Source organism: Phoenix dactylifera, unplaced genomic scaffold, assembly GCF_009389715.1.
Source record: "Phoenix dactylifera cultivar Barhee BC4 unplaced genomic scaffold, palm_55x_up_171113_PBpolish2nd_filt_p 000392F, whole genome shotgun sequence".
NCBI classification, from domain to species: domain Eukaryota; kingdom Viridiplantae; phylum Streptophyta; class Magnoliopsida; order Arecales; family Arecaceae; genus Phoenix; species Phoenix dactylifera.
Genome location: NW_024067838.1, coordinates 74,160 through 146,248, shown reverse-complemented (window position 1 = coordinate 146,248; position 72,089 = coordinate 74,160). Strand labels below are relative to the sequence as shown.

The 72,089-nt window shown below is 37.1% G+C and overlaps 3 protein-coding genes across 3 annotated transcripts in view; 2 read left to right on the top strand and 1 right to left on the bottom strand.

The window, feature by feature from the left end:
• LOC103702805 (V-type proton ATPase subunit a3-like) overlaps window positions 1–16,654 on the bottom strand; it is a 25,641-nt gene extending 8,987 nt beyond the window's left edge. The window contains exons 1-10 of the mRNA XM_008785372.4: window positions 16,241–16,654; window positions 12,165–12,209; window positions 9,763–9,885; window positions 9,554–9,661; window positions 7,209–7,319; window positions 6,957–7,130; window positions 6,332–6,469; window positions 2,159–2,266; window positions 1,847–1,954; window positions 1,582–1,730 (exon numbers count right to left, since the gene is read on the bottom strand). Coding sequence (XP_008783594.1) covers window positions 1,582–1,730; window positions 1,847–1,954; window positions 2,159–2,266; window positions 6,332–6,469; window positions 6,957–7,130; window positions 7,209–7,319; window positions 9,554–9,661; window positions 9,763–9,885; window positions 12,165–12,209; window positions 16,241–16,408 — 1,232 coding nt within the window. The 5' untranslated portion in view covers window positions 16,409–16,654. The remainder of the gene's footprint in view (window positions 1–1,581; window positions 1,731–1,846; window positions 1,955–2,158; window positions 2,267–6,331; window positions 6,470–6,956; window positions 7,131–7,208; window positions 7,320–9,553; window positions 9,662–9,762; window positions 9,886–12,164; window positions 12,210–16,240) is intronic.
• A 4,856-nt stretch (window positions 16,655–21,510) lies between these two features.
• Window positions 21,511–35,480, top strand: LOC103702806 (ATP phosphoribosyltransferase, chloroplastic-like). The gene is made up of 12 exons (XM_008785373.4): window positions 21,511–21,996; window positions 22,116–22,175; window positions 25,205–25,318; window positions 28,516–28,581; window positions 28,692–28,799; window positions 28,889–28,972; window positions 31,285–31,386; window positions 31,514–31,627; window positions 31,727–31,807; window positions 34,144–34,263; window positions 34,588–34,771; window positions 35,097–35,480. The coding sequence occupies exons 1-11, from the start codon at window positions 21,757–21,759 to the stop codon at window positions 34,681–34,683; spliced, it is 1,185 nt and encodes a 394-aa protein (XP_008783595.1). The 5' UTR covers window positions 21,511–21,756; the 3' UTR covers window positions 34,684–34,771; window positions 35,097–35,480.
• Window positions 35,481–36,410: 930 nt separating this feature from the next.
• LOC103702808 lies at window positions 36,411–64,401 on the top strand. The gene is made up of 13 exons (XM_008785375.4): window positions 36,411–36,707; window positions 36,901–37,059; window positions 40,421–40,672; window positions 40,802–40,921; window positions 43,610–43,690; window positions 44,209–44,301; window positions 44,744–44,839; window positions 45,401–45,454; window positions 45,536–45,739; window positions 50,610–50,735; window positions 60,083–60,148; window positions 63,125–63,424; window positions 63,623–64,401. The coding sequence occupies exons 1-13, from the start codon at window positions 36,645–36,647 to the stop codon at window positions 64,088–64,090; spliced, it is 2,082 nt and encodes a 693-aa protein (XP_008783597.1). The 5' UTR covers window positions 36,411–36,644; the 3' UTR covers window positions 64,091–64,401.
• Window positions 64,402–72,089: the final 7,688 nt, after the last annotated feature.

The window sequence follows — 72,089 nt, the reverse complement described above, 5'->3', positions numbered from 1 at the left end:
ATGCAATTTGGAGCTTCACAAAATATGATTAAGCTTTTAAAACAAAAGGAGTAAATTACAGATTATGGGTGAAGAATAACAAGAAGGCAAGACGTGGTGGCATTGTTACGAACAAAGCTTGGGGATGTTCCCTACAAAGAGCTTTTTTGACCACTATATACAGAATATTAATCATGACAATTATGCAAATGTTATCTTTACAGACCTTTTAGCAACATAAAGTGACATGAGAGGCACAGATACAGAAAAAGAGAAGTTCTAAAATGACGCCAATAGGGAAATACAATGTTCATTGTTCCCCAAAATGCATTGGCAATGCAAGGAATCTAGTAAGAGAGGTTTTGAGATGACTAAACAAGGATAAAAAAATTGAGCTTGATTTCTTACAAAGTAAGAACATTTTTAGAAGCAGCTTAGATTAGCCTCAGTGGCGACAAACTATATGAGCCCTAGCCTAAACCAATAGGTATTGCAATATTAGTGGTGGTTTGCTATTCACAAGGGGAAGAGCCTCTATCGTCGCTTACCATGGCTTCAAAAACCACCGAAATGGGACGATACAACCAGTACCACTATTCCAATGCGAGACCAACACCAGTATGTATACCAATATGTACCAGACGTGCCAGTCTATAGCAATCCATATCGGTGCATACCGGTCCATATCGATACATACTAACAATACTGTGCCGGTCCGTACCAATGGTTTTTCAATTTTTTAGAATTTATAAGTTTCGGTATGTACTGTCTATACTTGTATCACACTCATACCATTCCGTTCCAACAGAAAAACTAAATGGGGTTCAGTAAAGGTATTTAAAACCTTGTTGCTTACAAATGTAAAACAATTAGCAATACACTACAACCAATTCTTGAGCTCAATTTGCTATATTCGACACACTTTTGCAGCGTATACATGACCCTCTTCATTATTATATGAATATAACCATGCTTTGTAGCGTATACACTTTTGCAGCATATCCATGATTTTGCTTTGTATAGTCTCTTTCTTAACCATCATAACCATGCCTATGCTAAACAATTTACTCATATAATGGTATCCTAAAACCATTACTTGGTTCAGCAAGAGAACAAAGTATAAAAATTTATTATTCAGGAAATTATTTTCTGGCAGTATCTCCAGATGTCACATTTATAACTCACGAAGCTATTATGTTAAAAGTTGAATCATCATTTTTTTCCATTCTTTAGATCAGAAAGTTTGATTTTGACTAATATCAAGTTGACATCAATGTAGCAGAAATGTTTACTGCAATGTTCTCTTCAGCATTTATTGCAATATATTATCTATATACTAGTATTTACTCTCTTCTGAATTATCTCCTCTTTTGTATAGGGGCCAAAATATTAAAAAACAGATTAATATTAAGTACACAAACAGCAAAACTAGAGCCAATTTAAATTTTGCAGCTTAATTTAAGTTTCTAAATGGATTACCTTTTTTATACTGTCAAGCACTCTAATACCTTCACATAGCACATGTGTATTATAAGAATAGCTCAGTTTTCATGCATGACCATGTAAAAGATAAAAATTTCCTGTTAAGCCCATTCAACTTACCCATAAGCATCAACAATTTCCTGGAAAGCTAAAGTAAATTTGTTTGTCTGGAAATATGTCGGTGGAGATTCTTTCGTATGGAGAATCTGAAAAATAGAGCCAACTTGGGAGTTGCTATCATAGGTAGCCCGCTTCAATGCATCTTGAACCTGGAAAGGTGAGCTCAATAGAGTGCTTATGGGCCATTGATACAGAACACTACGATAACAGAAAATTTGTACCAAGCAAGACCTCACAACATTAAAAAATAGTTAAAAAGAGATACCTGATTAGTTGCAAAAACAGGGCTCCAGCCCTCGGCAACCACACATTTCTTTGTCACATCAAGGCTGAGCATGTTTAGAGTGTGGTATATAGATTTCTCTCTCCTTACCTGGAAAATTTAAGCTTTGGTGAAATTCAAGAAATCATAGAACATGTCTATGCTGACATACTACTGACCAAATGTTTTTGAGTAGCAACAGAAAAATGTAAAAATAAATGAATAAAAGCCCATGATAACTTCAAAGGAAACAGGATATATGATTTCTAAGTGATTTTAACACAAAAACACAAATAAAAAAAGAATCAAACTTACCATTTGATTCCACTGCTCAAACTGATAGCCTATATTTTTAAGCATATTATCACGTTGAATTAATCCGATATCTATTGTGGTCTTCAGCTCTGAGATTTTCCCTGACACCTAAAAATCCAGTAGCTCCAAACTTCAGATAAAACTATACATGGTTCTAACAGCTAGAAATTGAGAACAAAAAAACGAGTCCCATCACACGTCAATCATTAAACAAAAGTATAAAACTCACTTGTCATATAATTAGATAATACTATCCAGATAATTTTAACTAATACTAAAAAGATATCTACTATCCACATGAGGATAGAAAGTAGAAGTAACAAGACAAGTTTGCTAATTAAAGAGAGAAAAATAAAATAGAAGCAAGCTGAAGTATCTAACAGACCTAAAGATGAAAATAGGGCAACAAGCAATATCTTTAACTCAGCAATTATTGTTCACCATTGAAATGCCTAAGAAGATGCAAGAGTGCATAAACATCATCATGGAACATAATGCTTTTTGATACTGTCAAACAAAAATAATCATGTATGAAGTTCAAAACCATGCAAAAAGTTGTACAGATCCATAGAGCACTGATATTACCCTGCCATACTGCATAGTTTACATGCCTAGCAGCCTTAGCATTCAACTAAGAATCCTATAAAAATGGACAGATAGCATTCTTTTTCGACTTATTGCAGACCGAGGGGCAAAATTTTCAGCAGTATCAATGGAAAAATTGCTATCATATTTACCAGTGTGGAGGACTTGCTTTTGAGCTTGAGTGGGCGAACATAGACTCTAGTAAAATTGCAAATCATAGAATTATTGTATATCTAACAGTACCATTTTGTGCTTCCATTCATCAATTTCCAAGGCAAACAAAGAAACAATGCTTCTCAATCGACGCTTAGTTACTTCAACAAACAGATCTTGGATTAACTTCTAAAAATTTGAAGAATATTTTTGTACCTCTATACAATCTGAGTCCATATTAATATCTAAGATCAACAGATTATTCATCAGCTCCAGAAACGTAATATTAAATTTGAAACTTGAGGAGCCAAGTTGGAAAGAAGCGTTCAAAACCCTCAGGCCATAAACCCAGACAAGGCAACATGTTTTGGCCATGCATCAACTTCTATGGCAAATAACAAAACAAGATCTCTAACGGATGCTTAGTTACTTTGACAGACAGAAACTGATTAACTTCTGAAATTTAAAGAATACTTTTTGAACTTTATAAAATCTGAATCCATATTAAGATCAAAATACATGGGTTCTTACTCAACTCCAAAAATATAGTATTAACTTTGAAAATTTAAGAGCGATCTGGAAAGCAAATTTTCTAAAACATTAGCTTGCTTCATGGTCGGTACAGCATGATGGCGACCGAACTGGGCAGTTTGGTCCAGCAAAACACATGACATGCAATTATCAAACCTGAGGAGGAGCTTTGGTCAAAAAACTTTGAATTTTACAACACATTTCAAACACTAAGCACTTGTTTGGTTTGCGGGAAAAGGATGAAAAGTGTGGTCAACGGAAAAACAAAGAAATACCTCTTGTTTGGTTGGAGTTTTCAAAGGAGAGAGATGAAAAAGCAACATTCCCATGGGAATAAGATTTCTATGTTTCATGGGAAAGAAAAACCCATGAAAGATATAGAAAAACTACTTTCCCGCTTTTTAGAAATTTGGGGTCTCTTTTTTTTCCAAAAGTACCCTTAAGCCATCAAAATCCATGGGTAACGTCTTTCTCTTTATTAAGAGTATAATAGGTATTTCATACAACTTTCTCAGAAAAGTAGATGCTCAGCCAAATATAAGCCACTCTGAGATGTGCCACTTTCTCACGATCAACTAAACATGCTAAAATCATTTTCCCAGGCATCATATTCTCATAAATCAACTAAGAATTTTTTTTTTCGCGAACCAAACGAGTCCTAAGATATTCAAAAAGAACAAAAGCCAAAACTATAAATCTTTTAAGTATCTAAAAAATTATGACTAAGACACCACCATACAAGCAAGAATGCAAATGGGTCAAGTTGGCCCACTACGGCAACAGGCCAACTACAAAGTGAGTCAATTTTCTGCTAGAAGAATGACAACCTGGTTATATTTCTTAAAGCCAGAAGAACTAATTCAGGTATAGTCTGGGTCCATCTCATTCCCAACCAACCCAAAACTGATCCGGAGTCATGGTTGGAGAATATTTGAGCTGGTAAATACACCCCCTTCAATAGGTAGTCATCATAATAGGTGCATCAGCAACACTGCCTTAAAAGAATTGGAGCAGATATAAACATGGAAACATAACACTAGCAACAAATCTAAAAGGCTGATGATTCTCATATATGGAAAACATGAAATGACCATGATTTCATGCTACACATTGTCCTTTTGAAAAAGAATCTAACTCAGTAACTTTCACATCCACTGGACAATTGAATATCATACTTGAACCCTTCGAAAAACCAATCAATGCTCACAAAATTTAACGATCCTCCAACAATATGATGATAAATGAACGAAAGGCAGCAGTGGACTGTATCCTACAGAGATTATTTCCCTTAGATGGTCGGGCCTTCCACAGTGCCTCCAGAAACCTTCACAATGGTCTCAAGATTGCAATCTCAAGCCCTAAGACCAGAACACCTGGAACAGAGGTTGTAGTAGCAAAGCACAACTTCAATACAAACAAGTAGGTGCAGATGTAATGGTCCACACACCCCATGATCAAGGCAACATCCAATAGGTGCACCCCAAAAAGCAAATCTAAGATAAATGGTTGAACATTCATTGTGGTGCACAGGGAAAAGAATCCCTTTGGTGGAGTTGCACGGAATATACCTCATCATAATATTTGGGCAGGGGAAATCCCTTTTGTATTCTTACATCTATGAGTAACTATTCTTAAGCCATCTCTTTTATTTTTGGTCACCGGAGGATGCAGAGTGCTAGGTTAGCCATAAGGTTTGAGTCATAGTTCGTAGCTAGTCCAAGTTAAGCTTAGGGACAAGCTTCTGTGCACTGGTAGCAAACTGAGAAGGAACATTGTTTAATGGATGTAATAATATCTTAAATAAGAATGCATCTAGAGTGACAAACTTTCAAGGTTTCAAGGACATTTAAAAATTCTGCAAGTTATTTAAAATAGAATAAGTTTTGCTTTTTCTATTATTCTTCTCTCTTTTCTTTTATTTTTTCTTTCCTTTTTCTCTCTAAATGCCCCATAACAATGCACACCATCTAACATGGTTGCAACAATATCATGTATAATAAACCAAGCATATCATAATTTTCCAAAATCAGATGCAGTCGTTGCTCCGAACTTAAGTTCATCATCGCCAGTCACGCCACAAACATAAGAAAATGATAATACAGCAAGCGAACAACTAAAATGCAACACAAAGGGGAAACGTGAATAATATCTCAACCAAATTCCAGGCTCAAAAAATTGGTTGTGGGTCAAGCAAGATTCCAATGTGGAGCCTGGTTTGCCAAATTGAACCAATAAGAAATCCGATACTTAACTATGTTGTGAAAGAACTCTGAAAAGGTGAGTGCCTTGCAGTATGAATCATATCATGGCCTTAAAGTTGGCAAAATCATTTGTCGTACCGACCATACTGTACCATACCGGTAGACGGTACGAGGGGCATACCGAGTGTTAGTATGTCAAATTGGCCCAATACCGGGGTAACAGAATGGTACCAGTATAGGGTCCGGTACTGAGACAGTAAACCTTACTTGGCAACAAGCAGTCAGATAGAAGAAAGTACGGACACCAAAAACAAACTTGCCAAATAAGTTGATCATCAAAATATCATTAAAAAGTTGCACACATACAGGTAAACCAGACTTTAGGAAAGGAAAACAATGAAGTGCAGATAAAACTCAAATCCAGTATTATTTCAGGATAATTGAAGGGCAAAATTGGTTATGGTACATAAACCATTCACATCAGTAAATGTTTTTACGGAAAAAATATATTTTTTATGGTACTTAGAAAACACGTCTACGATACTGAACTTTCTATCAGAGAAGAAAAATTCTATAAAATTAGAATGTTGTCGGGTCCAAGATTAACATCACAGAAACACAGACGTAAATGTTGACGTGTTTTAACTGATAATTACAACTGCCACAAGGATTAAACTAGAATAGTGAAAAAGGGTGCACAAACCTCATCAATCATCTGCATTTGTTTGCCCACATCCTCTGTCAATGGATAACGATTGGCACCAAAAGCTTCACAAATCTTTAGAATCTTGGTCTTTGCTCTTTCCCCAGAGTAGAAGACTACAAAGACATTTTTGGCAACCTGTAGATAAACATAAACAACAGGATAAGCGGATAGGCATGTATGGAAGAAACCATGCATTAGTTCACAGCTTCACATTTACCAATCAACAATGAGCATGCACAGACACAAATTCATGGCTACTATTTGAATCAAAAAATTAGTCATCAATGAGTATTTATGTTTAAAACATAATCAGAACTCTACCTAAGACCAAATAAAGAACAAGCATGTATAAACCAGAACAGGTAAAAACACTCTTGGCACTATTAGTTTCTTCTTGGTGCCAAGTACACTCTATTGACAACATGATAGCAAGATGCCTACAACTTCTTACACAGACACATGCACCTCAGAACGAGGCATGCATGTGAGTGGATTCAAATACTGGAAACATAAAATCATAAGCATAATGGGACGTAAATAATGTTTAATTAGAAGACAATGTGCAGGCTAGGTGCTTAGTTTCATGACTTCTAGCACAGTTTTGCATGTAAAAAGAGTAAACCTTTTCTCCTGAAACTGGGTCAGTGACTGGATCATCAACTGCAACTTGTTTGAGGTACATGTTTCCTCTGGTAGCACGGAATAAAATTCTTTCAAAAGCCATCGACTTTTCTTTGGGTACAAGGCCACTGACAAACCCAAGCTTTACTTGCTTTGATGGATCTGCCAAAATTTCCTGAAGAAGAATATGTTAGAATTATTATTCGGAAAAAAATGAAAAAAGAAAGTGCGTGGAGTATGTCTGTAATTATACTTGCTCCAACAACAAAGGACTGTCAAGAGAACCATCAAAAACTTGATGTGCTTCAATCTCTCTCTGTTGGGCTATAGCACTACTTTGAACTGAGTAGAAAAATTCACCAGCCTGAAATAAGACAGAAAATGCATCCATAGTTTAAAGACGAGAAACTTTAAGTTACAATATCTAAAATTTCCCTGAAGCATCTTCACAATGTAGAATTTTTTAAGAATAAGATCTTAAGGCCATGAAAACAGGATTCCGTGCCACATAACAGAAACCCTCTTATCTTCAGAAACTTCACAATGTACAGATCAAATTCCAGAAAGATAAAACCCTGGATTGAGCATCATTACTTTATCACTTAATCATACATAAATAATATGAGATTCTTCACTAACAAGTTACAAAGACTACTGCAGATCTGTAATGATCAACTGATCTATGTCCAGAAAATCAAAATAATTTTACATCTTCCAAATATTTAAATAAAGCACATAGATCTCATGCAATTTCTCAATTCTACAAATCAAAGAGCTAAAACATCAGGCTTATAAACCAAACGATCATGTTTCAATAAGAAAGAGAAAAACTCTTGGAACCATGAGATTAAATTCACTTTAGCATTTATTCAAAAGGTACATGAATGCCAATATCAAATAGCTTCTTCCACTTCAGAGACATCAATTTCTCAAAATTAAGTGCGAAGGAATTGAATAATTGCTCAAGGTTGATCTGTTTCTCCCATGTTGGATTTCAAATTCTGCATCCCACAATAACAAGGAATTAGAATCTCTAAAGGCACACAACAAAACCCAAAGTCACTGAATAGTTTGCGGCCTTGTCAACCATAACTACATCCCATACTGTGTTCAGATGCATTTTGAAATTCTTTGACCTTTTATATTTGTCGCAGAAAGGAAACAACTCTAGCTGACAAATCATCAACTTCTTCAAGGAGTGAGACTTCAAACCCCAGTAATATTAGAATTGAACATAAGTGGGGTCCATAACTGCAAATGTCAACTTACAAGTGCAAGGATGTAGGCTTTGCCAAATGATCCAGAAAAGAGAATAGTAATAGACCAAATCTTTAGCATATGTTCAGTATATGCTTAATAATAAATCAAGGACAAATAATAACAATAATTAAACCTGGCGCAAGATGTATCGGCATCATAAAGGACATTATACACAAACTTAACCTTTCTCCTGAATTTGATCATTTATCATTTAAAAATAGAATAATATTGCAATGAGATTAAAGAAAAGGGGTTGAAAAGGATCTGCAATATTTACTTAGTAGTACACTGAGTTAAAATTATAACTAAACAGATCAGGAGGATGTAATCTGCAGACTCGGTGATGCAATCCTGTCAAGGATTAAAAAACACATGATCTATCTCCACATGCATGCAAGTACATAAACACACATCTAAACATCTATAAATACAGATAGACATAGATTGGCATGTTCGTGTAGATATACATATGCATCAAATATTTATAATTTATATTCATGGATTCAAAAACTGCTACAACAGGAGAGTATTGTCAATACCATGCCATTTCAAACCAAAACCAGCATCCATGCAGGTGCCAGGATATCGAAACAATCCGTACCGATATGTCCTGGACATACCACTGCATACCGACAGAACACCATTCTAGTGGGTATCGATAATTTTTTAGTTTCCGTAGCATACCGGTACCACATCGTTCAGATGTAGAGACAGTAAAAGGTTCAGTATCGGCATTTTAAACCTTGTTTATATTTATAGATGGTAACAAGCACAAGTTGTGACCAATTTACCATGATAAATTAGTCTCATTTAAAGAATGTGTTCAGGTAAGGCTGAACTAGTTTCAATTGATACAAGCTGAAACATATGGTGGCCCATTTAGGTTTAGAATTACAAATAACTGAAGTATTCTGGACTTATGTTCTGTTTTGAGCAAAATAGTGGAAAACACATTGTTTAACAACCATATGAGAACTAAAATTATTATGTATTCTCAGGCTTAAATGTAAAATAGAATGATGAATCAATTAAAAGATAAAATCATGGAAATAATATTGATTTAGATATAATAGAAAAGACATTTTTTTCCTTCTCTTTTACTTTTTGTGCAAATGATGAGCCACATAAAGACTAGCAATGAAATAGAATTACAAGAAAAATATGCAAGTCAAGATAAGCTACTGTTAGCGCCATAAGATGTCCCAAGGTAGCAAATCTAGTATCTTGACTTGAATAAGCATTAAACTCAACACATATTACCATATTGCCACATTATAATGAATGTTCGAGCTTTGTTTGTGTGCATTATAATATTCTACGAGTGAAAGAAATGTATACCTTCTGAAGGACAAGTTTATATTCCAATAGCTCATTATAAGTGCGTTGCAACTTTTCACTATTTGTATTAACTTCGATCAGCTCGGCTTCAAGCTCTCCAAGTTTTATCTATGTCAACACATCAAAGCTTAAAGTAAGCCTTAAGTCTTGGACATTACATATATAGGCATGGTGGTATGTCAATTAGCTAGCAAAAAAGAAAAAAATACCTCCAAGTCATCAAGATCGATATGAGTCTGTGTCAAAGACATTGCTGAAGGTGATATACCTGCCTTTGTCATTTGCTCCCTAAAAAATCTTAACTTACGTGCCATTTCTCCACATCTTTTTATCTGCAATCAGTTTAAATTTAGTATTACAAAGTACACAATATTAACTAAGCCATACTATTACAGATATAACTATCAATTTCAACATGCAGAAGAAAAACCTTTACGCAATGAAATGAATTACGTGTCTAAATTGTAGAATGACCAAACACAAAATGCTTATGGGAAATTATAACACTAACAGGAAATTATGATAGCCAATCGTCAACCAGGAAAGAATGGAGCAGGGAAAACCATAAGCTACTGACTGGTAATGTAACTATAGAGAAAAAATCAACTTCTTTTTTGTAGATTGATAAGTAGCCTACAAGATAGATTCATGTCCAGGGATGATACCATTGCTATAATTATTACCAGAAAATTCTAAGTTGTGAAACTAGGGATGTGTCAAATTTGAAGAATGTCCAGACTTAAAAGACTTTCACAGGCAGGCAGCACATTTAACATAAAAAGTTGTTTTGTCTATAGGAAATACAAAAAGCACTACCTGAGCACAATTTATCTTCTAAAGAAAACGAAAAATTCCTCTACTATTATAACAAAATCCAGCTGATGGGCCCCATGCATCACCACCTCCTACCTTTCATCACCATCCTTATGTATTTCATCCTCCCAGGTTTTCTCCCTGAGTCTGCACACCTCATTCACCTTTAATTTATAATAGAGAAATACATGCCACCAAGTTCACTCTTGGCACTCTTGGATGAATAAACAAGAGAAAGAAACAAATGAAGATAAAAAGGGAGTATATTTACAAAACATCCAATAAATACTCTCTTCCCTTCTTCTTTTTTTTTTTTTTGGGGGGGGGGGGGGCGGTTACAACGGCGGTTCACACCCTAAATACTCTTTTCCCTTTGGTAAACCGCATGCGTCACACATGCAAAATACAGGGCAACCAAAGAACATCTTTTCTCATACTCTTGGAGAAAACTATCCATCTCTTCTTTTAATTCCCACTCCATCCATTTGTCTTTAATTCTCCATGGTCCACTAACTTCACTATCGATTTTGTAAGGAAGTCAAACATGCCCAATTGACAAGCCTATGTAAGCTCAAAAAAGGAAGAGAGATCCCAAAAATAATATGCAACTATGTTGTATGAAAGAAATTTCTGAAAAAAAATATACTAAAGAATAAAGTATCCCTTGAGAGGAATGAATCACCAACACAATCCAAAAGGCACAAAATTAATCACTATGAAACTTGTACATTATGGTTATGGTTAAGAACAAGTGGATTGTTTGCTCTCATGACCCCTGAGCTCTAGATGATCAAGTCCTTTCTAGAACGGAAGGCCAGCAGATAGGCCCATCATTTACTCAAATCTCAGATCTAAGTATATAAAGATAGATACAAAACCAACATACAATTAGAGTGACTTGTTTAAGCAGAGGTGCATCTGGAGTATCATATGATCTTTGCATCATTTACGACAAAAAAAAGAAACCTAATTCCAGCCATGATTAACAGATCAATTCTCAATAGATCACATCCCATGCATTAACAACAATGATCTAATCAAATAATTGCAAAATAGAATGAACCCAAAAGAGGACAAAATCCTCAAATAACAACAATGGAAGTTGTGATAAATTAAGTAACAATAGACTCTGCTAACAATGGATGTTAAATTAATGAAAATAACTGCTGAATTATTTTAAAAACCTAACAAGGCCTGTTTGCTATGATTTTCTTTTACTTCTTTACTTTCATTTCTTTTGAATTAGAAGATCTATAAACAAAATACAGAACACAAGGTATATTTGTTATTTTTATGATCTAAAAGCCAAAAAAATTACAGTAATACCAAGGTCTCAAGCCATAGCCGGAGGCTCAGGAATATAAAGCAAATAACATGCAACAGTGATACACAACTAATTGGGTGTACAACTACTTTGACACGGGTCATGAAGCTGACATTTTTTCTCTGGGAGAAAAAAAAGAAAAGAAAACTGCAATCTAGGTTATTTCATTTTATTTTGCAAACGTTAGGGCAAATTGAAAAGGACTTCACAGTATCAAAACACATATTATAGAGCTAAGATCAAAATGATATATAGCAAATTAGAAATGAGATAACCGAAGTCTGCAAGGACTTCAGCATCATGCATAAGTAGTAATTGGAAAGCACATCTAAGCCAACCATGGTTGACAATTGTATAAACTGGCATAAATTTCCAGATGACCAGCATCTTCAAGAAGATTCACATGGAAGTATATTCTGAAAGACACAATACTGATGTAGATTAAGTAAATGCAAAGAAAGAAAACAAAAGTACCTGGTTAGCATATGTCCGCTGGAAAGGACTCTTATCTGCATTAAGCTGTAATAATTGCCATATTAGATCAAAAGTAAAACATTCTGCATATGATTAGCAAATCAAACTCAAAAACTATTCAAGCATTCCATGCTATGTCATGTCAGTTATAGAGTTTAAATCACAAAATTTAAATCCTGTGCTGACTTCAGGGTTTTGTTGGTAAAACCAAAACAAGAACCATGTTGACTATGCTTCAAAACTTAAGATTAGCATAATATGTCACTTACTTTAAAACGATAAAGAAAAATTAATAATAATCTAAAAAGAACCACTAGAATCATATAGATAATCACATGAAGCGCATAACTCACATTTCATATTAAGCTAAAAATTTATCATATTGCTCGAAGGCTTAAACTTTTCAGATTTTCTATGTGTCCAACTCAGATCAGCATTTTTTAATCCATTTCAAGCATTATATCTCAATCTAACATGGAGTAGGATTTTTGCCATACTAAACCTGAGAAACAAGCTTCTTTAATCATCAATAATACCCTTGCCATGGGAATAAGTGAAACAAATCTCTGATACAACAGAAATTACAGAAAATCTGTTTACCACTACACTAATTGCTCAAATAGTTGAACAAATGGTTCAAGGAATGGAAAGCATGCAAATGAGAACTATAGAAAGAAGAAAAAACTTTATGAAGATAAGTTGGCATTTTGGAGGAATCCATTTCTCAAATTCTTAACCACATTACAGCAAAAAGAAATACAAAAATTAATATTATATAAAAAGAAATATGTTCATAAAAAACACTGTTGAAGGCCTTACAGCTATTATTGATTCTTTATAAGCTCAACCAAGACAGAAGTAGCAATGATGACAAAAGATGGCATCAACCAGAACTAATGTTCTTAATTCGATCTTCTGGACGTCATAAGTTTAGTACAATATTGTACAAAAGCACAACTGTATCATGGTTTTCTCATTAAATGCTTGATAGCAATCAAAAACAATCCCATTATGGAATGGACAAATGAGTTATGATAATCATCAAGATGACAATCTCTTCGGGGAAATATGGTGAGATAAATGGAGAAAGAACCTTAAATTGGCTTTATGCTGCTCAAGTAGCAACCTAGAACAAGGTAACAATGTTCATTTAGAGAAAAGGATAAAGCCCAAGTCCAGGGTCGGATCACCTTCCTATCACCAATAAGAAGGGAAGCCACCAAGTATAACTATACTACAGCAAGGACAACACTCTGTTGTTTTTTCTACTCTATAGTGTGATGTCAGAAACAGTTGATGTAAGGTTACAAGATTGTCATGCGAGTTCTCAAAGACTCAATTGGTTATACTATTATCCACAGACAACGCCTTTATAAATGGAGAATTAGACTTGTTGGCCTGGTGAAATTGATCTCAACAAGATACAGCAAGAGTAGATGTGTTGCTCTATCAATGTTGAAAACTCAAAATTACAAATGAAGCACTGCAGGATACGGGTTGTAGGGAAAAATCAGTGAGATGAAGTTTTAGAATGTTTAAAAGGTCAGCAACAGATTAAAATGATGAATGTTGTTATAGCAAATAATTTTAACGATCAACATGCACCAGCAAGGTTTAACAGGGGAAAAAATCCTTCCATAGTTGTGAGTCACCCCTATCCTATTAAAGGAAATATAATACATTTCTATAGTGTGTCTCTTTATAACCAGTAAGAAGAAAAAAATTATCAGCCTTTAGGCCCTTCACCAATTATAAGGAAGCACTTATCATAAAATATGAAAAAACTTTTTTGGTGTGAACATCAATATTACGTTAGCATCATTAGCTTATTAGGAGAACTTTTATACAAGAGGTAGCTTATCGAATCAGAATTATTTTAGGTTGTAGGCATTGCCGCAAATTTTGATACAAGGGGAGCAGGGTTGTTCACTCTAAAGAGAAAAACTGGTGTGAATAGCTCTTCAGAGGATTTGCCAAGACAAAAATAGGAATGATGTTGTTGCAGGTGCTTGAGGGCAAAAAGGATATTTTTAGTTTATCATTTTGCAGGCTTCTAGTTGGTGATGGGATCAATTAGTTAATACCCTGAAAACAAACACAAAGTAGCAAAACAGATGGTCAAGGGGAATGTGACTAGAAAATAGAGATATTAAATTAAGAATATGGAAGAAAAATTCATAGACCAATCTATATCATGATGCCCTCATCTAAGAGAATATGGAGCTTTTACCATACAAATTAAATGCTAGAGTTTTACTAATCATCATAATAACCATAATTAGGAGGGCAAGATAGATGCAGAGGAACATGGAATCAAGTTTCGATAGTTCTCAAATAGCAAACTTAGATAAAAATACAAATAAGAAAACAAAAGACTATAAGCCCTAATCATCTTTACGAAGCAAGAAAAGTAAATAAGAATATGTGCATATGAGAGATTTATATAGAATAATGCCAACAACAACAACATGAAAGTTGTAAAGTAGAAAATAGTACTGTCGCTAGTAGGATAATTGAACATCAATGCAGCTCTAACCCTTCTTATAGGTACAATTCAACCTGATTTATGACCATGATTTCTGCATCCTGGTTAATTTTTCCCACTATCTTTTGCAGTATATTGGCTTTTTTTAACTCAGGTTCCTATTCAACCCTCTTAAGTAAGTTAGCTGCCTAGGATGTGACACTATTGAAAGGAAACAACCACACAAAAAAGAAACAACACCAAGCTAATGTCAATCCACCAGATATTCTCTAATAGACTGCATGCCATCAGAGGATTGGCATCGGGTTCAGAGCTGGTTTTGAAAGTTCTCAAGACTTCATGGTCATGAATCAAACCATAAATTCAGATGATACAACCACAAGGTTGATGAACAACCACATGATCTTATAGGTGCAAATTGGGATCTCCAAAAGATGATCCACTAAAACAGACCACAAGGTATAAATTGAAGACTAATATCCAAAAGAACCTGCAGATGGATTCCTTGAAAGTAATTGTTCTGTTGCCAAAAGGGATAAAAGAAAAAAGAATAAAAAGAAAAAACAAAGATGGAAGCAGATTAGCAAATGTTTTGAGGTTGCACCTTGATGGGTAGCGTTCCTGTTGAAATTATCCACACTCCATAAGATGCATACTTACAAGTCATAACAAACTAAAGTTTCCCATTCTGATTATATCATCAATCATAAACAATTTCTTAATAGCAATCACAGGTAAACATTCTATGATACCAATGTAAACCCTTTGATCAGTTAGTATCAGTGGTATTGATGATCACATGGGTTCAGGAAAAACCAAAAAGGAGTTCCGGCGATCTTCATGTGCAACAGTTTTAAGCAATCAGGAGCCTAAAAACTGACAATAATGAACACCTCATAACCCTAAACCCTTACCCCGTTCCCAGAAAAGTTTGACATGTCATCCTTGTCAAACCGATTATCCAATAAAATCAGATAGAGTGTCCTGCACAACCATCTGAGTGAAATCTGACATCCATCATTGAAAATATAAGCTCTTATAATCAAAGGAAGAATTACTTAAAATTAAAATTCACAAAAGGCTATTTGATGCTAGCCATTCTATATCCTGTTCCTTTTTTTAATAACTTGGATTGGGCCTTTGGACGATTCTTTTCCTTGAAGAAAAAAGGCAACTTGAGCTGGGGAAAGGAAAATAAAGTCCAACTATTATATCACCTACACGATGTACATGCTCCATGGCATGGTTATCAAAATTGAAACTGCCAAGATAATTGCGAAAGCATTTAAACTTTATTTTTTATTATTAAAAAGTTTTCAAATAAGAAATGATTACGAACCATAAAAAAGATGCATTAAATCAGAAAGAGGAGATGTCACATGTTCTTATCAATCAGAAAATGGAAGCAGCACATAGAAATCCAACCACGCAAACGAGATATTATTTTTACAAAATAAAAAAAAAAACCTTGCCATCAGATCCACGCTAGGGTTTCATCACGGCAATAATTGCAGCAACAATTTAAGTTCACAAAGTTCAACGAGACATAGAGATGAAATCAAGAATTGAGGAGAATAGGAAGGAATCGTACGTCTTTGAATTGGAGAAGGCCGAGGTCGCCGAGGTAGGAGACGGTGAGGTGAGCGGACTCGATGGGGATGATGATCTGTACCAGCTGCATCGGCTCCGAGCGCAACAGATCCATCGGGGGGCAGCACCCATGCCCCCGCCCGCCGCCACGGCTGTGGTAATCCCCCATCCCCTCTTCTCTTTCTCCTCCTCCTCTTGCTCTCTCTCGATCAAATCTCCTTCTTGGTCTCTCTCTCTCTCTCTCTCTCTCTCTCTCTCCCCGCCTCTGGAACCCCCTTTCAGGCAAACCCCGATGGGTATATATTTCCTGAGGATGAGAAGCCAAACCCTCGCACCGGCTCGATCCCCGCCTGGATCGATCGGTCGGTCGGGATCGCGGGATCGTCTCCGGGCTTCCTTCCTCGCCAAAGAAGGGAAAACGGGATTCCCAAATATCATATGCACGCCCCTGTGACAACCCACGGTCTAACAAATAATCGTTACTACAATCCGCCTTCATCACGTGAGTGGTGGTCCCACGTACCACGGTCGGTGTGAGTGAAGTTATATACGTCGCGCCGTGTGTCGTTGCATTCTTTCCCCCGATTAATGCATCTTATTATCTTGATAATTTTGGGTAGTTGATAAAGCTACACCTTTAAAAAAAACTGCACTTCTTTCTGGATCCCTCCAGGGCGGACGACTCGTGGACGGAAGAGAGACATCAGTGAGAGCGCTACTCTACGCGCTCAGCTTTCTCGCGTGGCGTCAAGGTCGAGATAAATGGGAAAAAGATGCGCGAGGCATACCGCGAGTCTGTGTCTTGGTTATTAGTAATTTATTTCAATTTGGTTCCGCGACATGTAGCTCATTTTGTTAGTTTTTAATAAAATAAAATATATCCTGTAGTGCAGTATGACCCAAAAAAAAGAAATATTTTTTAAAGCAAAATTAGAAGAAAAATATTGACCATCCCTTTTCTTATGGACGGGCGTGATCACATGGCTTTATCTTGGGGGACAACTGGCTTTATCGATTATTACATGTACGCTATGGTTAAAGGAAACCACCGCATAACTTTCACATTATCGCATGCTCTAACTTTTCTCCAACAATCTCTCTATTTTCATCTCTCATTGCTACTAGTCATTTCCATCCTGCTCTCAACAAAATTTTGTTCCATCTCTCTCCATTTATCAATCCTGCTGTGGTTCAAACCTGGCCCAAGGGTGACCATATCGAAGGAGCCGAGGGAGTTGCCGAAAGGTTGAAGAAGAAGGTGAGCTACCTCCCGCGCGGCGGTATGCCTGCACAAAGCTTTACCGAGTTACTGGTGGTTCCGGTGAGGGCCCTCCGGCGCTCAAGTTAGAGTAGAGCTTAGTTATAGTCCCTGTAAAGGTGTCCAGGTGGCGAAGGTATGACCCGTTCTCATCATAAGAGGGGATGGCTTTAAACCAGATAGTGCGTAGTTAGAGCTTGCTTGAGGTGCACGGTGCAGTCCGTTCTTGCGAACTATAAGGCATTGATAGTTGTAGCAGAGTATGGCTAAAGTAGCATGGCGTTGTCCTTGACTGTCGTTGGCCAGCAAGCGAAGCGTGGCGCGGAGACTCTGTAATGTACGGCCATGTAGGTGGGCATGGGCGAGGCTGAGCTTCATGAGGGGTTGCGTCATTTATTCGGCGAGGTCGGCCTCACTTCCTTGATTTCGAGGTTTGTTCGGTAGGGCATCCCGAGTTTAAGGGTCGGGGCGTGTTGTTAGATGAGGCGCATCAAACTTGGCCGGGACGTATCGTCGAATATTAAGGGCGCCCCGAGCTCGGGTCGGGGTGTATTGGTGAGTATAAAAGGCGCCCCGAGCTCGGTCGGGCCGCGTCGGCGAATATAGGGGCACCCCGAGCTCGGGTCAGTGTGTCGGCGAATAGTCCTACAATCGAAGGAGCTCTTTAGCTTGCAACTGACTCTGCAGGGCATTCCGAGCTCGAGTTCGGGACGTCATTATAGGCATTGGAAGATGTTATGGCAGGTCATAGTAGCGAAGAGATTCGGCCGAGATCAACTGAGCCTTCGGCGGAGTCTGAGATTGGGCCGGTTCTGAGCGGGATTGTCGTCCTGCTCAGGGGAGCAGGACGATCAATTTTGCCCCCCCCTGAGCAGGACGATCAATTTTGCCCCCCCCCCCCCCCCCCCCCCCCCCCCAATATCAAATCCCATGTGGAAATTTGCTCTTGTAATATGATTTAAATAATCATTTATATGTGAGTTATCTTTGTATTTTGTATTTATTTATACATTATCTTTGTAATCTTGGAGTGTCTTTGTTTACATCAGTATATTTATAGATTTCTATGGTTAAAGGATGGCGTCAATGTTCAGTTATGAGCATATTTTGGTCTTTAGAAAAAGACGTTTGTACATACGTGATCTTTTAATGAATATATGATTTCATTTTTTATATTTCATTTTGATAAATATTTTAAATTGATTCAAAATAATAAAGAAGTCATCTATTTGATATTATAGTTGGACAAATGATAAATTTTTGAGTTAGTCAAAGACTTGGTTAATTATAGGTCATCGGTGCTATGGTACATAGAGGAGAGTATGTTATCGTAACGTACGATTGCTATGATGTACATTGGGAATTTTCTTTCAATATAAGTATTTTTGTGAAATATGAAATATGGTTGATTGGGATGTTTTCAAAATATGGACGTGCATCCATTGAATCGATTTTTAAATTTATAAAATCCTAAAAGTATATTTTGAACTAATATATTTTTCTATAAAGACTATAAAATGAGGTGTTTACAAGTGGGTGTTTTAAGTCAAATGGGAGAATGTTATAATTTCATCCTTGTAACGTAGCCCGAATAGCTATTCGCATATAAATTATCTATATGTTTCATTTTGATAAAATTGGATGTGCATAAGGTTAGCCTCGTTTGGAGATGAAGAAAATAGTCTTAATTTGATTGGAGATCTCTATAGGTTAGGAAACCAGCAAGTATATATGATGGATCTGGTTTCCATCTCCAATTCAAATCAAAATAAATTTATAGAGACTGTACATGAAGGCAGGGAGAGAGAAGATAAACATGCTTGCGATTTTTAGCAAGTCATTCTTCATATTAACTATATGTTTGGAAACTCTATAAATGTTGATGGTAAAAGTACTTGTGTATCGGTCTTTATAATATTTGTAATTTTGCTTAATCATAAAAATAACGATCCTATGGATCACAATGAACATGCTTTCATCGTATTTCTATTGTCATTACGACACCAACTCTCATGCTATTTTATTCAATACTTTTATTTTATGAAAATATCTTTATCTCGCTTTCTACCTTCTTATTTTCTCTCTTTCCCATCTCTCATTTGCCCCAACTTCACTTTCACCATCTTTGTTAATCATCCTCTTCTAGTATCTTCCATCACCCTTCTCCTTACCATTTTTTTTAATATATTTCCTTCATCTAATGTTGTTATTATAACTACTAGCACCAAATTTTAAGAAGCCTCGTAAGCCGCCACCACTTACCCTCTTCGCCGGTGTTTGTCTCCTTTGTAATGCCTCTTTCTCCAACTCTCCTTTGGTCCTTGGTATAGCCAATGTTGCACACTAATGCAAATACTACTAGCCATCTTCTTGTGCGAATGAGTATTAATCCTTTACAATTATAGTTTTGAAAGATTCATACAATTAAGGTACATGAAAAATTTTATTTATTAAGCAACTTGGATTTCATCCAGTTCAACAGGAGTGATTGGTTTAAAATAAAAGAAAAATCTCGTTTGGATTTTCTTTGATTTCTCAAGAAAATAGATTTTTTTTGCATAAAATTATCCTTTGAATATCTCAAGTTGTCTTTCTTTTTTGTGCCATATGAAAATGATAGAACTTGAGATTTCTTTTTCAATGTCACTATTGCGGGAAAAAAAGGGCAAAAAATTAATGTTTCTCTTACTTTTCAATATCCAAAGAGTTGGATGGCATCTGATTCCAACATGCTGAAATGTGAGGAGAAATCCTAAATAGAAATATATCGTATTTGATCTTTGTACTATCCCCTATATATGTTCTGTTGAATGCTCTTTTTCTTACTACTCTGCCTTTTTTCCTATCGCTCCTTACCAATCCATCATCACCATAAGATAGCCGAGCTTAAAAAAGGAGAGCCATTACTATAGTTGTGGCCGCTAGATAGAACACTTTGATAAGAGAGAAACGGAAAACTTAATAAATTAGGAATTCGATGTAATACATTGATAATAAGATAGTTGCTCACGGACTAGCCAAAATTCGATACTAGTAATTAGATATACTTCTCGGTTCATGGTTATTTTTTATTTATAATTATTAATTTTTATTTTTCCAAGGACTAAGAAGCCCAGCTTGACGAGATCCAAAAGCGAAGCCACAGAGCTCAACATCCAATATATTACCCATTGAAACACCACTTTGAGAAAAAAACTTGAAGATACTGAATAGAGAATTAGATAAAAATTTAATTTTCTGCTCCCTTTATTTTTTTTTTCAACATCCCGCTATAGGTTCTCTTTTGAAATATATTAATTGGAATGATGCATTTTAGTAGAAATTAGAAAAAAGTTAACTAGATGCTGATTTATTTATTTATTTATCAGACTAGATAGGCTGATTTAATTCATGGAGTTTTTGATATCCACATCCAACTCGCTCAACCCATCTAGTGAGAAGTTATTGTCTACGCTATGTGCACCAGTATGACTCTGCATGTAGCTAATTATACCACTAGTTTTTATTATGTTGCATTGAGATACATGCATGATGAATTAATCTCGGAGGTATAAACAGGCTGTCATTGGCTGCGTGCAATAACTTCTATCATTCTCCACTCTAAATCAATTACTGGAAGTGAGCCGGGCCAGGCCGGGCTATGCCCCTATCCAACCCGATCTGAATTATTTTTAAGCTTATTTCCGAGCTTATACTCGAAAATTTTAGCTAAAAATTAGACCCTCTCCTATAATACAAATAAATAATATATAATATAGTATTCTAATCTAAACTCATTTTAATTCGTCTTTAACTTCTTTATTATTTTTTTAAATAGTAACATAAAAAATAAATTAATTCGAGCCTAAATTTAGATCTGTTTCGGGCCGAATCTGGACTTGTGACATATTTTAGTCCGGTCTGCTTTATATTTAAACTCAAATCTGATTTAAATTTTTTTTAGGTTTAGACCGAAGTGCAGTCCAAAGTCGGCTCGGCCGATTCATTTAGGGCCGGCCCTATCTCAAGGTCGCTCCGCCTCTCCTTCTCGAGCTAGCCAAGTATCTTGGCAAATTGGAATTCCACTCCATGAAAAATTATTAGTTGTGACGGGATAGTTTCAGATATCCCCGTCTGTTACCAGATCGGCTGAGCAAGCGCCGCCACGTTTTTGAGGTATTACAGTCATCCGCGGCGAAGCGAGAGCTCCTCTCATTCTCCATCTTTCTGAGGAAAAAGTACGGGAAGCGAGAAAGAAACGGGGGAGAAAAGGAAGAAGAATGGCCGCCTTCTACGATCTCGCCGCCTTCTACCAAGTCCGGCCCTCCTCTTCCTCCCCCTCCCGGCCCTTCTCCAGGCCCTTCCCCTCATCGCTCGCATGCCGCGCCACCGCCTCCCCCTCCTCCACCGTCGTGCTTCCCGCCGGCGACGTGGAGGCTCTCCCGCCGGAGCGTACCGCGGTCCGCCTCGGCCTCCCCAGCAAGGGCCGCATGGCTGATGAAACCCTTAGTCTCCTCAAGGTTGTCTATTTCCCCTTCTTTCCATTCTCCTGTGTCTTTCCTCTCTTCTCTCTCTCTTCCCCTCTATATCGGCTTTTTTTTTCCTCACCGTGTTTTCTCTTTGACGATGTTGCTGCCAGAATTGCCAGCTTTCTGTTAGGCAGGTGAATCCGCGGCAGTATATTGCAGACATTCCGCAGGCGAGTCACCATTTCAAACATTAAATCTTCCCTTTCTTGATTCTGTAATAGCTTTGAAGTGCATCGAACTCAGTAGTGATGTGATGATGGAGGCATTGATTTGGATTGTATTTTTTTGGGGGTTAAAGAAAAGGAATTTGCTGTTTGTTGAGCTTGCTAATAAATGGGAGTTTTATATTTTGCTTTCGTTGATGATATATCATACCTTGAAGCACTAGCTCTTGTGTTTTTTGATTGAAGAATCATTCTCGAAATCATGCTTCTTTCTTCTAATAGTCCTTACCACACTTTTTTTCTGAAGAATTGCTTTCTAAGGATTTTCTCAGAACCCTAATGAAGCGTACTTATGGTCTTAGCTTCAGGCTAATCCTATTTTATATTAAACAAACGTTGAGCTAAATTGCTCTTGGTATACCTTCTTAGCTATTCTTTAGTTATAGGAGACCTATGTTGGATCTGTACCAGTGATTTAATGTATTTCTGAATGGCTTGATGCTATTAATCTCATTTTTGAGGTTCTTGTATGGTTTTAAATGTCAACTTTTAGAAGCTCTATTTTTATAATATTTTCTTGAAATTTGTTTCATGCATAGGCACACCCTTACGCTATGTTATGCTTCTTGTTTACGTCAATTAGTTGACATATAGATTTCTTCCATGAGTTTGGTGGCATCTTCCGTTTTCACAGCTATAATTATCCAAGACATGATCCTGGAAGCGCTTTAGCTTCTGACGAGGTGCAGATAGCGTCTTCGATTTAAATCTCACAGAGTATCAGGTTAAGTACGAGTTTGTATCAGTTTTAGAGTAATTATATGATATTAATATGCCTACAAACTGAATGGTTAGGAGGTGGTCAAGCATGTCTAGATAGTGTCAATGATTGGTCAAGCTAGGACAAGTTTAAGGTAGGACAAAAAGGTGATGTTATGGTAGGTTAAGCTCAAGATTAGATCGTATATTTTCAATTCAATTATATTTTTTTGTTTTGAAGATACGACTTTTTATGTATATGGGTTTCAGGGTAGGTTCAAGTTGGACCCAAGGCCAAGGATAGCTCGTACTTGGCCTAAAGACATATGCGGTCTAAAAAAATTGAAACTATCCCAGATAAAACCATAATATTACTTAGGTTAGGTGCTGCTCAATTTAGGCCCAACTTGATAGCGTTGCGTCTGCTCTTTTAGGTTTCAGTTAATAATTTGGATGTGAAGTGTGAACCCAGTCAATTTAGTGTTGGGTCGATGTCAGAGGCTGGAGGATTGAGGAGAGGTTGTGTGAAGGAAAAGAGATTTGGGGGACAAGAAGGGTAGTGCCTTTGGTGGCAAAATAGTTCACACTAGACTCTTAAGAATCTCAGTTTGGTTGGATAGCAAACATGACGTGAGTCAGAGGTAACATGTTGGCCTATCATGCTTGAAATTGGCCAACAGTTGCAAGTATTCAGGTCCTAATCTGATTTAATTAACTATTCATAGTATATGTAGAATAATCTGATATCTTAACATCGAATCTCATCTCATTAACTGTAATATGAAAATATTTTTGAGAGCATGTCAAGAAGCTTTTTGTAATCCATATTACGATTGTCTTCCTTCAGGTTGTTTCGTGTGTATATGTTATTATGTAGTTCTCTATGAAGGCTAGCTGTGTATACATCCATCTAGAATACTTCTATGAAAGTATGCTGCAATAGCTAATATAAATGAGGCAGAAGTAGCAGCAGAGAATGCATATTAATAAAGCATTATTTATTAGATTATTTTTAATATTAATTGTGAGATCAAGTGAATTTTTTGAGGAAAAGAATGGATTGCCTTTTTTAGGAAAAGATTGTCCAACTATATCTTGCAGATATATGCTGTTCACTGAGATTTTTGCCCTTTCAGAATCTTGACAAGAAGGTAGAGGAAGTAAGATTATGTGACCTTGTTCCTTTTTCTGTTTCATTCTTCTGTTTAGTTCATTCTTGATAATATTTTGCTATAAGGAATTGTCGGCTGGTTTCTCTCTTGAATAAGCTAAAGCAGCTAGAAGGTGTCTTCTGGATGACCAACATTCAAGCAGTAGTAACAAGGGAACTCTTCCATTAATACATAATTTGACTTTATTGAGCTTTACTTCGACAGTAGCTATTCGATGTGGCTTTATTTTTGTATTTTATGCAAGAAGTTAGGATATATTTGAGGGTCTGTTATTTCATTTTTTTTTAAAATAGAAGTTGGGCCACAAGTGCACTTTGACATTGCAGAAGTCTTGGCTTTTGGTCTCTCTAAAAACAATGCTAATTTTTTAGTTCATGTCATATGTAATTCAAGTTATTGAGGCATTTGTGGGTCTGTGAAGGGATGAGGTTTTGTCTTATACCAGCCATCTCATTTTTTTCTTATTGTATCCATGACAAATGGATGCACTTCCATTCCAGCTGTATAGTGCAGTCATCGGTCATTGTCCCAAGCAAGGTACGCGGTACCGACTGTACCGACGTACTGGTGGGCATCGGTACCGGTACGGTACCGAACCAAACCGAGCCGAACCGGTACTGTACGATGGGGCTAAAAGCCAAAAAAAATTTGGAGCCGGTACGGACTGGTCGGTTTGGGTCGGTACCGGATCGGTACGGGCCAGTATCGGATCGGTACGCATCGGTACCGATCGGTACGGGCCGGTACGTATCGGTACCGGTCGGTACGGTTCGGTACCGAAATATGTAGCTATACCGTACCGGTAGGGTCCGGTACCGGTATGTACCGGCCGGTACCGACCGGTACCGACCGGTACCGACCGGTACCGACCGGTACGGCAGACCATGGTCCCAAAATTGAGATCATAGTGATTCCAATTTTTGCCTTTCTTCTACCATTAGTACTGTACATCTATGAAAAATACATATCTTATCTTCTTAGAAGTAGTCCAACTCTTTGCACCTGTTCATGTTTCTTGATACCTTGTTAAATGCTATCAGCCAACATCCGTGTTTTTTTCCTCATCTGGCTGAGTATATAACATCAATAAGTTCTCGTATGCAGCTCTCAAACTTGGAGGTGTGGTTTCAGCGTCCTAAAGATATAGTTCGCAAATTACGGTCAGGAGACTTAGACATTGGTATTGTGGGTTTTGACACTGTCAGCGAATATGGAGAGGTAAGCATCTAGTTTATCATTTTATACCAAATATGCTTTCTGGATCTTTGACTTGTCTTCGAGCCACCAGCCCACTGCTGTGTGACGTTCTTCATTACTAGCAATTTGCACTTGTGGCAAGGTTACTGCCAGATTGACAATATTAATTACTGGAAACTTGTTCATGGGAAAAAAAGAAATAATCCTTGAATTCTGCATAGGAATTTGAATACTGGGCAAAAAAATCCATCCATGACCTTAATTCTCATATGACTGGACACTAGAAGGAGGATAGTTTCAAAGAAGTAATACATGGTTTATGTAATTGGTTAGGAGCTAATAACAATGTCACAAAACAATGGGACTTCAGAAAAATAAACATGGATTGAAAAGAAGGCAAACAACAATTTAAAACCTTCAATCTTTTGCAAGAAATAATGAAATAGGATGCTGGTAATGGCTTGCTATAGCTGGCAGAATGTCAAAGTTTAACCTGATCCATATCATACCAAAATCAGCTTCATGTCTTGGATTGAGTAAATCCGATAATTGGTCAGGCCAAGTGTAATATATGACACTTTGAGTTTTATTGGCCGTTGAACCATTTTTCATCTGGTTTAGTTAAAATGACTTAGGTTCTTTCAGAAATTGTCTGTTTTTCTAAACTCATACAAGTATCACTTGTGATGCAAGTTTCATATTGGTATTACTAGACCCGCAAGTCTATATTTTGGAAATTGGTTGGGTCAGACCCAAATTAGAATCAGGTGTATCTAATACACTCCTACCCGGGAGCATGCATATAGAGCTGTCTATTCTCCACTATACACTCTTCGGTCCCCTCCCCCCATTTTGAATATATTACTTAATAATGCCCATTCCTATAAACAAATAATGCTCATAGCACCAAAAAAAAGCATTTCAAGCAGCAAGACTTTAGCTTATCCCCTTTCAAACAGCCCAACTTGCTCGGTTTTCTATATATTTTTGGTTGGTTATTACCAAGATATTTAGTAATTCCAGTCATTAAGAAATTTAAAGGCATTTATCTCAACTGAGATAAACTTCTTGGTTCCATTGTTAATAAAGGCCATACATTCTCTATTTCTGTATATTTTTTCCATCAATTATCTTAGTAAACGATAGCTTAGATTCCATCTGCTAAACTTTCTGGTTTAAAATCAAGTCGGTAGTCTTATACATCCCCTTTATAGATGGTCACCTGAAGGTTTTAAATACCCATGGGATGACGAGGCATCCCACAATCACGATTCTCGGGATGGGAGGAGACGGGAAATAGGCCGGGCCGGGATGGGACATCTTCCATCCTGAGTGTCGGTACACGGGGCATCCATTTTCGTGGAAAAACTAAGATGTTCCTATCCCATGGTTTAAAGCCATGGTCACTAGAGTACTTCAATAGTATGGCATTTTTTTGTTTTTCAAAATAATAGAGAGCCAAGTTAACCCAATAAAAAGGACATCCCGGTGCAAAGGCTCCTGCCATTGTGGGTCTAGGAAGGGTCAGATCAGATGTATGCAGCCTTACCGCCAAATGCAGAGAGGATGTTTCTGTGTTTCGAGCCTGAGTGACCTTACTATTATGCCATGGCCTGCCCTTAGCCAAGTTAACCTAATGCTCTCATGATTTTCCAAGCCTCAATTGGTATTTCATTTTGATTTTGATGCCTTATCCTTCTCCATCTTTCTTTGAAGTTATTTCTTCTTCACTTTTTGTAATTGAACAAAGAGAAAATTCAACGAAGAGAACCTCGATGACATTAATTATGCTTCTTTTGCACAAATTTCCCTGTTAGAATCCTTGCTTAACAAGATGCAAAAAAAATGTTTTCATGTTTTAATCTCCTCATCTTTCAGCGAAGTCCTATTATAATCCTGAATCTGAGACTTCAATATTTTAATGAAAAAGGTCCTATTATCCTCACTCTTAATGTGTCTAACTTGATCAGTATTTAAAGATTACATCTCTTATTCAAGCAGAATTGTGAATTTCATTCTCACCCTTATTTAATTTGAGCTTGAGACTGATATAGCTAGTGTTTAGTCAACTAAGGCATGCTACCTTTATTAACTGCACGCTTCAAATTTAGCTTGATCTCTTGGCTGCTTGCATCATATCCTCTCATCAGTCTGGCTGTAGATGGTTTTGTTGATCTAAAGGAGGGGTCCTTTTCTCCATTCAATCAAATAGTCCTTCAACTTTGCTTGCCAACTTAATGATTGGAGCCATATTTAACAAAAGAAGTTTCTTGGGATTTGTCATCTTGTATTGGCCAACTCAACCTTGTGACTCAGTGTTTGTATCTTGACAAAGTTGTTCATGGTGGAGAGTCAATGTTATCTTGTCTATATTGACTTGATGCTATCCAATCTTTGCTTAGAATATTGTTAGCTTTAATAGAGAACAACAACACTTGCCTATTTGGAATAACTGGCCTAGCAGGACACTTCATTGGAATGAACTGGCACTGTTATCCACAGTTGTTCTATATTGTACATATCCTCGACTGCATTATCTCCCAACAATGCAATATTCTTGTTTATCTATCAATCTGGCTCCAATAAAATCACCCTGACTTTTCCAGATCATCATAAGATTTGTTGTGATTGGTTTCAGAAGTCTTTACAAATGATGGGTTTACTATGAAACATGAAAAGTAAAGAAGGTTGTTCTTTAAGCAACTAAACTGGTAGGGTTATTATTTTTGAAATCCCATGGCAGTCAAATCAGTCAGTAAGTTTACCTCCCATAAGATTCTGAATACAAATACTGATTGAAACTTCTTGCATTATGGTGGATAAGCTTCCTCACAGGCTTTTGTAGATACATATCTTCCAACCCCTATCCGTCTTAACTAAAAACAAACAAGTCATTTTATCTTCTCCGGTGTAGTTAATTTTGGTAGGAGGTGCCATATAGAATTGTAGTCATAACATCTCTGATGTTGCTTAACCGATACTCTTATATGGGTAGCAGTCTGATTTCACACATATGAAAGTATTTTGCATCTACTACTCTCTTTTTCCTTGGTAGCTGTTTGCATGTGCTATTTGATGTTGGTGCTTTGAGATCTTGCTGTCTGTTAGTGCTGATATTGCTGTTTGTTGATTTTGATACAATTTATATATTTGTTCTGGCATCAATCTTGTTTATGTGGAAGCATATACTTATAGCTTGGTATATATCTATTGGGCAGGGAAATGAGGATTTAATCATAGTTCATGAGGCACTCGAGTATGGAGCCTGTCGTTTATCACTTGCAGTATGTAGATATTGTCAGCCTAGCGCATAGTTCTCACAGGAGCATTTTTGGCTTATAACCCTCTGTGCAATATTATTTTACAGTTCTGATAATGATTTGTGATTGATCAGATTCCCAAGTATGGAATTTTTGAAAATATAAATTCCCTGCATGAATTAGCAGAAATGCCTCAGTGGACAAAGGAAAGGCCTTTACGTATAGTGACTGGGTTTTCATATGTACGCTAACTTCTCATATTTCTTTTGATTTAAACGTTTCTCCTTTTCTTAAACATTAGGTGCTTATAATTTTAATTCTTTCTCCATAGCTGGGCCCGAAATTTTTGAAAGAGAGAGGTTTGGAGCATGTCAGTTTCTCAACTGCTGATGGAGCACTTGAGGCAGCCCCTGCGGTGAGAATTTTCTTGTAGTCATGCAACTTCTTCTGAGTAATAACAGAAAATTGTTTTTTCTTTTTTTGAATGCAAGATAGTTATATTATAGCTCAAAAATAGTACTCTTCTTTTTCGGAAATTTGTACTAACATCTTTACTATTTTATCATATTTTAAATTATTTTTCTAAACATTTTTAAGGTTTCTGTCCTTGCCCTCTTCCTGCTTTGTGAAGAACTGTTGAGTGTAAATAATAGTTTGCTAATTTTTACCTGAAGTAAAAGCTACAACCTTATTTGGCCTTTTATTTATATTTGGGGGGAAAACCAACCCATTGTCTAAATAATTCTTCAATCCTGCAGTCCCCTTGGACTCAAAAGTTATTAGACATATGGTAAAGGATGGTGGCATTACATAGATACCATGCCTTATATTTTCACTTATGGAGATGACATGCTAGATCCGTTCAAAGTGGCCTATCCAGTACTTGGTTCTGAGCCTCAGCAAAGATGTTAAATTGACTTAACTTCTGAGTTTCGATGTTTATTAGAAATTTACTTTTCGTAGTTTAACACAATGTTTTTTTTTTAAAAATGAATGTGATTTAAAACATTTAGATTTATTTTCTCACCATCATTTATGGTTATAGAAAAGGCTTTTTCAAGTGCCAAGGATGTCAAGGTGCTAGTCTAGTTTTGGGGTTGTTACAAAGACCCTTAGACCAGTAATTTACCTGGATCTTATCCATACTCATTAGCCATACTCGTTACTGACCAATATGCCTAGGGATCAGGTATGATTCGAAAGATAGACATGTAATTTTTCAGATCCTGTTCTACTTAAACTTACCTGCCACAACTTGATCAAACTATGTCAGGATCCATAACTGATAGCCTACCCAAAATGTGGTATAAAGTTTAGATGTCCATTTGTCACATTTCTTGCAGAGCTTATTAACTATATTTTGAATATATGTTATTAGTTAATTATTTTGAGGGCGTGAAGGGAATTAAGCTTTAGAATAATGCTACTCAAGACTTGGTCTCGGTCAACTCCAAACTGAACCAATTCTTGGATGGGTAGGGTATGGTACTATGGTGTATGAATTCAAATGTAGACTTGAATCCCCCATGGGTTGGGTCTGGGTTAGGTGATACTCAGAAGTGAGACCAGACCCCAACTGATGGCACCCCTAGGTAGTTCCTAAAGGTGGCAGGTTGCAACTCCTAACCTCCTATGCGACGACAAGAGTTCTAGGTGGTTACCCAGTGTACTAAGATAGGAAGATGAGGAAAGAGAGAGAAAAGGGAGTAGAACAATTTTGAAGTTTGGTCTGTTTTCTCTTTGCATTTGATGTTTAAATTTGTATTTTTGCAAATCAATTTTCATTGCTTCATTTGACAATTTTCCAAAACTAGAAATTGGAAGAATTAAAATTTTCTTTGGTCTTTCTTCCCCCCATTATGATGAATGCGAATTTTCTTGTCATATCATATTCCTCTTTAAATCTTTTTGGCATGTTTTGTCCAATATTAGGACAAAATGGCTGAAAATATTGACCCAAATATACTTTGAGAGTTGAGATGATTTAAATTTTAAACATTAATTATAAACATCTTTTGGTTTCACTCTAGTAACTCGGGCACCTTCATATACGAGGCCAACCTCATGTGCATGCGTTAGATAAGTGAAGTCAAATATCCTTCTAATATTGTTTATTTCCTTAATGGGCTTGGTAGAATGTACAACTATATTTTTCAGGTAAGGTAAATAATCTAAATTATTTTCTCTATGATATGCTGATGTTGGTAGATATATGTACATCGTAAATTTTTGGCTGCTTGGGATCTGGAGCAACTTACATTCTGGTGTAAACATTTTCTGGTAGGACGCAACAAGTTTTTGCCTTTATAGCTACAAACATTTGTTAGCCAACTTCATCTATAACCTCCTGGGCTTCTATAATGTGCTTTCGATGAGTGAACTGAAATGAAATTTCACATTATTCCATGCAATGGAACCTGCAAGCTTGACATTTTTCTAAATCTGTCTTGAGAACCATATACTTTCCTAGTCCATGTCAATCACCACTGCTATATGAAGTGTCCAGACATTGCACTGCCAGAGTATGTACCGATCTATAAAATATTTGTATTAACAGGTTGACTCTGTGCAAGATATATGTTGTAACGTGTAGTCGTTTAAGTGGTTTCATTGAATCTTCTATTTAACATTGGAATCTGTATCTCTTGCTAAATGAGGGCATGTCATATCCCTTACAGAATGAAAGAGATGAACTGTAACATTTCCTGATATTTCTTGTTGTTTCAGATGGGCATAGCTGATGCTATTGTCGATCTTGTGAGTAGTGGAACGACCTTGCGTGAAAATGATCTGAAAGAAATTGAAGGTGGGGTAGTTTTAGAAAGCCAAGTAAGTTATGATTCAAATCTCTGCTAACCTGTGCTTCATTTATATAAGACCTGTACTATGATTTTTTTTTTAAATAATTTTAAAGCAGGAAAGTTATATATCCCTTGACTGATTGGATGTTGTGCAGGCTGTTCTTGTTGCTAGCAGGAGATCCTTAAACACTCGGCAAGGTGTATTAGAGATTACTCATGAAATTCTTGAAAGACTAGAGGCACACTTGAGGGCAACTGGGCAAGTTACGGTATACAAGGAATTTGTTATTGTTTGCTACATCCGATGGCCATCTTAATGTTGTTTCATTTTCTGTGAATTTGCCCCTAATTTTGGTTTAACATGCAAGGTGGTTGCAAACATGAGGGGAAACAGTGCAGAAGAAGTGGCAGAGAGAATTCTTAGCCAGACATCTTTATCTGGGCTGCAGGTAGTGATTCATAATCGAAATATAATCTACAAGTATTAATTTTCTTTACTCCTTGAATATCATTTGCTTTTTAACTATGAAATCCCTGCTGTTAATTCTACACCAAGCGGTCACGGTTATAGTCGGGTTTTCCTTGTTGATTCAAAGACCATGCTTTGTCTTTTTTTTTTTCGTGGTCACTAATATGTATGCAATACTTTATTATTTAGTGTCAGGATGATAAATAATCAGTATATGTTTGGTTTTCCTGCTGGATTATGCAACCTGGCCAGTATATTTGTTTCTGTCTTTCTGAATCATCGATGAGGCATATTCTTCCTTGAAAGAGTGCCAAGTGATTGGTGATTGCATTGAAAGAAGACAGCTCTTAGAAGATGAGATCAAAAGTGAGGAGGAGGTTTTATTTTGCTCCCCACAAGCTTCAAGGGAAGTTTGGAGTAAAAAAAGTCTCATATTTTTAGTGGGGTTTTAAGTGGAATTGATTCAGGGCAATCCCTTAAAGTGCATGTAGTTAAGGGTGTGGTCTTTTCAGTCATGCCAGTCCAATAAACTTCATATTAGGACTCCTTTAGAAACTTTTTTACTCTTCTAGGAATAGATTCAATGATGCGTTGGGGTAATTGCTTGCCTTTTGAATGAGCTGTCTGCTAAATGTAGGTGCTCCTTTTATTTCTGGGTCGAACAAGGAGCCAGCCGTCTCAAGAAATCTGCTGATCTGGTTGGCTGGTGGCTGTTGTAGTCTTAGCTGGACTAGCAAATAATTATCTAAAGAGGAAGACCTATGACAAACTGATACAAAAACTGTTTGGAGACTGATTTCTTTCAATCAGGAAATGTTGTAATGCCTTATTACACTTCCGGTTTTACTTAGGGTTAAGGGAGTTCGAGAGACATTTAGGATTGTCTCCTAGAGCAGTTTGGTTTCTTCATGAGTTCCATAAGCCAAAAACTGTAAATAAATGCTAATTTCTTTCAAGGTAATTGGTGCATGTTTTGGACTTAGTAATCATAGTTGGCCACCCTATCTTGGTTTGTCAAGGAAGTGCAAATAGAGTGAAATTTTTAATTTTTATGTAATTATCTTTTGGAGATTAATAGATTAGAAAGTTTTAAATCTTTGATAAAAACTTGGTGAATACTTAATTATGACAAGAGAAACATGGTATCAGGCATGTGAAGAGAAAATACTGGCAAATGAAGAAAATAAAATCAAACTCTTTTACTTTGTCTTCTATTGTTCAATTATGGATTTACCTTATCAATGAAGGTCATCATGACTTGATATTGAAGTAAAGGACAGCTTGAAGACATATGAAAAAGAAACAAGAAAATGAGAAAGAAGGATAAAAAAACAAGAGACAAAGGAACCATTTCCCCTTATATCTATTAGTTGGCTGGTTTAATGTTCTTACTTGACTCCAAGTCCTATTTAGGCAAACCATTTTCCCTCCTGAAAACCAAGGAGCTTCTTCCTTTTCTGTAGAGATTTGCTTCAGCTCGACTCCTGCAAGAACTAGAAGTTTCTTCCTCCCATCCACCCAAGGGCTGCCAGGAGTTAATGTGAAGTCGAATTCTCAAGTCGACAGTACTGGCAAGTTTAACCCTATTTCCTCGGACTAGTGTTTTCTAGAAGCTATGTAAAGCTGGTTGATTACAACTCCAGTTCTAGTATAGAATAGTTCTTGGATATTCGAAGAGTCCTGTACCCTTGGGTCATCTCACTGTTTTTACCAAAAGAGAAAAAAGGTCTTTGATATGTTGTTCTAGCCATTTCATTGCGATAGCAGCTAGTAGATATATTCTAATATATCAAAATTTATTATATGATTTCTTTCCTGAAAGAAAGGAGGGTAGGTAGTGGGCTATAAAGGGGCTTTGTGGGGAAATTCGCCTTATAATCAATTTGAGATCTTCGTGCATCGATTGCCTTAAAAAATGAGGGGACAAATCAATGACAAATCATTGGTCTAAAAATCTTTTGGAAGTTTGATTATTTCATAGGACACGATTTTCTTTAAGATGAACTTGTACATGATATTCTGTGCTGGTTTCTTTAGGTTTATATTTCAATCCTAGCTGTTTTGTTACTACTCTTGTTTTTTCTCTCTTAAGTTGGCAATTTAATGATTTTCAAGAGTGGCGATGATCTTTTTTCTTCATAGAAAAAAAATCAGTCTAAATTGTTATGGTGTTTGTCCTAATTTAGTTGAATATTTAATTATTTAGTAAAATTATGGACTTTGAAGATGTTATGTAGCCTTAAATAGTTTAAAAACTCCCTAGATCTTTAGTAATTTCCTTGTTATTCTGACATGCTTTTTGGTTCTTTTGCACAGGGGCCTACTATAAGTCCAGTGTATTGTAAACGTGATGGCAAGATTGTAGTGGAGTACTATGCAATTGTCATATGTGTGCCCCAAAAGGCACTTTATAAGTCTGTCAAGCAACTGAGATCTGTGAGATATCTTCTCCAAACTATAAAGTTGATTCAGTGATTTTTTCCTCAACAAATCTTTGCATGCAAAAAATTCTTCTGTTGAACCCCTTTACAGAATGAGTGGTGCTCCACTATGTCAAAGTTGAGGACCATGCTTGTGTTGAAATTCCCTGCTACTTCACTGACTAGACTGTAACTAAATAGCCTTGGACCATTCTAACCTAATACATTGATATATAAATGTTCCCGGGCAGGATAGTCGTGCATGTGGATATGTAGGATAAAGTTTTATACTACAAGAACTTTCCTTATCATTTATATTTTGTCTTTTTTCCATTTGCAGATTGGTGGCAGTGGAGTCTTGGTCTCTGACTTGACCTACATTTTCGAGGAAGAGACTCCCAGATGGCGCAAACTTCTTTCTCAACTTGGATTATGACCTTTTAAGCACCAATAGCTCTCAGTGTTCATCATTAGTTTTTTATAGCGATAATGGTAGTCAGAGTTCTGATCAGACATTGAGCTAGGTAACTTTTTGACAAAATATATATTTTAGTAAGTAATTATATGTCATAAGGTAATTTCATTTAAAGCTAATGAACTTCATGCGAACCTAATTGTAACACGCAGGGTTATTAGTCTCTTGCTTCCTGTTGGTGTTTTATCATTATTTTCTTATTCATAGTTGAAGAATCTTGGAGAATTAATGTAGACTGGTTGCTGTGCTACAACATTGCAACATAGGCCTTAGTGAAACTCAGTACTTATTTGTTGTTGTTAGAGTTTCTTGATACCTTCCCTTGGCCTTCCATAATGTTTGTATTCAAAGGCAAATCATTTCTTGATGTGCAGGTAATGCTATTTGTGGCTTACAAGCTCATTAGAGCTGATAAATCTTTGATTCCACAGTGCCCCTAGATCAGAGCCATCACTGTTTGACAAGAACCGCAAGTGGAAATGTGATTCTTATGCAAGGGTAGTGCCCGCTAGTTTATTAGTAGTCAGCTTTGGTTCCTTGTATTATTTGTATAACAGGAAAGTATTACTATCTTGTTGCAGTGTAGTTTTGATTTATTGTAGCTGGTCGATGTTGCGGTCATTTGTTGTTGCATGGAATAATTTTGTTGTAATTTTGTTGTAATTTTGGTTACTGGTGGACTGGTATGATGCGTTTTTATTTGGTTTAAGATAGCATGGTTTCATTCACATTGGGTACTTAATGTATTACGCTCAGAAGTCGTTTCACATTATCAGGTTTCATGTTTGAATTCTAATGGTTTTCTTCTGAGAGGACAGCAGTTTCCTAACCTGAAGATGTTTGGTGAAGACTGCAATTTGCTACACTGCAAGCTTTTTCACTTGTTACACGTAAGAAATAAAAGCTACCAAAACGTATCAAAGCATGCTTTAATGCATGCCGTGCTCCTTATGATGGTGCTATGAGTCCTCGGGACCATCTTCCAACAGCCGTGAGCCACTGCTTACTCCTTTCTCAAGTGGTTGGGTGGTGGGGCTTCTTGTTAATTGGATCATGCACGGAGTGAATGAAAATGCGAAGGCAAAGGCTGAATTAAGGATATATTCAGGAGAGAGAGCTTTCAGTTTCTGGAGGCCGGCCGCGCGAGGTCGGACTACAGCCCCTTCACCCTATAAAACAGCAAGAATTTTCTATTGCATTGATTTAGCATTGTGCTTTCCATTGTTTAATTATCTTGGCATGTGTATTGAAGCCTAAAGAAGAAAGGCTTATGTTAGGGACAGGTAAAAACATGTGTATCATTTGGGCCCCGGACATGTTAGAGATGCCATGGAATGTTTTGGAGGTCAGGGCCATTGATCTCTTCTAGTCTTTTGGCATCAGATGTCCAATATCTTGGTGAGAGGAGTTCATACTATTTGATTTATTCGTTTGTGGCTTGGTACGCTTTTGTAGCTAGATTTAGTTTTTTTTGTTTGCAGCTTGGTCTTCGCTTGTGGCTGGACTGTTAGAGCTGTATTGTTTGTGTAATATGTATGTATATATTCACAGATAATCTCGCTGACAGAAGTGCCTTCAAACAGACGTGCCTTCAACGTTTGAGGGCGTTGCGGTACTGTAAATTTTGAACCGATATCGGCAAACAAACTGCCGAGAGTACAGATTTCTACATGCAACCCCCCGCCCCCCCATCGTTAACCCCCCAAACCGCACCACCCCTGAAGAAAAAAACGAAAAATTCTGTCGCCGTTGGCTCTACCCACCGCCTTCTTTCGCGGGGTCTAACGTGCTCCCGACTCCCGAGCTAAGGCTTTGCCCATCTCTCTCTGGGGACAGGAATCAGAAGAGGAAGCGGGAGTGATCAAGAATCAGAGCTACCTTCTCTTCCTCCTCTTCGTCGCCTTCACAACGCCGGAGGAAGGATGAGGAAACGCGATCTGGGGATCCTCCTTCTCGCCGCCTTCGCCATCTTCTTCTCTCTCCAGGTACTCAATCTTTGCGCTCCTTCCGTCCCTTCTTTAACCGTCTTCTCCTCCTCCTCCTCCACCACCACCTTCTTGGTCTTCGTCTCAAAAGACTTCTTGTGTTTGCGAATTGTGTTAATGTTCTCAACGGTCTTGAATTCCTTCGGATATTGAACTCCCTATGCCCGTTTTCGTTTCTTTTTATTTTTCCCAGCATGAAGGTGATTTTTCCTTCAAGGAGGCGTGGTTCCATCTCTCCGATGAATTCCCGATCAGGTACGAAGCCGATCGTCTCCCGCCGCCGATCGTGGCTGATCTGAACGGTGACGGAAAGAAAGAAGTCCTCGTCGCCACACACGATGCAAAAATTCAGGTGGGCTAGCTTTTGATCGGTATGACGACCTGGAAATATAAAATTACTTCAGAATTTGCTCTAGTGATATTATTTATTTGGGTATGGTTGTTTCTTTCTTTCTTTCTTTCTTTTTTTAAGCACATTGCAAATTTTTGATGCCCAAATCGTAGTGCAAGTTTGTAAAGAATTTCTGTAGAGCCAAGCTATCAACTCGGACAATGGTACATGTGAGGTTGGATCAAACTTAAGGGAAGAAACGGATTTTTTTTATTTAATATGAAAGAAGTAGGCAATAGAGAAATGTTCACTGTTTAACAGTTGATAATACTCTACTGTAGTTATTATTATCAGATCAAGGCTGCTCATGTTTTGGCATCCAATTTGAACTTTGTATTCAATGGTAATTTATAGGTTTTGAGCAAATTTTGATTTAGTTTTTATCCGTTATTTGTCCAAGCTTGAAAATTTACCTTTGATGACTTTTATTTGTCATGGATATTTTCAAGAAAACAATAAGAAATGATGATTTTGTGTTTGATTTTTTTTTTTTTTTAAATTACTGCTCTATATTTACACTTGCACTGTTAACCAAGTACCAGCATTGATGCTTTTGCTTGTGCATCTTTTATTGGTATTTAAGCTGGACATAACTTACTTCTCTTGACCAAAAATGTGGCTAGTGTTACCTAAACACTGAAGCCTAAAAATTTTGACTTAACATATGGTATTAAAATCATGTTTGTGACTCTTTGAAACCCTTTTTTCTTTGAAGAAATTCAGTAAGTTAGAGAATATGATTTGCTGGGCCACAGTTAAAAGTAAGAGGGAGAGGAACAAGGGAAAAAATAAACGAAAAGGAGTAGCATAAGAAGAGGAGGTGAAAGAGGAAGAAAAATGTATCTGATTACTATCTCGTGAACAACTACTTCATTCTAGAAATGAGGAGAGTGACGGCTGCCCTCGCCTTTGGGATTTTGATGCAAAAGATATCTGTTTGATGGCTATTGGGTCCCATGTGCTGCAAAAGCTTACATAGGAGCTGTCTTTTCATGTGTCCCATTGTGAGCCTAAATTCTTCTTCTTCTTCTTCTTCTTTTCTTCTTCTTCTTCTTCTTCTTCTTTTGTTTATTCAAAATGCATTGATGCAGTCATATCCTGCATGCTATATGTCAGGTACATGTCTGCATGTATCGATCATATGCTACAGAACATAGCAGTTAATCAATTATTCGTTATGAATGTTCAAGTCAATGTTCGAAAACTCAGTTTCGGCTTGGTCTCGGGAGTTTTGGTTTCAACAGTGGTTTTTTTGAAAGTTTCCTTCCAAGTTTTAGAGTTTTAGCAAATAAAAAACTAAAATTTAAAAGCAATAAAAAAAGAAGCCAAGAAAAAGTTATTTTGCAATATTTTAGAATATTTGTGCAGTTTTGACAATTTTAGGCTAAAGTTGGTACTAAGTATGAGTAAAAATTTAAGCATATTGACATTTTGAATAGCAAGAATATATTTATATGTACTATTTATTTCTTGAACTTTAGTTGTTAAAAATTTCATCATATTTAGGAAATATGAAGCCTTATGTTGCCTAGTACATTCAAGTCTTTTTTGCTTCGTCTTTTTATAGAACTCACAAATATATTGAATGTAGGTTTCTTTCTCATTTAATTGTACTACTTAATCAAATGCATGTAGTTATGGAGTGGTATATTTATTTTATATACCAATGTTATTCTTGTAAATTGTATTGTATTTAGTTGTTTGCAATAATCTTTGTAATGTACAATAATAAAGACCTTCGTTGAGGGCTTGGGTCATTAAAGCTCATGTTTATCATCTATCCCTCTTTTAGCTCAAGGGAGGAAAAAAAGAAAAAAAAACATTAAAGTTGGTACTATATAATCTATGGTACGCCATACTGTACCAAACCGGATGGTATGGAATGTAATATACTGGACCGGTATATAGTATAGAAGGCGTAATATACTGGGTAAATTGAACCAGCTCCCATATCAGGTGTACCGACACAGTTATAGGGTGGGACCGGTATAGAGTCTGGTACTGAGACGACGCATCTTGATATAACCTACATGTTTAAATAAAAAGAAAAAACCACAATATGATATCAAACACTAAAATAGTTTTTAAAAAGCATCTATGGCTAATTTTGGTCAAAATCGATTTAAACAATCAACATTGCATTGAAACCAGTTAGTTTCAGCTGAAATTGGTGAAAACTGCCAAAATTGACTAAAACCTAGAACTAGGGATCAGTTTCCATTTGGTCTCAGCCAGAACCGACCCCCAAGTGGATCGGTTTTGAGAGAAACTTAAGACCATGGATCAAATTAAAGAAAAACAACAACGAAGAATGATATCAAAAATTACTCTGGTATATTAGAAGGATATTCAGAGTGGTATATTCTGAAGGGGAAAGAAAGGGGTGTGCCACATAAAGGAATTCTGTTACCTAGCTCAAGTTCTTAAGCCTGGAATCTTCTATATTATTCAAACATGGAATTCTCTTATGTGGAAGCATGAAAATGCATATTCCATTCAATTTCTTATCCTATTGATAGATTATAACGATCTACAGCTTTTTATATAAGAAATAACTGGCCACTTCCAATCTGAGATCTCTGTCATGGAAGACTTCATTCTGTCTACTTCTCATAACAATCATGTCTTGCTGAAAGTAGGAACTGAAAGTTCCAGACTCACAGTTAGCTTCAAAGCAACTTCACATGCATATGCCAACTTGATTTTTTGCATCATTTGGGGCTCAAATGTTGGGTAAGGTAACCATATTTGCCTTTATATCTGAAATTTTATAAATTTATTGTTGCATGTCTAGCCACAAGCAATTTTATATCTATGTTCTTATGCAGATATTCTAGTATAGAATCAAATTTGAGTACCCTTAGGATAAATATCACAGATTACAAAATGTATTAAAAATTTATCATTACATAAATGAAATGAATGCTAGCATAGCGAACATGACTTGTAACATTGTAGGGGAATACTGAGCCAGTCTATTGCCTGACTCTTAAATTGGAACCGTGCCACCTTTTAAAACCTGTTTGTTCAATTTGTTTCTTTGACTGTGTTCTATAGAATCACATGTTGCAAAACTAATTTTTGATTTATCTACAGTTTTTACTGTGCTTGTAACATGCAATGAGATTGTATGATTGCAGTTGTTTTATAAGTGTTTTATATATTGTCTCATTCTGCGCCCTGATGTCTTCAAATCAATTAAAAGTTTTTTCTTTCTTGTTTCTTTCCTTCTTTCTTTCTGTACATTAACCTGACAATATTTGTTCCCTAGCCTCTGTGCATGCCTTTCATATGTAGAACACTATTTCCTTACTCTCTGCAGGTTTTGGGGCCCCACAGCGGGCGTGTGGATGAAGGATTTACTGAAGCACAAGTGCTAGCTGAGGTGTCCTTGCTGCCAGACAAGATCCGCATATCATCTGGGAGACATCCTGTTGCAATGGCTGCAGGTGTTGTTGATCGCTCGTATAAGCATGGGGAAATAAAGAAGCAGGTTTTAGTTGTTGTTACATCAGGCTGGTCAGTTATGTGTTTTGATCACAATCTCAAAAAGCTATGGGAACATAATTTACAGGTAGAATACATGTTCAGTTCTTTTCTGTTGGTATTCAAAATATTCTAGACGTGATTATTGATTTTCCTTATTGTCAACAAGTCTTTTATAATCTTTTTGTATGCATTTAATCTTTTTATTTATTGGCAGGAGGAGTTTCCTCATGGTGCTCACCATAGGGAGATAGCTATTTCGATAAGTAATTATACACTGAAGCACGGTGATGCTGGATTAATTATTGTAGGAGGCAGGATGGAAATGCAACACCATGTATGTTGCTTACTCGTCTTCTCATCTTTTAAAACATTATATGATGAACATTAGTATCACCTTATGTAAAAGCTTGTCTTGGTAGGTGAAGACTTAATACACTGTCACAAATTTATTATAACTCCAATAATGTTTTCTTGTGCCCTAATGAAGTTTGGTCGATTTTGATAGAAATTGGATGAAGTGCACTGGTGTTGTTGTCACTGTTATATATGTAGACTATATTATTATCCTCAGCAGCAGTAATGACCTTGAGAGGTTGGAGAGGTACCTTCAAAGAAACTTCCATTCCAGGTGTAGGATCTCTGGCATGTTGTTATTACCATACAACTATATATAAATATATAAATATATATATATATATATATATATATATATATATATATATATATATATATATATATATATATATATATATATATATATATATATATATATGAGCTAGCTCTGTTAAAGAAGGGGATTATCTTGTAAATGGTTAAGTGTTTGAATTTTCTAATAAATTTGTTTGCTTGATGCCCATTTAATGCAAACACTTATGGGTCCATATACCTAGTTGCTGGTGGATCAGCAAGATTTGCTTGATGATCAGAGAGCAGACAATTATATTTCTTTCATATTGAGCTAGGCAGGTCGAAGAAAGTTTTATTCGGTCCATAGCGAAGTTTTAGAACTTTCGAAAGAAAATGTTTACTTGATGCCCACTTAGTGTATAGACATATGGGGCCAAATACCTAGTTGGTGATGGATGCAAGGCATTATTGGCAGGTTCATTGAAGAAAACCAGTAAAAGGTGAAGGCATATGCATGTGGTTGAATGTGAACATGTATGTGGAAGGTCTTATTTTTAATGCTCCACTTGAGATATATGTTGAAAGCAAGTTGCCATTCATTCAGACTGCAAGAAACTTCATGTTTCATGTATGGGTAAGGATCATTTATGTAGATTGTTGTTTCGTCAAATAGGTGGAAATCTGACATTGTTTGTCATGAGAAACTAGTTTGCTAGCTGTCATCTTGACCAAATGTTTTGGGTTATCTCAGTTGTACTTTTATGTTAACCTGATTAAGAATTGGTAATGTGCTTAACTTGAGGGGGGGTTGCATTTCAACACCCCATCCTTTTTGGGATAAGTTTACAATTGCGGTCTTGATTTGTGAAGCAGTCACTTGCCATAGGTTTTTTATGGGTTAAAATATTATATGCTGGTATAGGAGTTACTGCGACACTTACCATATAAATTCTCAAGCATAATAAAGCTGATTAGGCACCAAACAATTTGGAAGCACTGATTTGACCATGGTTCACCGTACCGGCCCAAACCAAATACAGAACGTACCATACCATACTGCACCAACACAGTGCTAATGCGGCGCCGGTATGGGGTCCGGTATCAAGACAGCGAACTTTGAAGTTGACAGCTTTTTTTCTGAGCCTTGGTGGGTATTCTCTTTCCTATCATCTGAATCTTTTCCTTTCTTCTTGCTATCTTTGTTTGATGATTTCCTGAATTTTTTTCTTGCAATGAACATGGACATCTTGAAAGGGCTGAAATGGAGGAGGTACATTAGAAAGGAAATACACTAGAGAAAGCTTAGGAGCACTCTCTGCTTTTAACAATCCTATCAACTTCCTAAGTTCTCTCTGCTTCTTCTTTTCATATAATCAGGAGATGGGAGGAATCATTTGCAAGTAGTTGATCCCAATAATCCTTGTATTCCATGATTGTATAAGCATGAAGCTTACCGTGAATAATTTGTTTGGCAATTATGATCTGTCTGTTTTAACATGAGGTACAAATGTGAACCTGAAACTGTCCTGTATGCTTGTTGAGAATTTTGGAGCTAATTATGAATAGTTTCTAACTTTCACTGAAATTTGTGTCCCTATTTGTTCCAAGTGGGCATTTTGCAGTATTTGTTTGAAGATTGTTATCATTTAATTGTGGGTCTAATTTCTTAAAATGGCAACAAATGCCATATGGTATGAAATTTGGGAAAGGCACAAATTTGTAAACTGATACTGGCAAGACCATTCAATTGAAGAAAACATTTCTTTGAAAATCAAATCAAATTAATCAGTGATTTTGTTTTTTTTTTTTGTTCAATTTTTTAGTATATGAGAATGCGAGTATAACCTATGGGAATGTGAACATTTCAAATGCTTCATGTACTGTATCTAATATTACTACCAAGGGCATAAGACATTATTCGTAATGCTATAGGAAGTTCCACTGTCACCACTCACCGGAGTATGTAAAGAAACATTACATAATTCCTTTGAAAGCTTACACACAAAGAGCAATGCCTCATTAGTTTGGATCTATTAGGTTTGTTAATATGTAGTGTTAAATAGGCATCAATGACGAAATTTTTGTTTCTGTTTTCAGGTATCATCAATCATTCTTTGCTTCTAATAAATCTAGAAAGTTGCAATTTCTTATTTTGATACCTTTTGCATGTCCATTGTCAGATCTACTAACCAGACTAAATATAATATGTGCTAGAATGCTGATGACCCTTTTATTCTGAGTTAGATATTCTACTATTGTTTTCATTCTTGTAATACAAAGAACTGTATTTCATAATTTGTTTTTTTGTTCTTTTTGTTGCCTTCTATTTAGTTTTTTGCCTTCCACAATTATTTTATTTCTGAATGATGGTTTTTTAACTTGTCATATTTCATAGAACTCTATCGATCTGTTTGAGGAAAATATGATGTTGGAAAAAGATGGTGAGATGCACCGAAGAAGTGCTAAAGAAAAAGAGGTATTCATTTTATTTCTCTTTTCGGCAAGTAGACTTTATAAACATTATCACTTTATTTTCTTCTTGCATAATAGAACCTACTGTCATGCAATAATACATTGTGGAAAATTCTGAATGATGATGTCAACACGCCTTAAAAAAGATTTTGCAAACATGTTTGGAGATAATGTAGGTAATGAATGTGGAATATACATTATTTTCATGTCCAGTGGGTCTATTTAATTGCATCTCTTTGTTTAGTCATCACCAATTTCTTAGTGTCCTTTTTGTCAGATTTTTTGTATATAATAGTTTAATATTATGGTCATGTTAATCTTCTATCAAGGATGAGGCAGGCTGACTTTTCCTTCTCATGAATGTTAGTGTCAAATTTGGATAATGTCAATTTGTTTATAAATTCTTTCTTATTGCAATTAATAGTATCATTTGTGGCATTTTCTTATATTATTTTCTATATGAAAAAAATTGCATGTAGATCTAACTTTCTTTGTACTAATGCCATCATATATTTTATTCAGACCCCTGGATCTGGTACTGTAGACCTACGCCAGTTTGTATTTTATGCTTTTGCTGGTCGGTCTGGCACACTGCGGTGGCATAAAAAGAATGAAGTAAGCTCATTTTCTACTCATATCCACTCCTTTTTTACAGGACCTCCAGAATATAAAACATGTCATCACAAAAGTCATCAATTATGTTAACTTGCTGAAACCAATAAAATGTGTTTGTCTTTTTTAATCCATGCATTTTCTTTAGTTATTGTATCGTGTAGGTTTTATAGAGCATGTTAACAGTTGATATGGTAGCATGACTCAATCCATATCTAAGTTACTAAATTATTGATGTGCTTAACTTCGAGATAATATTCCTTGTATTGATGCCTTGCCTCTTCATGCATCCTAGTTTCTTTTTTTGTGCTGATTACTGATGTCTTAGAAGCAGCAAAGCATTCTTTATTTGCAACATTTAATATGATGTTTTCTACTCTCTTTTTAATAAACAAATTTCACATTGTTTGAGTCTCTACTAATTTTATAATGTTTATCATTATAGAATATCCAGGTGCAACCCTTGGATGCAACACAATTGATTCCACAACATAATTACAAGCTTGATGTTCATGCTATGAATGTTCGTCATCCTGGAGAGGTATGATTTTGCATGTTAGAAAATCATCTAGCAAGTAGTGGTTTGTTTTAAACATATAGTAAATTCATCTGTATCATGTAAGCATTTAGTTGATAAAGCAAGATTTATTTTGGCCTGTATCCTTGTATGAGTTGGTTTGTTTGCCCCACTTGAATGACAAGACCATTCTTGTGAGCACACAGGTATGCAGTTGCTGCACCCATGGAAGTGTATGAATAAGCAAAATCACTTTTTACTCTAAAATATCATATACTGAACATGAGTTAAGATGCAAAGATGGCAATAATTTTAGAAAACTTTCAGGCCTTGGTTTTGCACCTGGAATATTCATTTTTTCTTTACTGTCCATATGCATCAGATTATGGTTCATGCTTCACTTTCATAGCTGAAGTTTATATTTGTTATTTTATGCCTTTATGCATTTGATTTTGAATTTAATCCTGTCTCCAGTGAATTAGCAGGCAGTTTACGTAGTTGTAAAAAAAATTTTGGTCGGCCACCTGGCTACTGGTAGCTCAAATATCTACGAAAGAAGCTTAATGTGTTTATGTTGATTTGCAGTTTGAATGTAGAGAATTTAGAGAATCAATTCTTGGAGTCATGCCACATCATTGGGTAATAACAAACTCCTTTGATCTCCTAGTTTTCTTCAGGGAAGAAAAGTATCAGCTCATTCTGCAACGATCTTGTCATCAGGATAGGCGGGAAGATACTTCTTTACAACTGGCACACTTCAGAAGGCATAAAAGGAAAATATTGAAGAAAACACCCGGGAAAGTTACTACAAGTCCTTTCCATAAACCTGTTGAACACAATCCACCTGGGAAGGATTCATCTAATAAAATTGCGAATGTGATTGGCAAAGCTGCAGATTATGCTGGCTCAGCAAAATCCAAGAAGGTACAACTTATGCTTAACTTTGTATACTGTATCAAATTATATCTTGCTTGATGTTTCTGTGTAACAATAATCAAGGCAATAAGCCTATCCTTGTTGTATCAAAAACAAGATCAACCTATATTCCATCCAATAACTGCCTTGGTGTAGTGGTTCATCATATTTTTGTGTGCCTGAATGACATGCCTCTCTCTCTCTCTATGTATATGTAAGTGTGTATGTACATACTGAATCCACTGAATCTACCCAAAGTGAGCCTTATTTTGACCTGTCCAAAACCAAATTATGCAGCCTTGGTTGAAGATTGATAGACATCTGAGCTGTGAGGTGATGTTTCTCTTTAATACTCTCTAGGATTACTTTTCTTCTTCATGCCTTTTTGCTGTTGCATGATTGGAAAAAAATGATGGTATCTAGATTTTTATTTAATTTTCATTTTGGTCTTCAAGCAAAATGATGTCAGGGCATCACAACATTTTAATTTATATATATTGTTGTCAATGGGGTTTAGATTGTGTGACTGTGGATGCCATTAACAATTGGGCCAATGCTTAGTGTCAACATAAGAGAACCAAAAGAGTGTAGCTCTTGTTAACCTATTTTGAAGGGGGAAAAGGACAGAACCCTTATTAAGGAGTTTTTGGGCATTGTTTTAGTGTATGCTATGCCAAAGTTGAGATACAATGAATACAAATATCTTTGGAACTTCGTTCCCTGATTGCATTTGGACGAATCCATCATTAGTAAGCTTCTTGTAACATATCCAAAGAGCATGATAAATGAAATGAAAATGAATAAGGTTGGCTAGCTAGACTCGCCATTATGTAAGTCTCAGGCCAAATATATATATTTTGGTATGGAAAACAACTTTCCTATACAAAAATGAAACATATTTTAGCGATGACCTTTTAGAATGGGTTCCATGTGTTTGTTTTCTAATGTGGTAATTCTTGTTATGATATGGTTTGAATCAGTGTATTCTGGGTGCTTATGCTATAATTGTGGCTTGTTGACTTTTGAAGCTGTTAGCTTAGCAAGCTAGTACCTTCCTCTTCAAGTGAGGTCTCAAATTCAAACTTGAGTGGCGGTGAATAACTACCATATTTCAAAATTCTCTCTAAAGAAAAACTTTAGATGGAGTTGACAAATTGGGCTATGGCTTAGCGGTTGCACTCGAGGAGGTTTTCCATTTGTGATGTTTCCTCAATTGTTTCTATGTTGTAAACCGTTCCTTTGTGGCATTATTGTCATAGGTGGCCCACTTAGGTACCTAGAAAGTCCTGCTTAGGTGCTTGGTGCTTTCCTAGCTACCAGGTAAGGCAGCCACTAATTGCCTAATTTCAGCACCTAGTCAGGTGCCTAGCCACCTTTTGACTATTTTTCTACAAGGCAGGCACCTATTTATGGTATTTTATGACTTGGAATTCTGGCAATGTTTCCTCACAAATATTTTATGACTTGGGTATATTTAACGAATATGATGTTTTATTTAGGTGATTTCATTGAATCAGATATATATTTTCTGATTATTTGATTATACAAGGCCATAATATATATTTTTTAAATTTTTAGGGATTTTTTTAAAACTCCCAATGCTTGCCTGGTTGCTTAATTGCCCTGCCTAGGCATTTGGGCCATCACCTGGTACCACCTAGGTGTTTTAACTTTTAACAACCTCGCAATGTGGTTGTTGGTGCTCGCTCACCTTTATTCTTTACAAAATAAAAAAAAACTTTAGAAGGTGTTGAAAGAACCTAAATGGTTGTTGTGTTGATTTTATTTGCAGATTTCCTGACGTTGTGCGATGGGTGGAATACTTTCTAAATGATCAGCTTTAGATAATCTCATATACATAGATTTGACCACTTAAAGGTTACTTAATTGGGAAGTGAAGTGGAAGAAATGATTGATTTAGTGTTTAGATAGAAACATAGGAGCATAGTCTGCTGTGCCGGTACTGCGCACCGGACTGGTTGCTTAGCGGCACGGATCTGTATGGCCCTGCGCCGTGCCGTGCTAGGCTTGTATCGACACAGTAGAGGAGGTGGGGGAGAGGGCGAACGGGAGAGAGAAAAAGAGAGTGAAAGGGGAGAGGGAGGGAGGTCGACGGAGGGTGGCAGAGGCCGGCGGAGGGCCGTCGGAGGACGGTGCTTAGGCAAAAGGTGGAGGGTGCGACCGGGTCCTCTATTTCATTCTAAACAAGGTTCCAACCGTTTTTTAATTTTGCGATTTTTAAGTGAAGTTGGTAAATTATTTTGCCGACTTTACTTTAAAAATCACAAAATTTTTTACCAGTTGAACCCCTATTTTGAACGAAATAGGGGACTCGGCTGCGGCCTTCATCTCCTGCCCAGGCACCGGCCTCCGACAATCCTCTGCCAGCCCTCTGCCAATCTCCCTGCCTCCCCCTCTTGCTTGCTCTTTTCCTCTCTTTTCCTTCTTCTCCCCCTCTGGCAACGGGTTCTGTTTTCGTTGCCGGAACCGTCCCGGTCCGCCACCGGAATGGCTCGGTACGACTAGAACTACCCGGTTCGGGATGGTTCTGCCGACCCTGCATAGGAGTAAGGGCAAACTGAGAAAACAAGAGTTGTTATGTGAAGCTCTTCTTTTCCGTGATTGTCAACCTTCATCTAAACATCTACTATGGGTGGATCCATCTGCAATAGATTTTAATCTTAAGTGAAAATATTGTGGTACATTGTTCTTATGGGATGATTGACTATTGCCATTGGGATAAACTGCATATCCCGTTATAGAAAAATCAAACCCAGTGACCATAAATTGATTGGATTGCAAAAAGGTGAAGAATGAAGCTATTCATGTGCCCTAGGATAGGTAGAAAGTGTTAGCATTGGCAGTGACAAAGGCAGAAGCCAAGAGGTGTTGAAATTACTGTAGGAGGTTTGCAACTAGTAGGTCTGTTGATTGATCTGAGCAGCTTGAGCTTGGGTTGAGCATATCTCAAAATAAGCTCGTGTCAACCTGAATTTAGATATAATTGAGTCAAGCTTGAGTCTGATTCATAGTTTCAAATTAGTTTCAAGCCAAAGTTGAAAATAACCCGGCTCGATAAGGCTCGAGAAATTGATCATGTGTATTATGATATATATTTTGCAAGAACTAGTTCTAATCCAACAACTGACCCATGTAATCAACTATTGAATGAAGCTTAAACCAAGCTTGAAGTGAGGTTGAGTCAAGCTTGAACTGATCTTGATTGAAGCTTGAAGTAAGCCTTAACCAAGTTTGAATCAAGCTTGAACCAAACTTAAATCAAGCTTGATACATGCTTTAATTGATTTCAACTCAATAAATCTTATCAAGCCACTCAAAATAGGTTTGAGTTTGGCTCAGTTTGAAATTAGGCTCGAAGTTGGATCGATCAAATAACTAACAATTTAAGTTTGATCTCTATTTTCAAGCTTAAGCTTGACCAGACCCAATCTCGATCAAGTACACTCGTAGTAACTAGGAGGAATGTAGACAGGCAGAGCTGTCTTTAAATTAATGGAGGTTCTGTGATTAATTATGGAGGAGGACAAGTTCTTTTGACTTATGGGAGCTTAAGAGGCAGTAGGTGTGGATTACGAGTAGGTTAGATTTGTGTCCACGGTGCCTATAATTGATGCGTTTCCACTTGGATCCAGAGAGGAAATGATGTATCTCCCGCTGGTTGTCAGGGCCATTGTTAATGATGGATGAGAGGACTGGCAAATTGGTTCTGCTGTCTGATCTGATTAGATGTTAAATTTTGCTGAATTGATGCAAGCCAAGAAAAGATGACCTCAAGATCGGAATTGCCAAAAGAGTCTCAAGGCTTATCCACAGATTCCTGCAATATGCAATTATTACCAGTTGACCTTGTATAAACAGCTACAGTACAAGAAGATACTTCACAACAGAAGGAATAGAAAGAGTGTGGCTCATCACATCAGGTTGTCACCTTGGTGACATGCATTTCCGTTGCTTCTTTGAAATCTTGATAAAGCATTTACTCTCCTATCCTTTTTAATACTACAGTATATGTGCTTTGCCTTATTTGTCAACAGGGTCTGAATCTGATCAAGTAGATCATGTCTAAGTGAGAAATTTCTGATTTTATGATCTTTCTGATTCATGGACTTACATGCAACATAGTATGTGCAATTTGTAGACAAAAATTTTCTATGTCTCAGGCATCAGCATATACAATTGCTCCTGCTAGGTAAATGAGTTTGATCACTGGTAGACTGTTTTCAGGTTAATCTTAAGTCCTATGAGTTGTAAGTGAATTAGAGTTATTCAGCAATGATCCACTTCGTGGATTTGTAGCATTTAGGAGATATCCTTGTGTTAATTTCTTTTTGTTTAGCTCCATGTACATGTGCTTCTTAAGCACCTGATGTGCTTATGCATATTTTGGAATTATTCACTTTGTTTTCATAAATTGATTTTATCTTCTGCTATGTCGGCTTGAGAAGTAGATACTTTGTGTTACTCTTTTCGGCATATGAGCTCTAAAAGCTCTTGTATGATAAGAACTGCTTTTTAATGTTAATAATAGACTGTTTGCCATTTTTTGCCTTTTGGACTTGTAGGTTGTTGAATTGCTCTGTAGGATCCTATTTTTATTGTTGAACTAGTATTAGTTTTTTTGAAATACATTTCTTGTTTAATGGCTTCACATTTTGGTGGGTCGTTAGACAAGAGTACTTCTTATAAACCCTTTGATTGACATGCAATCTGTGCCAGATTTAATGATATTGCATTTGCAGCTAACTGGATGGATCCTTTTACTCTGCAAGTTATTCTTTTATCCTCTTTTCCAAGAACTTGTGGAATTTAATTGCTTGGCTGGTAACCTACTCCTAACTTGCTTGATATATGCATACAGAGGTCACTTTACATCCCTACCATAACAAATCATACTCAAGTATGGTGGGTTCCAAATGTAGTCGTTGCACATCAGAAGGAAGGAATAGAGGCTGTTCATCTCGCATCGGGCCGCACCATTTGCAAGGTATACCAAAATCTGGCTGTTTGATTATGTTTTCCTATTTCCACCATTTGCAAGGTATGCCAAAATCTGGTTCTTTGATTATGTTTTCGCATTTCTATAAACGGTCACATGGAATTAATGTTAATTGTTGATGGAATCATGATCTTTGGTTTCCTTTTCTTTTTCTTATACATTGGTTCTTGCGATGCTGAAAGATGGTACAATAATGCAGTTCTCCTTGGAGAATAATTATTTGATTAACTAAACTATGTGGTTGAGTGTTTAAACAAAAAGAAAATTGCTGTGCTGGTTGAATCCCAGTTCTAGTCTTTATAACTATAAGGAAAGCATGGGAAATAGCAGTTTTAGTACTTCTAATGTAGTTTCTCAAATACAAGCAAATATTATAGGCTTTTAGCAAAACTTATTTAGAGATGTGATAGAGCATGTGTGAGGACCTGTCAGGCATGTGTTTAATCCCACATCAGTTGTACATTGAGGTCTTAGGTACATAAGAAAGGCCAAGGACATACTTTTTGGCTAGCCTCTTTAGGGAAAGCCTATGTTGTTTTAAATGGTTTTAGAGACCATGACCCTTGTGTGGCATGCGATATTGCAACATGGGTTCTGTTAGGGCTAACCATGAGCCTATCATGGTGTTTGTGATTGGACCCTTCTCTTGGAAGTCATGCTAGGGCTTAAACTAGGAGTGTCTGTCTTGGGTACATAAGCAGGGCCTCCAAATAATACTTCCTGGCTAGCTTTTTTGGTGAAGGTCCTGAGTCCTTATAGCATGGCTGTCATGGTAGTCATAGGCAGGAGACTAAATAAGTTGGTTATAGCATTTTGTTGCATCTGCTTTTCTAGTTAACAAGGAGAGAGAATTGGAAGAAATAATGGAGGGAGAGCAATAATAAGATCTAGGGCAAGGTCTGCTGAACCGGCCCGTACCGGCTGGTTTAGCACATACCGTACCGGTACCGACCCCTACCGGTATGGTACAGCCACATAAAACGGTTCAGGGCCGGAACCGAGCGGGGAAGAAGAAAGAAGAGAAAGAGGTGAAGAGGAAGAAAGAAGAGGAAGAGGAGGAAGAAGAAGAGAAAGAGGAGAAGAAGAAGACGGTTCGACGTACCTTGGGCCGACCCCCTCCCGAGCACCCCGACGCGCGCGCAGTTCCTTTCTTGCTCATGGGAGAAGGGGGGAAAGAGAGGAGAAGAGAGGAGGAGAGAGGGGAAGAAGTGGAGGAAAGGGTTCGGGAAGGAGGAAGAAGAAGGGAAGGAAAAAAAAGAAAAAAAAAATATTTCAGCGGGCGCGATTCCACGCGCAGGAATATCGATCCATGTGGTTCCCCGTGCCCACGCGGGGACTTGCGCAAGGCAGCGAGCCCACGCGGCACCGCGCGCGAGCGCGAACCCACGCGGGGCCGTGTGGGGCATTTAATGCCACAGAGTGTGGCTAAAACACGGACGCACACGCGGACGCGGCGCTTTTTTTGTTTGTTTTGTTTTCGGTTCGGCACCGGTTGGACCGGTACCGAACCGGTACCAGAGTCCACCGGTACAACCAATTCGGTCGGCTCGACGGACCCTGATCTGGGGTTTTTAGTAATTATTAGAAGACAATTTAGGGAATGTAGAAGTGAAGCTGAAGAATGCTGGAAAAGCAAAGCTCTTAATGGGGATCCATCCTTTGTTTTATGGTACTAGACACATGGTTGTCTGTCTATATGAGGGTCCTTTTTTTGCTTTTTAGGAAAGGCTATGTGAGGATCTTTATGGCAAATAGGACAATAATTGTGTAATATAGTCTGTCTAGTTTTGCTCATACAAGAGCATGTCATTAGTTCCTAATAGATAATCCTTAAGAGACCCAATATATGTAATTATGTATTTTTAAAATGAAGAACTGAATTGAAAAGGGGAGCGAGGAGAGGAATTTAGAGAATTTCTAGCATTGAAAATAATAGAAAATCAAGCACCTGGTTGATGATTTTTCACATGATTTTGGAATAGGAGATCTATGAGAACTTATGAACAAGACTCAAGGTTTCATTTGTTAATTGTTATTCTTATCCTAAATTTGGATGAGAAAAGATTGATTCAAACAAAACAATGGAAGCTACACATAGGGGAATAATAATTAAAATTCTTGTTGAGTAGTTATTATACAATTATTACTTTGAACAGCATGCGTGCATGATATGTTGAACTTCTTGTATAGAAATATGACTAACCACTTGTATTATTCATTTATCTACTAGAATTCTTTACCAAAAATATCTTGAAACTACTTCTAATTTGACCCAGATCTTTGAGTTTCGTTTTCCCCAGAGAAGGGGGAATATCTGATTACAATGCGTTCTTATGATAGAAGATTGACATGGTTATTGTGATTTTTGTGATGTTCAATTTTATATGTTTGAAATAGCATGAAATGAAAACTAGTATCTATTATCATGGTTAACATACCATAACTCAGACAAGTAGAACTCAAATAGCCCTCTCCTAGTAGTTCATTCATGGGATCATGGTCAACAACCCAAACTCCATCCATTTGAAGATTTCTCTGTCTTATGCCATTGATTCATTAAAAAACTACATCCTTGTCAACACTAAAAATTATGTCTCATTTATCATAACCAAGCATGTAGAGTTGCTAGGTTCTTCCCTTAATTTCTAGATTTCCCTCTCAAGACCATCTCTCCTTGTATTGGGGCTTTTTCTTGTCTTCCTTGTGCATCTTCACATAATCCTTCCATGGTGTAACTCAAAGGCTTCTATGTCTAATTTTTTTTCCAATTTCATCTTTGTAACTTTCATATTATGTATTTGTCTCTTCATTATTGCCCAATATGTAACCAAAGCATACATTCTTGTTTGCTGTTATTATACGTTCTCTTTAGTCTCCCCACTATGTGACAATCATACAACATTCCTTAGCATATTCCAAATCCTATATTCTTCTTTAAATTAATAGATATTTTTATATTCCTTCATTTGTATATCAAGTCAATGATAATGAAAGTAATCACCATGGTTTATTTTTCTGTAGTCAACTTTGACCACCTCAATTTCATCTTCATTTGCTTCATAGAGCAAAATATGTTTATCGTGGGCTCCATAAACATAATTAGGCAGTTCATTTACCATGAGTTGAGATGGTCATCACTAATAAAGAGTCTCATGGGTGCCATTTGTTTGCTATCTAATTGTCATCTCTATTAGTAGATCTTTACTTGACAGGTTGTGGTAATTTTTATACCATGCCACCTTGCTGTATACTTTGAGGTTATGCATCTTATGGCCTCTAGTACATAAGTGTATCACCAAGTCAAGGATGGTAGAACAATCCCGAATTGCTCGGTTCGAGGCGTGCTGAGCGGCTGAGCCGTACTGTTGGTGGATCGGGACGGTTTTGGCAAGCAAAATGAGAAACCGACGACAGAGGGGAGGGAGAAGGAAAGAGAGAAAAAGAGGGAGGAAGGGAGGGGGAGAGAGAGGGGGCTCGGAAGAGAGGAGGGCTTTCAAGCCTACTCTTTCTTCTCTCTCGGCATCTCTCTCTTCCCCCTCCCTCTTCCTCCTCGCTCTCCCCTTTCGAGCCTCTGTTTTGTTCGAAACAGGCTCCACCTAGCAGAGCTTGCGGACAATCGAAAGAGGAGCGGAGGGCTTTTGAGCCCCCCGTCTCTTCCTCTCTCGGCATCTCTCTTTTCCTCTCTCTCCTCTCTCTCCCTATCTAGTTTTTCTTTTTTCGGTACATGCTAGGATGGGACGACACGGTGCAGACCATACCGTACTGCTAGTCTACTGGAACGAGTGCTAGTTCTGGTATTGCGAATCTAGTGTTTCATTGTTTTTAATTTTATTTTAAAATTTCACTAATGATGTGGTTAAGTTTTTCAGTTTATCCATTACCTCATGACATGGTTCAATTTACCAACTCGTACTATTAGGTATCAAACATACCTATTATACCGATAAGTTACTAGAATGGTAGCGAGGTTTGATATGGTGTAGTGGCTGAATTAGTCTGTACCAGGTGGAAGCAACTGCTCTGCCTAGTTACTGTTGTACCAACTTGAATTGCTCCGTTTTAGGCAACATTGCGGCTAGGCATGAGAAAAGGATCTCCCGACCCTATGACAGGTATGGAGGGTTACCGCACGTTACCGGTACAGTAGATGGTACCAATAAAACAATCTTTACCTCATATTTTAGTTTGCGAGGACTAAAACTTGTTTTAGTATGGCTACTTATGTATAAATTGACCATAATCAAAGATACTATTTCATTCCCATCCTCTTATATAGTACAGGAGCATCCTCGTGACACTGAGGATTATGAGATGTTCTAGAGTTGTGTGATTTTTAAGTATCCAACATCTTCTAACTAAATCTTCTTGTCGTCCTTCTTTGACTTTTTGTGTTACATTCCTTTTGAAATGTTGTATTGATGGCTTAGCATATATAGACTACTCAGCTCTAATTCTTACCTTATTATTTTAGGTCTTAGGTGATGTATCCTGTCCAGTTTTACAGAGCATGGATTTCAGGCGGTTAAGGCACTTTTGCCTTTCTTTTTCAAAGTGCTAGACAAATCTTTTTCTCAACTTTATTTGTTGAGATAAATTTGGATAAATCCCTTCATGTTCTTTTTCTTTTCAAACTAACTATTTACACTGGGTAATGATGTTGCAGACTTGTAGTTTCTAAGTATCTGTATTGCCATCTAAGCATGTTAATCAAGAATCTTATCATAATGGCTACTGTTGTCTGGCTCGATTATATAATTTCAATTCTTTCCTGAAGTTATACATTCTCATCATAATCTTGATGCTCGAGTCCTATCTTAGGGCAGACTAACATCTACGGTGCAAGGAACCATAGCTAAGGATCTTTGGGCCCTAGAAAAAAGAAAACCGTTATTTAGAAACTTAGTTTCTTATTTGTGAAAGGGTTACTATTAGTTATATATAGGTTCAGTGAATCAAGACTTGCTTTCGTGGATTTCATGCTCTTTTGGTTGTTCATGCCTTCACTCACGAATGTCACAAACATTGCCCTTATGGTGTAGTTTAACATTATTCACGTTGTTATCATTGACTCAAATACTTCATCTTAGGAAAATATCTTTGAAAAAGGTATGTACATCCTCCTCCTACCATTTCATAACCTTTGTTCAGGGTATCTCACCTTCAAAGCTTTAATATGCACTGTATGGGGCTTATAAGCTCACTTCACACTCTTCCCAACCTTGTCCGGTTGCTACTCTATGTTTGTAACTTGAAAATTGTTGTTGATTATGCTTCAACTTTATTAACCTAAAGCATGGTGCTGGTTTGATATGAGGGATTTTGCGCCCGTTAGCTACTTCATAAGCCATTAGGTAGCTTTTTGAGTAAAAAATGCCTCATGTACCTTAATCATAATAAAGCCTTCATGCATTGATAGTTGTACATCTGATGCCTTATCAAAGCTATATCTGATTCTTCTTTCCACAATGCATACGCTTTCGAATGTCTCATTGCACCTCCAGGCGATCTTGTTAAATTGGTCATACCATCTGGACAATGTTTCTTAGGCTATCCTATACTCAAGTGTTCAGTTGCTTGCTATCACCAAGCCCAAACCTTTGGTGGACGACTCCTCTCAATCTTACAGGTGAGGTGGTAGGTTCCCTTCCAAGAGTATGGAATAAAAAAGGAGATTGATTGAGATTGGGATCATGTGCAAAATATTTCCAGTGTTATGTTTTGTGCTACATCATTTTCTAAATAATTTGCTAGCTTTTCAAATCGGTTGGTCATAAATCCCCAAGAGATGATTTGGTCTTGTATAGTTATAAAAGCGAGGTTTTTATGCAGAGCCATTGGTTCAACCAAGATATGCCATATCGTACCGAACCAGGCGGTATGGGGCGTATTGTACTATATCGATTCAGTATTGGTATGCGGTATGGAGGGTGTACCGACACTCAGTATGCCGAACTGGCTCTTGTATCGGACGTACCGATACGTTAATAGGATGGCATCGGTGCGGAGTCCGGTACCGAGATGACATACCTTGGGTTCAACAAGCACAAATTGAACACACCAACAAGGTCTTAGCTTCTTCTGACATTAATGATGGAAGGGGAGTTTGTGAACCTTTTGAATAGGCCGTGTCCTCACCATTTTTTCTCAACATGTCCATTTCAATTACCTTAATCTTGTCCTTTCTCCATTTGACATGTCTCAATAATAGTATCTCAAATCTTAACATGCAAGTGACATCAATTATCTCATGTTGTTAAAACTAATATTTTTATTAGCTTGTCACCCTTCTTTGTTATTCGCTAATCATTATTGACGGATTCTAGTCGACATGTATAACTTGTCGCAATAAATGATCATAGTACCTGTCCCCATCCTAGAAACATGGAATTTTGATTCTTAACTTTTAATTGAGAACCACAAATGGGTCAGGTTATAATATAACCAGAGGTGGTTTGAGGGGGACCATGGGGCTCACAACCCCCAAGATTTAAAGGATCTGGTGTTTCAAAATATGAAAGAGGATATGTTTGCTGATGTGGTCACTTGACTGCACAACAGTGCCTATATGTGATTACTCTATGCAATTAAACAACATATTTAGCTATATTTGTAGCTCCATTAGCATTGTGTGGCTACGCATGTGACCCACTTTTCACTACCTAAAAGTGGTTACTTTATGCAGTCATACAACATAAGAGCTGAAAAAGGCAGGCCACTTCACATTTTATGGCCATTTTTGTGGCTTCATAGATTTGGATTTTAATTATGTTTTAACTATTGCTACTAATGTTAAACACTAAGTAATAGTCAGTAATTATTAGTTATTACTGTTGTTAATATTGATATTATTTATCAAAAAAATATTACTATCATTATTGTTGTTTTTGTACTTAATGTATTTTATTTATTATTATATAATAGAAAAACTAATGCCTATATGCTTGCATATGCAGCTCGTGTATTGCATAGACGCTATGTAGTCTCTTGGTTGCTAGCATACCGCAGTCGCTTTTTAAAACACTCTGAGGATCCCCTGTGATGTCTATAAAGCTGGACTGGCCCCTCTAGAAATTTAATGTGACCTCCCTACCAAACTCTTTCTTGTTTAAAGAAGTATCATTAGTTGCATTTTTTTCTAGGTACAAGTTTCTCTGTAAGTTTGAATGACTTTCTGTAGCTCCTTTCATTGGGTTGTAGAGTATTGGGCTTGTCATGTAAAGCAATAAACTTGTCAAATAAGGAAGTTCTGTTCAATCAAAACCAAGTTCCGCAAAAACGGTATAAGAATCGTACTGATACATTACCGGTTCAGTACGATACAATTGGTATGGTAGGTACGCACCCTGTATCGAGATAAGCTTTGAACACTTTTTTCTTATTCTCAGCCATGGTACCACCTAAAATTGGGTGATATGGTTCAGTACCAAGTGGTACATGGCAGTTTTGTTCGATTTGGACCTATATGGACCGGCTTGGCTCCATACCGAACCAAACCTTGTTATCAACTTATTGGTATCTTATTGGTATGGTATGGTTGATACGGGCTGTTTGGGTTCGTACTGTAGATCTCGATCAAAAGAAATGTTTATATCCCCTATTAACTACTCCGGATTTCACATCTATGATTTAAAATAATTAAAATTATTCTTTTCCAAGCTTGTAGTGTATTCTCTTACCCAAGAGGCCAAGACCTTCAACTTCTCTCTCTCTCTCTCTCTCTCACACACACACACACGCACATATTCAGGTTCCTGAACCGTCAATACATCTCCCAATCGTATACAGCCATGGACTTCATAAACAATAGCTAACAAGTGGAACTACCATCCCATAGCATACAACATTTATTTTTCTACAAGGTAAACTTGCTTATCTAATAAACTTTTATTTCTTTTAAATTCCTATTTGTTGTTCTTTTCATTTTTTTAATAGATTTTTTTTGCTTTGCTTTAAATTTCTAGAGATAGCACCTGCTATTGAATAGAACAAAGTATGTTTGAGGTGCTATTAGTGTGTTCATGTGTTGCCTCTTTTTTCCTTCCTTCTATATTAATTAAGAATTTAAGATGAACCGTTGAAGGTCCTATCATCAGACACTTGTTAACTCCATTGTTCTAGCCAATGCTTTGATGCATTAAAATAGTTGTTCCTTGTTGATTGATATCTCCACAAATTCCAAGTTAGCTGAAACAAAGATCCTATTTGTTAAAACCATGCATGCCATTTTGCAATACTAATTTCAATCAAAAAGAGCATATCTGTTCCAACAAGCATAAATTTCTCGCAAAGAGAAAATATTTGAAAACTTCCTTCAAACATGTAAGTTTAAATACAAAACATGAAGGAATTAATTTTTAGTTAATATAATTTATAGATATAAAGTAAATAGACATCATATGCACAAGTTTTACATCTTTGATTCAGTTTATAAGTTCTTCTCTTTAATTAATATGCAACCCTTCTAACTATAAAAAAATAAGACAGAACTAATGCACATGAAATTTGTCATTTCTTACTAATTGTTTCATCCCATCCACCACCAACACTCCCCCACTGCACTCTGTCCCCCCCCCCCCCCCCCCCCCCCCCCCCCCCTTCCCCCCACCAAAAAAAAAAGAAAAGAAAAGAATTATTTCTAACCTTAACAAGTAGGACCTTCACATGTACAAATTTGAGCATGTAGATTAGGTCCATGTCCTCAAGTAGACATATATAATTCCTCTTTGCTCAAATTGTATGAATTGACCCCATCTAGGCTCGCCCCCACCTGGAATTTACGTTACACGTGTGGCTTAAGGAATATTCTTTTAATTGCATGCTGGTGGCATGCGAGCCTGCTGCTTGCATTGGTAATTACATGCATTCTGTCCCAGTGCTTGGCAAGCACTGGCATAGCAGCATGCTTAAGTTGTACCGGCACATAGCCAGTAGCATGCTAGTGCAACTGGCAATTACATCTGTGATGTGGCTTTTTGTAGCATGAGCTGTTAATGAAATAACATGTTTAGTTTGGTTTTATTTGTAATTGTTAGCAATCACATTCAAGTGTTGTTAAGTGTTGCAAGAAGGTAAACTTATGATTCATTATCTCTGTGCTAGTTTAAAAGTTTCTGTATGCTGGTCGCAATAACTGAAAAGCAACTAAAATTAACATGCGGTTTTTTTATTAAGATAATGGAACTATTTTTATTAGATATTTACTTAGATAAACATCACAGTAGTGATAGTGCACATGCTTTATTTTGGATCAGTTAGTCTTAGGCTTTCTATAATATGTTAGTATCATCACATCATTTAGTTCTGATGGGAATTTTATTTCCTGTATCTATTCTCAGCTTCATCTACTAGAAGGCGGCCTTCATGCTGATATTAATGGAGATGGTGTTTTAGATCATGTTCAGGTTCACCCATCTTCCCAAGTTATTATTCTTTGTAATTATGTGCAGAAAGTTATACCTTTGCTGGTAATAATATTGTGAAACTCCACTTCTGAGCATCGATGCATCTATGATTAACCACAGTTCTAAGTTAAATTGGTTGAGCAGTTGAAGACAGTCCAGAGTTTCAGAGTCTACCATGCTTACATGTTTTATTCCAAATCAAGGCTTTCAATATTTTACTTATTTTCTGTATTTTGCTTGACCAAATTCCCATTTCCAGTTCTACATGAAGCTAGTAGATGGGAGCAAAAACAACCAGAGTGGGTGTTCAAAGTAGTGTCCATTGTCAGTGTCAACTGCTTGGAGCGCCTTAAACATATCCCTTATGTCATGAGTCCGCAGGCACATGTGATGCATGTGGGGTTGAGATGATATATTAAATTTTTTTAACTGAAATTTGTAGATATCAATCATCATTAGTGCTGAATATCATTGATATATTAAAGGGTACGGAAATGATGTAATTTTTTTTGAAACAAATTTAGATATTTATCGAAAGAATTATTTCTGTACCTATGCATACAATATCATAAAAATAATCAGAAAAAATAGTTCACTGAAATAATATAATAATATTAACAGAAACAATTGTCTTTCTAAGAATTATAGATATTATATATTTCTAAAATATTATAACATTCTGTGTGAATCCACTATTTTTTGGTTTTGGCTGGGCCTAGGGGGATTAGGTTGGGTTGTCTTTGTTCCAATTGAGTTCAACTTGGCCTTGTCAGACTAGGTCAGGCAAGATTGGAATATGCCTAATTAGGCTTGCCTGGTGTGGGTAAAAGCCCTGGCTAAATCAAGCTAGGTCAACTTGATGTGGACTAGCCTAGATTAGCCTAGTGTTGGCCAGGCCAAAATAGATCAAGTTGGACCGTCTTGGAATTGGTTGAGCTAATCCAACTTAGTATGGTTGGGTAGCACAGATGTAGCTGCACAGGATCTTGGCTACCCATGTGTATTGAAATGGCTCTGACATTTGTTGATTATGTTATGAATTGATGGGAGCCTAAACTTATCCATCATCTTCTTTCTTTTTGCCATAATGAAGAAGGGAAAACCTAGCCTATAATCACACCCTTTCTTGAGGTAACAACAAGGCATGTCTCCAATCTATCACCTTTCTCCCAAGAGATCTACTGGATGGGCCAAAGAGAGCATGCAAGGTGAATGGAAGGAGAGAGAGGGAGATGGAGAGAGGGGGGTGTCACTTGGCCAGATCCCTCAGGATTAAAAAAAAATTCATGAATGCTCTCCTTTGTGCTCTCTCTTTGGCCCATCCTGCCTAATCTCTTAGGATTTCCCAAACGAGCCCTAATGAGACTTCGATTGATGCTGGCAGCCTGTTCAAAGACATGGCAACTGGTGACAAACTATCAAGAGGGAGCAAATGTTCGTAATTGCATATTTACATTTAAAAACGTTTCTGAATGATCTCTTTCACCTTTCTTGGCCATGTTGCAACCATGTAAAGAGGAGAATTAGGTGTTTGGATTTCCTACTAGCAATTTAATATATTGGATCTATTCATAAAGGATTTTTTGAACAAAGGTGGAGAGAGAGGGGGAGAGAGAAGGCATGGAGGAGAAATAATCTTGTGAGTAGTTAAGAAGTTGAGCCACAGTCCATGATTTGCAATTTGCATTATTATGCATGCATTCGCCATGCAAACATACATACACACATACATTAGTTGATAAAATGCAGTCCAATTAGAGCCTCCTTCCTGCTTGCTGGAGCCTTGATGCCACCTGCCTGCCCACTACTCACCTAGTTGCATGAGAGTCAAGATATCTGAAGCCCAAGCCCCACCATGCTCACGTGTACATACAGATAAAGGAGATCTTTGCATTTAGAGCATTCATGATGGTCATTTGTTTGGAGGATGAATTCTTGAAAGGCTTCAAAGAACTAAAGAGTGCCATTTGTGGTAGAAAGATGAAATAGTCGAGTTGGTGCAAAATCAAAAGAGATTGAATAATAGGTGAAAGCAAATCAAAATATCTCCTTGCAAGCATATCCAATTGGACTGATATCATTTGGGAAAGGTGTAGCTTTGAAACTGACATGAGAAGTGATGTTTTTTGAAATAATGGTCAGTGGAACAAAGTCCTGAAATTGTCATTGGACTGCATTCACATGCTAAAGTGGGATGTTGCTGCTGCAGTTCTTCAAAGAGATTTTGACGATACAATGCTGGATTTGAGGTGGCTCACTTCCCAAATATTAGAGACCTCCCAGATAACAGGATCTATGTTCTGATGAGTTTTATGGCTAAGGATTTGCAGTCAATTAAGCAGAATTTGGTTAGTCTTGGTAAAATGGTGCCAATTATAGTGCATTAGTTATCCCCCTGAGCAAATTGCACCAGTTGTGGAGTTCCTCACAGATGACTGGATTGTCGGTCTCTAAAGCTTTGGCACTGATCTTGGGACCAAGGTTGGAGGCTGCAATACCTTGGTGTTTGGGAGCAAGTGTGAGAGTGGATGTACGTTAATCTTTTTGTACTATGCTGCTAAATATGGAACATGCGATACTTAGATGAGGTGTACATGTCACCTGTCACCACATATGCAGTGCATGTACATACAAGAATGTACAAATTCATGCAAAGATGAAGAATTCATTTATGGACGACAAATAGGACTCATTATAATGCAATATCAACCTTATTTAGAAAAGCTTATATGACTAAATTTTATTTTTCTGACATTAGAAAGTTTTAGAAATCTTTTCCTTGTATACTTGTTCATGGGAATGCTTAGCAAATGAGGATTCCTTCATTTTGCCCCCAGTAGTTAGCACAAGGCTCAATGATTATGGTTATTTGTTCCTTTAGCCCTGTCATCTACTTCAGGAACTTGCTACTTCAATTTGATTTATTAAGCAGTTTTTGTGGGAATATGATACTCAGTGATTGTGTCCTGATTATAGGTTGTCGGGGGGGATGGAGCTGAGCAGACTGTTGTAAGTGGTTCTATGGAAATGCTGAAACCTTGTTGGGCAGTTGCTACATCAGGTGTACCAGTACGAGAGAAGCTCTTCAATGCTTCCATCTGTCATCATCATCATTTCAATATATTCCAACATGGAGACTTCGCAAGAAGCTTCGGTAGGACTGCTGATATAGGTAGTTTAGAGGTGGCAACACCTATACTGGTACGCAGAGATGATGGGCATAAGCATCGGAAAGGAAGCCATGGTGATGTTGTCTTTCTGACAAATGGAGGAGAGGTTTGTATCTAGTCTGATTTCCATCATTGCATTTGCAGGTAAATTAAAGCTAAAACATAGCTAGGCATAATTACCAGTTTATGCATAAGAAAAAACTTCTTTAATGGTTGCTTATCTGGTCAATGACTCATATAAAATAGCTACATTTACCCTATGCATTTAGCGGCTCACTGCATTTTTCCCCCCTGTAATTTGTAGGTTACCTCTTACTCCCCAGGCTTGCATGGTCATGATGCCACGTGGAGATGGCAACTCTCAACTAGTGCAACTTGGTCCAATCTTCCATCTCCATCTGGAATGATGGAAAATGTGGTGGTGCCCACTCTGAAGACTTTCCCTCTGCAAGCGCACGATGATAAAGAGGTCATAATTGCAGCTGGTGATCAAGAGGCTGTAGTGATTTCTCCGGGGGGCAGCATACTGACTTCGATAGAGTTGCCCGGGCCTCCCACTCATGTGCTGGTCTTAGAGGATTTTTCTGGTGATGGTCTAACTGATGTTATTCTTGTAACTTCGGGGGGAGTTTATGGTTTCATACAGTCTAGGCAGCCTGGAGCCCTGTTTTTTAGCACCCTTGTTGGCTGCCTGATAGTTATCATGGGAGTCCTGTTTGTTTCCCAGCACCTGAACTCCATTAACAAGGGCAAACCTAGAGGCTTGCATTGATTATAGGCCTATTGTCTCCTCACAGTGAAGGTACCCATTACTTCGTTCCCCTGGCTTGGAAAACAACGGAGGCTAGACAAAACAAAGAGCAACAGGACACAGATATCTGTTAGATGTAGTGAATCAAACAATCAGGTTAAACAATTACCTTACCTCAAGATTTAATCCTTGTTTGCTTATTTGGTTCCAGGGAAAATTAGCGAAACTGTTTTTATGTTTCATGTAACTCAACTTTTGCCTCCTTTTCCTGCATTGCGCTGCAAAGTAGTTACCATGGGGCTGCTCGTTATCATGATCTCGCATATTTGCGTCATCCATCTCTTGTATGTGTTGTCAATGATTTTTAGCTAGTGTAATTCTCACAGCAGTATGTTGCGTTTTTTAAATATAAAATATCTGCAATCAACATTTGCACCCGAAAGCCACTTGATTGTTTATTTAGTGGGAGACCACTACTGCAAATTGGTGGTGCATGAAGATTCGGCAAAGATCAGGTGTGGACCATCCGGGTCATTTTCTAGCACTTTTGGGCTGTGAAACTGGTGAGCTGCAGTACTTGGATTGTCTTTTGTCTCGATTAGTCTGTGAATGGCTGGGCACGGATCACCGTTCAATGTTGCATGATGAACAGGGAACCGCAAAATGAGAAATGAAGGCCTTTTGGAAGTGATCTTTCGTCCTCTGTTATTTAGTGGCAAATCTTATGGAAGTCCAAAGCCATAGAGATAAGCGTCCGGATAAACATCTCATGGACATAAGATTGTTGAATAAGGGCATAGGCTGGATTTGCTCAAACTCAAGCTGGTGGCTGCCTGTCTGTTTCGAAATGACTAGGTTCAGAAAACGGGTAATTTTTTCCTTGTTTCTCCTTAAAAGAATGTTTTTCCACCCAGGTGCTACACTTCCAACATTAAAATCAGGACAATATTCTTGCATTTCGTCATATTTAGGCCCTTTAACGAATCTTCTTCAATATACATTTGTAGATTTGATTCAATTCCTTCTTGAATGCTGGGAGGTTCTTTCTCCTCTTGAACACATTTTTGGCCCCATCGGTCTTTTTTTTATTTATTCCTTGACTCTTATCTTTTATTTCTTTGTAGAACTTGAGCCTTCTTATTTTGCAACGCTTGCTCAATTATTTCTTATTTCTTCTTTATGAGTAACGACCCTGAATTGATTAGCGGTTAGAAAATCGAAATCTTTAGATTTTTTTTTTTTTGGCTTTAGGAGCTACAACAGTGTAATCAAACTTTTGATTAGATAATTTTATGGTCTTTGTCCATCAGGATAATTTCTATGTTTTCATGTACTTCTCAATTCTTGCTTAATAATTTGAAAGAATGGTCTATTATTAAAGGATCCTCCATTCATATCTAGAGGTGATTTGATCCTAAATTTTTTGTCAAAGAATTTACATCCAACCTCTAATGGATTAAAAAATATGTGCATAATCTTTCCTCCATGAATTTCTCAGAAATCCCCTTGATTTGCCATTAAGGTGACTGCACCTTGGACTCCATATATAAGGAGCCTTTTGCACGAATTATAAACTTCGGGAGTCTGGAAAAACAAAATGCATATGAATGAACACATGTGAACGTCACAAATGCCTCGTTGGTTTATATAAAATTTATCCAACAAATTAAACACATACATGAATGTTACTAGTATAGTTCAGGATTACCTTTTCCAAGATTTTGATCAAGTTGACTTCTAGTATCATAGACTGGATTCTAGCTCTGCTATGGGGAGCAAGTCGGCCACTCAAATGTTCCTCTTTTCAGAAGTTTTTGGACATGGTGCTTCCTTGATCAACTGACGCCACGTATGGCACCAACTCTCAAAAACCATGCCAATCTTTTATTACCATATAGCATGTCCAAATTTTACTTCATAACAAGTCTGAATGTGCAATAGTTGGTGCAATCATTGGCATAAAATTTTAACTTTTCTCACCTGGATAGTTTCTCAAAAATAGTCACATTAAAAGAAAAATGTGCTAAGTTTAATGCTTTTTGACGGTATGGATTGTTTGGGGCGTGACATATCTGTTCTAAGATTCTATTATTTCATACCACTGTTTCAAAGAAATAAAATTCATGCAAGGCGCATATGACAAGATCATCAAGTTGGAAACATGGTGGACTGTTTGAACATCCAAACTAACGACGTCAGCTGCACAGTGCATGATACAGAAACAAAGCGTACGAGCGGCATTCATTTAATTAAACCCATAAATGCATGAGTTGAATAACATAATGTAAGCGTTAAAGAATAAATGCTTAAAAAAAAAAGAATAAATGCTTTGGAAGGTTCTGCATCAGGGTAAGAGGTCATGAAGGATCACATTCTATACTACATAAACAGAATCACTCAATGAAACCATTTCCAAAGAAGAGCTGGAATGAAGAAATTGTATCAGGATTCTATTCTTCATATTCTTCTTCCGCTCGTCTTGTCCCCTACCAAAATCTTCAACTCTATCTCTACTTGAAGTGAATCGGAAATGAGCATGATGCTTGGTAATGCACTTGTTGTAGTTCATGATCAGTTGATGCAACAAAGTACCAGGAAATGAACTTTTTATATGACCTTTTGCGTCGGTAACTTCACAGGGATCCGGCCGGCACAATGCTAATAGTGTATTCTTTTCCTTGTTCAAACAATTTGAGTCTTGCAGGCAATGTATCTTTTCCGTCCATTTTGTTTATGGTTGTCTGTATCAACTCTCAAGTCCTTATGCCTTTATCAATCATTATGGTTAATCACTGTTAACTTTAAATGTTAACCTGTTGTTCCAGCTATTCTGTAGTACATGATTCCCAGCTGGCTTTGTTGAGAGGATCAAGGAGACATACAAATAAGACTGGGAGTCACTAAGTTTGCCTGCCCACTAGCAGCATATATTGGAGATGGACTTTTACAAGATTTGTTGTGGTCCACCCAAGCTAGTTAGCTTCTTAATTGAATTGAATGGAAGTGGAGCTTATGTAACGCTTTAGGGTAATGATAAACTAAAACTGTGATCACTTGTATGCTGATGTGTTAATCTGGAACTATATATGTCCATGCCACAATTAATCTTGTCTGGTATAGCATCATTCATGTACTTAATTCTTTTTTGCTGCTGCTGACAAGATAAAGAAAGGCAACGAATATAACTGTCTCGAACAAAGGAGGTACAGACCAGCTAACAATGGAGCTAACCAACACAAAGTGGATCCCTAGATTTTGTGGACCAATTCAGGGTATTGAAAACACTAGAACTTTCAACAACTAATACAAGAGATAGATATTGCCACAAGAGCAATAGAAAGCAAAAAAAAAAAAGGAGATAAAGGTAAAGTGGCAATGACTATCGTGGCCATTTCCGAGCGTTCGATCCTATGCTCTTAATTTTCAATTCCATGCTAATATGTTAGGCAACAACCTAAGACACTATAAAGCTTTATAATTGCTGTCTTTCCTTGCGATTAGATTAGATGAGGTTGAATTAAAAATGGGTTGGTGGAGAGGTATATATAGGGTGATGGAATATGTTTGCCTAGGGAATCCTTAGGGTTTGAGAGTGGGGGTCATGCTGCTGGTCCCAAATCATTCCAACAATTAGACCAGTCTTGGGAGGCACTCACATGCCCCCCCAACCTTTTGCAAGAGCCTCTGGAAAGCCTCCATCCCTCTTATGTATCCCAATATACCCTCACCAAAGGTGTGGAAGCCCCTCTTCCTTCAGGACATGGTACCTGCATGCAGATTGTGTAGTGTTTCAAGGAACATCAAAGTCAGGATTCATAGGCACATATATGTAAACTTTGGAAGAGTGGGTTGATAACTAACGGAACACTAAGAAAGAGATGGACGAGGGAGAGAAATCCAAGGCTTTCAGCTGCCATCAAAAGCCCAGGAGAGGTATATATGAAGCAAAGAAATAATGGGAGCCTTGGAGAAGGAAACAGCAGGCGACCAATATTTTAAGCCTTCCTTCTTGTAAAAGGGAGACAGGAGGTAAAGGGGATGCTGAGAGAATCGTTGGGGAGCACCATGCGATGTGATATGAGTGGTGGCCCAGCTCTTGCATGAATGAGAGACAGAGACAGAGAGAGAGAGAGAAAGAGAGAGTGTACCCATCCATTCATCCATCCATCCATCTCTTCCATATACTGTGGCACCCTTCTTTTTGGTAAAGGTATTATGATGTATCGATGGTTCATGTCCGTGATTGGAATAATGGGGTGGAAGTGGCAACATCCGTGAGTCACTCGGGAATTTTTGTTACGTCTCGGACCATTTCGCCGTGGTGGAGTTATTTTTGTTCTCAAAACAGTAGCTGGAGAGATGGAGACAAATCAAAATGCGGTGCAGTTGCGTACGCCAGTGTGGGAAGGCTGCAATGATACGTGCCCTCGGTGTGCAGTGAGTGTTTGCATGCATGTTTTTGGGAGGACCAGCGCTCAGACTCCGCGTGGCCTCGACAAACGTGTATTGCAGTACTCTGCATTCGTTTATGTATGTATCAAGGGATGAAATGAACGGATTTCTTGAGAATTTGCTCCGTTAGGTAGGGTAAAAACAAAGTGAGGAGGAAGCTCCAATCATTTTAGCATGAACCTCCAAATGGTTTGTTTCAAAAATCAAACTGGAAATGGCTTCGCTTTATGTTTGTCACCATAAATACAAAAAACGTAGCCTATTTTATGTTGCATGCAAGTCATGTTTCCACTAGATTGCCGATCTAAATAACAACTAAGATATGCTTAAAAATATAAGTGAATGAATAATATATATCATAGCTATTAGAATTGCTGACATACAAATTTGTGTTAGCCATAGGCGTGGCATAGGTTTGTGATTAAAATGTCAAACTAGACAGATAAAATTTCAATTGTATAATAAACTTAGCTCACACCTTTTGACCATTAGATTTAAATCTAGCTGTCAAAAATAATTAGTTGAAGATCAATATACAAAACTTCCAAAGAATCTTGGGCTCTCACAGATCCCTTTAAACATGCTATTTATGACTATCGCAAGTTCAACTCAACAATTTGCTGACCTAAGGTCATTATGCTAACTTTCGGATTAATTGAGCTTAGATAGATTTTTGGACAGAGTAAGTTTTAAGCATAGCATGGTTCGCACAAGTTAGGTTCATTAAATTGCAGTCCTTGCGCCGTGGGTTTTTTTCTTTTAAAGATTAGTGAGTACAGAGTCGGTGTATAGATCAAACAACCAACAATGTTAAAATTGATTGCTGGTCCAGTGATTGCATCTCTCCTCCATCTAGAAAGAAACTACGTGGTTGTATTTTAATTGCATTACTTTACAAATAATTGACCTAGGTTACTTACTAGGCTGTGCTTCTTTATTATTATTATTATTATTTTGGTACAACGATCGCTCACATTAATCTGACGTGAATGCAACCAAGTCAAGATACATTACGTAGCATAAAGGTGAGGGCACAGTATCAACCCATGTCCATTAGACCTCTCTGGAGTGATGGGCAGCAAAAGAGACAATCCAATTAGTCATCCTCTTTGCTTTCTGGTACACACGAGCAATCTGAAAGGAGACACAGTCTCTCACCATCCGTTGTATATCTCGCTTGGCATCCCAAATCCAATCGATCACCATAGCGGAGTCACCTTTCAGGGCGATCTCACTAGTCTCTAGAACACTCCTCGCATAGGTAATGCCTTTCTATGCTGTCCTGAGTTCCACTGTTATGGCTATGTCTTCTATTCCTTCCCTATCTTCTTCTATTAAAAGGGACTATTCATCTTGACAAAAATGACTTCGGGCGCGCGGATACGCCTGTGGGAGCCTCGCGCGGGGGAGACGGACGCAGCACGAGATCCCTCTCGCGTGCTTTCGAGGTTGGGTTCGCATGTGCAATGAATGGGGGAAGGGAAAGCGACGCCGGACGCCTCCGTTAAGCTTAAACGCCCCACGCGTTTTGTGAAATAAATACCCGGCACATGCTTGCCCCTGCGAACGAGTTTGTTAGCTCCGGCATTTGTGCCTGTGGTTCCCTAATCCCTCGGCTCTCAAATCCCCCTTTCTCCGTGCGTTCTTGTATTCTATTCTCCGTGCCATGGTCGATCGCTCGATTGGAATTGGGTGCCAGCTGAGATGGAAAGAGAGCAGAAGAGAGTGCAGAGTGAGAGAGAGACTCAAGGAGAGAAGAAGAGTCAACTCCCGGGGCACAGGGCTCGAGAGGAGGGACATGGACACGTTTATTGGGAGTCCCCCACATCATTCATCCAGCAAATCAGCTACTTGGATGTCTTTTCCATGTTTCTTTACCTATATTTGGCTATGCATTTATTTATTAAATCAGGATTCCTGCTAAAAGGTTTAATTAAATCATTTAGTGCTGTATTTGGCTGTTCTCGGCACCAACTTCGTAATTAACACCAACAGAGTAGGTAAAATAAATTTTAATATGCAGTAATTTTTTTGAAAAATAAATATATTTTGAAGTAAAGTGTGAGCACCATCAACTAATTATTTAAAGATTATTAAAGGGTAGAGGAGTGCAACCATGACTCATTTGGTTTTTAGAAAAAGAAGGAAAAAAAAAGTATGGTAATCAAAAAAAATAAATAAATGCTTCTTGTTTCGTTGAAGTTTTCAAAAGAAAAATATAAAAAAATTATTATTTTAATGAAAATAAAATTTTTAAGTTTTATAAAAAAGAAAATTAATAAGGGACAAGAAAAAACTAGTTTCACATCAGTTGAAAATTGGAGTCTCTTTTTTTTTCCCAAAAATATCCTTATTAAAATTATTTTTTTAGGCATCATATTTTTAGGAATCATCTTCCTAAAAAAAAGATTCTAGTAAAAAAAAAAAATTCTCGTGAACCAAACGTAGCCCATAGTTTATGGCAGTCCCTTTTTTTCTTTCTTTATGAATGCCAGCCTTCAACATGACTTAATCTAAGGATTAATTTATCATTATAAGGAACAAATGCTAGCCAATTGATACTTAGCATATGCTCCATGTAGACAGATTTTTTTTTTTTTATGTTTGATATCTTCATATCCTTAGAATTTCACAAGGGACTTCGATGCAAAGCAAGCATCCAGCTAGACGATCACAAAAGCTAATATTTTCCAAGTAATGTGATACGCACACATTGTGAGCTAATGCTATACTTAATTATATTTGATTATGGTTTGTTCTAGGATCAAAGAATGCTAGGGCTTGACAACCATGCATGGTAAACTGGGAGCCTTTGTACACTACTAGCTACTTCTCACTATGAGATCAAATAGATGATTGCGATTGAATAGTAACATAAACAATAAATTAGCAATTACAATAACAATTGCAAATTGGGATTTAGCACGGTAAGAATATTTCTTTCTCTCCTCCAGTTGGAGGAGGCCCCATGTTCAAGCACCAAGAGTTTGAAATGGTAATCTCCCAATATTTCATGAAACGATCGGTGGCGCTCTCACTTATTATATGCAAAAAGAGGAAAAAAAGAAACACCATTAAAATGGCTAGAATTGTCACTTATTGTATGTTACTTGCATATACATATGATGCCTTCTATATAACAACAATTAGAACAATGTTATGGCTTAAACAATCTATTTTAAGTCTTTTGCTCTCTATGAAATGAAGTTGATGAGCTTGCCCATTATGTTGCTCCAAAAAGGGAAAAAGTTCCATGTAAGCCTTATAAGTTCATTAGATCAAGTTGTTATTATACAAAATAGAATATTTCAACATCTAAAACTTTACATGAGCATTTTCCTTAAAAATACATTATTAAATAATGATATGCTAATTGATACCTCAAACTAGTGGATACCCTTTTTCATTTGCAAGGCCTCGTTGATTTTGAATCCAACCAAGATCTACACTATTTTCAAATAATTAGAATTGTGGAACCCTTGGAAGTAGCTGTGATGTAATAAACATGGTCTTGGGGACCTAAGGAACTATTAGGACATAATTTCAAAAAGTAGCATAGGATCGACAA

Coding starts and splice junctions, on each gene's coding strand:
- LOC103702808 (XM_008785375.4), top strand. CDS start 36,645: ATGAGGAAACGCGATCTGGGGATCCTCCTTCTCGCCGCCTTCGCCATC. Junction 36,708..36,900: donor CCATCTTCTTCTCTCTCCAG/GTACTCAATCTT, acceptor TATTTTTCCCAG/CATGAAGGTGATTTTTCCTT. Junction 50,736..60,082: donor CGGGCCGCACCATTTGCAAG/GTATACCAAAAT, acceptor ATCTATTCTCAG/CTTCATCTACTAGAAGGCGG.
- LOC103702806 (XM_008785373.4), top strand. CDS start 21,757: ATGGCCGCCTTCTACGATCTCGCCGCCTTCTACCAAGTCCGGCCCTCC. Junction 28,973..31,284: donor CACTTGAGGCAGCCCCTGCG/GTGAGAATTTTC, acceptor TTGTTGTTTCAG/ATGGGCATAGCTGATGCTAT. Junction 31,808..34,143: donor CATCTTTATCTGGGCTGCAG/GTAGTGATTCAT, acceptor TCTTTTGCACAG/GGGCCTACTATAAGTCCAGT.